The 71,809-nt window shown below is 47.2% G+C and overlaps 1 long non-coding RNA gene across 1 annotated transcript; it reads left to right on the top strand.

Annotated features, from left to right (window-relative positions):
- Positions 1-38,571: 38,571 nt before the first annotated feature.
- On the top strand, positions 38,572-57,937 carry LOC139436859 (uncharacterized). Its single transcript, XR_011646299.1, has 3 exons — positions 38,572-41,804; positions 44,836-46,312; positions 57,401-57,937. It is a non-coding gene; the product is annotated as an uncharacterized lncRNA (long non-coding RNA).
- Positions 57,938-71,809: the final 13,872 nt, after the last annotated feature.

Here is a 71,809-nt window from a genome sequence, read left to right as displayed (position 1 = left end):
CACTTTTTTGTTTTGTTTTCTTATTCTGTTTCTCTCTCCCTCTGTTATGATAAAAGGGTAAATTAAAAAAAAAAATACACTGGCAGTGCCAGGAAGGCTGGGACAGTGCCTGTGTTGTCACGACTGCATTTCAGGCTTAGCCCAAGCATGGTACATAGCAGGTGCATAAAGAATACTTGCCTAATGAATGACAAATGAATGGCTGTGGTGGCCACCTCTGAAGTGGTTCCCAAGGATCCCTGGCTCCTAGTATTAGGTCCTAGTGTAATCCCTCTCTACAGGCTAGACCTGTAGAGAGTCATTGCTTCCAATGACTAGAACACAGCAGAAGCGATGGGATGCCACTTCTGAGATTAGGTTATAAAAAGACTGTGGCTTCCATCCTGGCACTTTCTGATTCTCTCTTGGATCACCAGTTGCCATCTTGTGAGACCCTTCAGGCAGCCTGTGAAGTGGCCCAAACCATGAGCTGGCTGCCCGTTTTGTTTTTTGTTTTTTTAAAAATAAAGTTTTCTTAGAAAATGGTAGTACTCATTAGTTCACATAGTGTCTGCAGTTCCTTTAATTTAAGTAATATCAGACTTCAGTAGTTGTGATGGAGACCATGTGGCCAGCAAACCTAAAATATTTACTATCTGACCTTTCAGGAAAAAGTTCCCTATTTTAAGCTGCTAAGTTTTAGAATAATTGTTATGTGGCAGTAGATAACCAATACAGTAACTTTCAAATCCAGAGCAACAGGCTTAACTGAACTTGAATGTTTTGAGGAAGGCTTTCTGATTTCAGTTTAGCTTAATTTAACAGGTATTAATGGAGCACCCACCCATCATCTCAATCATATTCCAGAACGATGCATTCATTTCTTTTCCCATTGTCCCCTCCAGTACTTCCTCGGTGTATAGCACACTGTAGGAGTGCCAAATGTTTGTGGCTTTAAATGGCTTTTAGAGGCAGGGTGTGCTTTAGTACACAAGAGAGAATTCTGTAATCAGGGGAGGTAAATGGGGAACTAGAATGCGTTTCCCTGGCAGGACCACGTCCCTGGCCATTCTGCTGGTGTGTGTGTGCATGCACAGTCATGTCGGTTGTTAAAATATTGAAACACACCTATCCTGTCTCAGCCTGAACCCCCAGGGGCCTTCCACTGCCCCAGCTGCCCCGCACACCCCCCTGGGCCTGTATCCACAACCACAGGGCAATAGACGTGGCCCAGCAGGGCCTTCCTGAGCTGCTGGTCCATTCCCATGCCATGCCAGTGGCTAAATGGCCCTGGTCACCTATTACTTCCAGCTACACCCTCCATCTCAGTCTTGGAATATGGTAAGAGGAAGGCAAATCCCCACGTTTTCGAGGGCCAGACTTAGGGTCCGGCCCAGAAGAAATGCCCTCTAATGCTGTCTGCATGAAGGAATTCAGAGATGTCTATTGAATATTTGCTTCTTTTGGGGATGGAGAAGGGAAGAGGGTACAGAGAGGAACAAGACGTGGGTCCCAGATTCAGGAAGAGGACAATCTGACTGTGTAAATTTGACCAATCCTAATTCAACAGGAGGGCCCAAGGACTAGACTATTTACCAGCCATGTAACCTTGGCCGAGTGACTCAAGTCTCTGTGCCTCAGTTTCCTCATCTGTAAAATCGTGGCAATAATAGTTTTTACCTCGTAGCATTTTAATGAGGAGAGGTTGACCCATGTGAAGTACTAAGAATAATGCTTTCTACATAGTAAGCGCTCAGTAAATGTAGAAAAAATTATCACAGGCCAGGGGCAAAATTAGTCACAGATCATGACAAGTACAAGATGTATGTTCAATGAACATTTCTTGAGCACTGACCAGGTTTTAGGCTCTGGTCTAGACCAGGTGCTTGTGGACAGAGTTGGCTTCATGACCTACTTACGAGGGCCCTGAGCTTGCTTTGCTCTGCTGTCACCATCCTGCAATTCTGAGTGATTTTTGAACCAGAGGACCTGCATTTTTGTTTTGCACTGTGCCCTCCAATTATGCAGCTGGTCCTGCACACAGAGGTGGGTAAGTTCCCATCGCTGGGTGGTGGATGGGCTATTACAGAGATACAAGCATTCTGGTTGGATGGAAGGAGCCAGAATGACCTGCTTGAAGCCTCAAAGGAAACCAGAGCAAGCCAAGTCTATGTCTGTGCTACACAACCGTTGGAACCTACAGAGGAAAACCAGTAGGGAAACTGGGTCCCATGATTCCTCTGGTTAAGGGAAGGCTGCTTGTATTTGTTTGCGGCAAGAGGAATAAAGCATTGAATTCTGAAATATTTTTGAGACCTTTGGAAAATCCCACTTTAATCACCAATGACAGTTTGACATTTTTCCAGCTGTTTAGAAGCCGTTAGACAAGTCAAGTTGCTCAGCAGGGCCCAGGCCGGCATGCTGGGATGTATGAGGGTTCTCACTGCTCCCCCACTCCCTGACTTCCTGTGGCTTTTGAGAAAAAAAGGAAGGGGGAAAAACCCCTAGGCTCTTGTAGCATTCATGTCAGCCTGTGCCATCTGCATTTGGGGTGTTCGTCTCCTGAAAGGGGAATCTTAATTGGCTTTCCCCTTTTCCCAGATCTGTGGACTGACCTCCTTCTCCCAGTGTACCCCTCTAGTAGTTTTTGTATCTTTCCGTCATTAAAGCTACCTTCTGGTTGGGAGGATTGCTTTATTGGCTTGTTGGGTACCAGTGAGCACCTTCTGTTTCCTCAGATGCCTTCCTCAGATGCATGCCTCAGATGCAAGGAACTGAGTAAGGAAAGTAATGCCTCTAAGAGTCTGTGTTCAAATACCAGCTCTGCTTCTTACTCTCTGGGGGGCCTTGGGAAAGTTCCTTAGACTCTCTGTGCCTCAATTTCCTCATCTGTAAAATGCCATGAGGAGAATTAGATGACTGAATGTATGTGTAAAGTGCTTAGAACACATAATTACTTAACATTTTGATTTTTAAAAATTTTATGGAGGTGAGTGTACGATCCAGTTATTCACAGTGCTGTGCAGTCACCCGCTCTCACCCCAGATAAGCATCCTGTGTCCGTCAAGTGATCATTCTCTATCCCCCTCTCCCCTCAGCCCTGTTGACCACTAATCTGCTTTCTGTCTCTATGGATTTGTGTATCATGAATGTCATACATAGAAGGAATCATACAACATGCAACTTCTGTGTCTACCTTCTTTCACTCAGTATGTTTTTGAGGTGGTAGCCTATATCAGAATTTTGTTTCTTTTTCTGGCTGCATAATATTCCATTGTAGGGAAAGACCATATTGTGTTTATCCATTCACCCATTGGTGGATATTTGGGTTGTTTCCACCTGTTGGCTATTATGAGTAATGCTGCTACAAATATTGTTGCAAACTTATTTTTAAAGACATCTTTTCTATTTATTATTATGGGTAGATGTGCTACTATCTCCATCATCATATCCCGTTCCCTAAAGCTAATACATACATAGCACATTGCTGTTTTAACTCTTTTACAAATATTACCTCATTTAAATCTCAGAACAACCCTATGAGCTAGGGACTATTGTTTCCCCCATTTTACAGATAAAGAAAACTGAGACTCAGGGAGGTTAAGTAACTTGGCCAATGTCACACAGCTGTAAGGGGGTAGAACCAAGACTTGCACTCAGGTCTCCGGCTCCAAAGTCCCCACTCTTTATCAGTGGGCTGGGCTAATACATAAACCTCATCCCTTGTGGGCCATTTAGGGATTTTCCTTTCTCAATTAAAAAAACAGCTTCTTATCAAAGAATAATATACATATATGAAATGCACGTATTTTAAGGAGGTGAAATGCATACATTTTCACAAAATGAAAACACCATGTAACCAGCATCCAGATCCAGAAACAGGAGATGGCCAGCCCTTCAGAAACCCCTCAGGTCTTCTGGCTACTCCCTCACCTCCAAGGGCAATCACTAGCCTGACTTCCAATAGCATGGGTTAGTTTCCTATTTTGTACTTCATGAAAATGAAATCATGCGGCATTTGTGCTTTTGTTTCTGGCCTCTTTCAGTCATCTCTGTTTGTGACATTTGTGGCATGTGGGTGTAGATTGCTTATTCTCACTACTTCATAGTGTTCCATTTACACTTTATCTGCACTGCTTTGATGGGCATGGAGGCAGTTTTCATGAATTGTGCTTCTAGGAGCATTCTTTTGGTGGACATACCCAAAGCTTTTCCAGGATATTGTGTGCTGTTGGGAAGTGAAATTGGAGGTTGGGCATTTGAGGCATGATTTCTCTTTTTGGCAACTGACTGGAAATAAAACATGACACCTGGGCCTGGTGGAAGGCAGAGTCATCCAGACCCGCCAGGGTCTTATTTATGGGGTTTTGTTAAACATTGCACTTTTCTTTAATTTCTGCAGGATATCCTTTTCCTGTAAAGTGGGCCGAAAGGGCAAACCATGCAGGTTTCATGATGTCACTTGTAGGGCTGAAAGGCAATGGAGTCAGCTGAAAGCAGTGGGCCGATGTCAAAATCATTCCCCCCGGGAGGGCACGGCCGTGCACTGAACCCCGGCCAACAGTCTCTGAGTCCGCTGTGCGTGACCCAGCAGAGCCCCAGGCAGACCAGGCCCCTGCCCTCCCTGCGCATACAAGCTCTTGGGGAAGACAGATAGAAACGTGGACACGAATCAACAAAAAAATATTTTCATAGCATGGTAAGAAAATGAAAATAATAAAACAGGAAGATGAGAAAGAGGTGCTTGGGGGAGGGGTGGCATTGGAGACACAGCTCAGGGAATGCTGGGCTGAGGACCATCATTCATTGCTTTAGACATATCTGTCAACCGACTCAAAGCTCTGCTGTTGCTGTTTTAAAAGTCTAAAGGATTTTTGAACAAGGAGTCCCAAATTTCCATTTTGCACTGGCCCTGGCACATTATGAAGTTGGTCTTGTTGGGTTGTTGAGGTTCTCAGAAAAGATGCAAGAATCCAGCCATCTTTTCTGGGGTGGGTATGGAACAAAGAAATGGAGATGAGAAAGGCTTCCAATAGCTAAACCTTGAGGACAGCAAGGATGTCCTCAGTTTCTCTTTACCCCTTTCCCTCCAACCTTATTACCCTGCATCTTAAAGTTCTAAACCTTGCTCTAAAGCTTTGGGGAGAGCAAATTGGGATCCAAATGGAGCAGTGGCTTTTGATATGAGCGTTTCATGGCTTAGAAAATCCTGCAGTTGGGTCCCTGGAGGCTCCTGGCTGATTAATGATCGCGGGGCTTTCTCCATTGTGCAAGGGAGAAGGAAGGAAGGAAGAGCTCTTTAACAGGAGAGGCTTTCCAAGTGCTGGGCACTTGGACTTCAAGGCCCTGGGAGGGAAGTTTAACCCTTGGGCAGAGGGTCTGGCTGGGGTAGCTCTGGGGAGCCGGAAGGGATGGTGACCTGGGTCAGATCTTTAGGCAATGACCCCAGGTCATCTCCGTTGTGCTTTGATGATCCGACCACTGCAGCTAGTCCAGCTGAGGCCCAGAGAGATGCTGCTGACTCTGGCAAAATTCAAATCCTGGACTAGTCCACCAAGGTGTTCTCAGCATCCCAGGGAACCCACTGTCCCAGCTACCCCCGCAGGGTCTCGGGAGAGCTGCAGATATGGCCTCTCAGATGCCAAGAGGGACCCACGTCTATTCTTGTGAGCGTCACCATCATTTCAAAAAGCGAAGCAATGCCTAGGTAAGATTCCAAAGATCGTGGTTCGTTTGCCACAAACTCTTAACAAGTACACAGAGGATGCCATGTAATATAATTACGCTAGATGGGACGTTTATAAATGTTTCCATTTATATATATATTTATAATTACTTAGCCAAGGTGCAGGAGTTGGTGGCTCCGTGCCCTGCTGTCCCATCTCTCTGTGCGATGATTCTGGGGCTGGTGCTACATGGTTCCTCCGAGGGCCCCGGGAGGATTGAGCCCCCCTGGCAGCCCCGCGGGAACCCCCTCATCGTCAAAGCTTTTCTTTGTTTTCCTGCCTTCCCTGCCTCGCCACCCCCGCGGCCTCACTTGTGCTTCCTGGGAATCACCTCCCAAATAAGCTATCTGCATCCAAGATCTTTTCTCAGGGTCTGCTTTTGGGGAACCTAAATTAGACATGCCTGAGCAACTTGGATCTGCTGCACCGGTCCCAGAACCCACCTGACAGCCAGCCAGTTCCTCTATTTGCAATCCTAAATTCATATTTAAAGTATTGACACCCTCTTGCTCTGAGGCAATAGGGAAGTCCCTCTGTCTCTCTGGGGCCTGGATTTTTTCACCCATTAACTGAGGTTAATAGTACCTACTTCTCTACTTTTTCAATGTGGGTTTGAGGGTCAAATGCCACAGTAGGTGGGGAAAGAACAGAGATGAGTCAAGTGTACGAAGCTGGAATGGCTCCGCCATTTAGTATCCAGGCAATGTTTGGAAAGCCGCTTAGCCTCTCTAAGCCTCAATTTCCTCACCTGTAAAATGGGCAACTCTAACAGGGCTGTCCTACCAAGAGGGTGATCCCTAAGCAGGGTGAATTTGAGTGGTCAATTTTCTTCTTTGCCCTTTTTTGGTATTTTCCAGTTTTTGTACAAGGAATGTATAAATTGTTTTAATTCAGAGAAAAACCATATAGGCTATTGAAAAAAACTGAATCAGTTTCTGAAAGACTGGAGAAGCCTCATGAGAGGAAAGAGGACAGAGAGAGTGGAATTTGGAGGCACCCAGCAGTGGTTTGGGGGCATGGGGTCTGAGAAGCATCAGTCTTCTTTGGGGGCAACTTGGTTGTTGGGTTGGAGTGGGAGACTGCATCTCAGTACCCCTAAATGTGGAAGAAGGGGGCAATAGTCCACTCTCCATCAGAACTGGAGCAGGAAAGTGGGACGGCAATGGGAGTAGGGAACAGGGGGTGAGGATGGGCGTGGGGGTCAGAGGTCCAAGCCGAGAGGACCCGAGGGAGACACCCACCCAGCGGAGAGCTTGGACTCACGTGGTTATAAAAGAAGTGGTAATACTCCCAGAACCCTGAGCATCTCTAACCAGGAACCCCGCTTCCTGATTTAAACCAGCCGATACTTCAGGCTGCTCGGTCTGTGAAGGGAACCCCGGAGAGGGAGGGACATCTCTGCCTCGGTCACTGCCCTGAGGCATATAAAGCGTGCTCGAGAATACATTATTATTTGACTGGTTTAACCCAAATATAAGCAGGGACCTTATGTGGCCCAGTCTTAACTCAGTATTTTATTTAAAGAAACAGAGTCTAAAATAGGAAAAATGTATATCATTGAAAAAATTTTCTAATCTTTTCTTGTGACTCTCAGAAAACTTTAATATGGGCCCAGTTCATAACCCATAGAGACATTTCTTAAAATCTCAGTTTCTCTCTTATTCTCCTATATCCTGCAGCAGCTGTGGAGGTGCCTGCTCTCCAAATTTCCCCAAATCTGTACCTCACCTCCAGCCTACATGGTGGTTTCTCTTCCACTTTTCTCACGTCACATTGTATTGCCTCTCTTCCAGATGTCCCTGGAATTTCTGCTCTGGTCAAAGAACACGCTAGAAGGGTTGGAAAACATGAGCATTCTTTGCCTCCAATTCCTTCCTCATAGTCTCCAGAAGGATTCATGAAGAGACTAGTGATCAAATAAACAGACTAAGAGGGCCATGGCTAACACTAGCATCGGGGTTTGGATCCTGGAGCCTCTTCTGGTTTCCTGTAATGTAGTACAAGTCACAGAGCCATTCGGAAATGTGGTTTCCCTGAGCCATATCGGAGAACAGTATATTTACCTCAGTGGCTAGGATGGAGTAGCTAATTCACTTAGATTCTTAGAACAGCGCTGACACCCAGGAAGTGCTAATGGGTGTTTGCTTCAATAACACCCCGCCATCGCATCATCATTTATAACAGTAGTAGTCTTACAAAGCATTAGCAGCAGTAGCAGTCTTGTTATCGGTGGGCTCTACAACCGGACTGCCTGGACTGAAATCTTGGCTCTGCTCCTTATTTGAACCTGGGTAAATTGCTTAATGTCTATGTGCCTCAGTGTCTTTCTCTGTAAAACAGGGCTGATAATGGTAGTTACTTTCTAGTGGATGAAGCCAGCCAGTAATATATATATAAAGGAGCTTCAAAGAGTGTTGTGCATGTATTAAATGTCCAATGAGTGTTCTTTATTATTGTCATTATTATTGTTATTTTAATTCCTTCCCACCCAGATTTCTTCTGTTATCTGTAGGGTAAGAGGCAGAGTCAGGGTATGATACCAGACCTGACTGGTAGTAAAATCTATGTCCGTAATCACTCTCCTGCCTCCTTCCCTCAGGTGGGTTATGGGGTCTCTTCTAGTTGTAAAAAAAGTTTCCTCCCTTCTGTCCCCACCAAGGAGTTACCTGGACTCCGTTTTCCTTGGGTTGCTTTGCCAGCACTCTGGAAACTGGCTGCCCCAGTAGGCAACTCCCTCTCTCACTTAGGCCTCGACCTGGAGGGGCAGTGACCTTGCCAATGGCCAGAGCAGAGGGCCACAGACTGCCTGCTGGACACTCCCTGCTCCAGGACAAGGGCCAGCAGCACAGGACAGCTGGCAGAGCCGGTGCGTCAGGCAGGCAGAAGGTCTCTAAAACCAATCTGTTCTGTAATTTCAGGGGAAAGTCTTTTTACTACTCATGTGTCGTTGGGAAAGAGGGGAAATGTGTGTGTTTGTTGCTGCCCCTTGGTGTGTGTGTGTGTGTGTGTTCTGTGGACACTTGGGTCTGTCTCTCCTCCTGCCTCAGTATCTGCCCCTTTGTCCCAAAGCTCCCAGCAAACACCGTGGGCCCTGTTCTCATTAGGGGCCCAAAGGTGAGCACTGCCTTTGGCTCAGGTGAAGCAGATGTGGTAATGACTTGTGGGTAGGTATTTTTTTTTTTTTTTTTTTTCCCCAGTTGATTTGCTGCTGTCTCCTGGAGTTGTTTTAGCTAAAGTTTTAAGATATTCTTTTGGGTCAGGGGGTGGGGAGACCATGCACTGGCAGAAATTGCTTCCTTTGGAGTAGGCTTGATTGGAATTCTGAGAAAGTGAATGCAATGCGGAACTTAGAGAAGAGAGGAAAGCAGTGGGCTACGGGCAAATTGAGTTTCCCCCCCCTCTCTATCTTTCTCTCAGCTTAATTTCTCTCCCTGTCTTTCCAGGGTTCCTTGCCCTATTTCTCTCTGCCAAGCTATTTCTTTTTTTTCTACTTAAAAACCCCGTTTGAACCTCTAGCCCTTTGGGAACTCTGATTATTTCTGATTAAGACCTTGGCTTAGCCTCGACTTCCCAAAAGCAGATCCTAAGGTGAAGGCTGATGTGCAGGTGGTTTATGTGGAACATTTATCCCAGGGAGCAGGAGCTCAAGAGGGAGGGAGAGTGCAGGGGGTGGGGGCGGGGGCCAGTGAAGCAAGGAAGATGCGAGAGCTGACACAGGGATGCATTATGCAACGTGCCCCGGTACTGTGCACCCAGGGGATGAAAGCGGAAGCGTTTCTCCACCAGTTTCCATCCCTTAGGCTTTCTACCCCACAGGCATTCACTCCCTCAAGTTTTTGGGCTGCTGCCAAATCAGTGACTTGAGATGGCAACTCTAATCCATTTCACTTCTGACTCTACTGGCACTTAGGCCAGACCCCACAGATTCAGGGGCATCCTCTGTAAGATTGCCCTTCAGATACCAGCCACAAGTGTGGGGGCCTAGGTCACCCACACTTCTAACCAGTTGGCTGCAAATTTGGGGTTCCCACCCTTGGTTTGATAATTTTCTGGAAAAACTCAGAGAACTCACTGAAAGTGCTATCCTTATGATTATAGCTTCATTGTAATAAAAGGATACAAATAAGAAGAAGTCAAAAAAGGAGGCACCCAGGACAAGGCGGGGAAGGGTCTCAAATGCAAGCTTCCATGTCCTGGCCACGTGGAGTCAGAATGTGTCATGGTAATGCCTCTTATCAGTCATGGACATTCTCTGGTGCTTCAGTGCCCAAGAGTGCTTACTGGGGTCTCATTACATAGGCACGATTGGTGGAATCAGTGCCCACCTGCTTGATCTCTGTCTCCAGGTTGAACTGATAAGATATGGCTCATAGCCCCAACCCCTAACTCTAGGTGTGGTTGGTCTTTCTGGCATGGCTGACCCTCCCCTTAGACTACAGCTGCAGTCTCCTCGATAGCATATGACCTGTCAGGTGTGGTCAGAGAGCCTCCCATTCATAACAAAAGATACTCCATATCATGGGGAATCCCAAAGATTTAAGCTTTACCTTCAAAGTGCCAGGAAAAGGCCAAACCTCTTTTTGGATGCCATTTTCATCACTATACAGACATTCATATATGGTGAATGATGGTGGGTTCCTGTAGGTTTCTCACTCCACTGAGTCAGAGAAGCCCCAAGATCAACTTGAAACAAGAGGAATATGGTGGAATCAAGGCAAGGAGTGGCCCACTTGTAACCATGAAAACTGGTCAAGCCCACATGGAATTATTCATCACATCAGTGGTTGGAGTAAGAGGGAAGCCAAGAGGTGCCCCACACCGACCTTTAGAGGCCCAAAGCACTGAAAAGTGTATGACTCTAAATACACAGGAATGTAACTCAAAATGCAACACATACTTAAAGTTTAAGAGAATTCATCGAGGACCTGGGTTTTCTCCAAATGACAGCCTCAGTGGTTTTCAAAATAGCATCTATCAAATGCTTTAATTTTGGGTGCTCCTGCTCTGCTGTCACCCTAAACACATGCTCAACCTGCCTGTCGAGTAAGACTAATAGGCAAGACCCCAACCAAGACCACGATTTGCTACTGATAACCTTTCCTCACAGATGAGCTATAAGGATGACAGTAGATCATGGATAAAAAGTACATGGCCATTGACTTTTTTCAAATATATTATTATCGCCTTTGATTTTGAGACCTGGATATTGTCAAGATCAAGAGAAACATCAAAAAAGTTCTTCTTCTTTTTTTTTTTTTTGCAGGGGTGTGGAGTGGGGATTTGCAATCTGGTTGAAATGTCTTCCTTCAGTTGGATTCACCACGTGTCTTCTGGGTCCCTAGCATGGGCTCAGCCCTTTGGGAGACACAGTAGAAAACAGGAGGAGCATGCTGTGGCAGAGGCTACTGGTCCCCTACCCATGTCAGCATTGTCTACCCCAGAGATCACCCACAGCTTCTGTTGACAGTTCCATGGCAATGACTTCCTACCCTGAGCATCTCTCTCCTCCTACCACAGGAGCATGCTCGGTTCCCGGGCAGGACAGGTCAGCATGCCAGGGAGTTAACGCCCCCAGGGGCAGCCTTCAATCTTCCTGAGAGATTAAAACTCCAGCTTCCTCGCCCCCTTGAGTGCACAATCTGAGATGTGTTCTAAACACTTTCTCAGAAGGTCCCAGGCGGGGCTGAGCCTTGGTTACCCATGGTGGCCACCCACCCATGATCCACCTTTTCTAGATTTTCTTCCTCCTCTGTCTCATTTCTCAACACCTTTCCTGTGCTTCTTGGGATCATGGTGTTGACCTATGATGCTTAAAAAAAATTTAAAAATTTCATTCTGATTATAGAAAGAATCCTCGTGTTTTGTAAACAATTCTGACAGCAGCAAAATGTATAGCAGAGGGATGATAGTTCTTTTAGAGTTCACATCCTGGACACCTCAGCCATAACTACTCTTAACAACTCAACGAACATTTTGCCATAGTTTTTTGCATGCTTTAACAAAGGTAATTTTTATTATAAAAATGGAATCATAGTGTACATAATATTCTGTAACTTTCCCCCATTTAATATATATTTTCCCAAAGCAGTTCATATACCTCTACCCCAGTCTCTTTATTTTATTTTATTTTTAAACATTTTTTTTTCTCTCCCCTTCCTCCCCCACCCCCCAACCTGGTTGTCTGTTCTCTGTGTCTATTTGCTGTGTCTTCTTTGTCCCCTTCTGTTGTCAGCGGCTCGGGAATCTGTGTTTCTTTTTGTTGCATCATCTTGTTGTGTCAGTTCTCTGTGTGTGCGGCACCATTCCTGGGCAGGCTGCACTTTCTTTCGTGCTGGGCGGCTCTCCTTACGGGGCGCACTCCTCACGCGTGGGGCTCCCCTACGTGGGGGACACCCCTGCGTGGCAGGGCACTCCTTGCTCACATCAGCCCTGCGCATGGGCCAGCTCCACACGGGACAAGGAGGCCCAGGGTTTGAACTGCGAACCTCCCATGTGGTAGACGGACGCCCTAACCACTGGGCCAAGTCCACTGGCTACCCTAGTCTCTTTAGAAGATGACTCTCTTGATTATCTGTTGGATTATATCTAGTAATGTGCTATTATAACCCAGGTGCAGTGAGTATGTTCACAAACATCCTTTGCACCTTGGTACTGGCATTCTTATGGGATGAGTTCCTAGAAATGGAATTGCTGGTTCAAAGAGTGCCTACAGGCGGTGGACTTGGCCCAGTGGTTAGGGCGTCTGTCTACCACATGGGAGGTCCGCAGTTCAAACCCCGGGCCTCCTTGACCCGTGTGTAGCTGGCCCATGCGCAGTGCTGGTGTGTGCAAGTAGTGCCGTGCCACGCAGGGGTGTCCCCCGCGTAGGGGAGCCCCACGCGCAAGGAGTGTGCCCCTTAAGGAGAGCCACCCAGCGTGAAAGAAAGTGCAGCCTGTCCAATGGCACCGCACACAAGGAGAGCTAACACAACAAGACGCAACAAAAAGAAACAGATTCCCGTGCCGTTGACAACAACAGAAGCAGACAAAAGAAAACACAGCAAATAGACACAGAGAACAGACAACTGGGGTTGGGGAGCGGGGAAGGGAAGAGAAATAAATAAATAAATCTTTAAAAAAAAAAAAGAGTGCCTACAGTTAAAATGCAAATAGGTGTTGTCTAATTGTGCTCCAAGATGATAATACCAATATATACTCATGGACCTCTCTGTTACTGACTGTGGCCCGGGAGGCTAGTGCATTCTAGGGCTGTCACGAGCCAGAGTGAGGAGCAAGCAGGTGTGCAGGCTGATCCACCCAAACTTGCTACCCTTGCTACCCTTTCCTTACTATCAATATCTTAGATCCCCATCTTCCTATGGCCCAATCAGAGGCTCACTCTCCTTTTGAGAGGGACCCTGGAGAGAGGAACTTAGTGTCAGAAGGCTCGGAGGGTGGGGTGGGGTGGTAGAAACACTTGAGTCTTCATGGTCTATGTATTTCCAGCCAATCAGGAGAGAAAACTGTCTGGAATCAGGTCATCCTGGGTTCAAATCTCAGCTCTGCTACATCTGTAACTTTGGGTTCATTTTTCTCACCTGAAAAATGGACACCAAACTACTTGCTTGATGCTAGCTGCTGTAATAGATAGCCCCTCAATCTCAATGGCTTCACACAACAGATGTTTATTTCTCACTCAGTGATGTCCTATTTAGGACATTACTGTCCTATTTCTGGTTGGGGGGGACTCTTCTTCAAATGGTGCTTCCGGGTCTGGCGCTTTGATACAATGCTTTCAAGGTCCCCATTCTTGTCTGCACCAAACTGATGGGAGAGAGCAGTGCATGGACTGCCCGTGGGAGTTTCATGGGCCAGGCCTAGAAGAGGCACGGGTTAGTCCAGCCCACATCCCATTGGCTGGAACTCAGTCACATGGGGTGCTGGCAGGGAAAATGCACCTTTTAAATTCTTGCTGTGGGGAGCAGGATGATGAATGGCCCCAGCTTTGGCCCCTCCCGTTCACTCTGAGGCCATGCTTCTCCTGGGTTGCTCCCAGCCAATGACTCAGCACAGTGGAGGGGAGGCCCCCTCTGGCAAGACTGGGGACTCCCCGAGGTGAAACTCTGGCAACTCTGGGTCAAAGACATTTCCTTGGCCTGGCAGATGCTTTCTTGAACTGTGCTGCAACCTGAGACTTTTCCTACCTATTCCTCCTTTCTCTCCATTTTGCTTCCATAGGAGTGAAAGCCACGTGTGGCCAGAGGCCTTCTCCCACCCCGTGCCCCAGTATAATTCTTGCACAGCTAATCCCATATTAGTCTCTATCTCAGCTGACCTGAACTAACGGACATGACTGTACCGAACTGCAAGGCAGTCTGGGAAATGTAGTTTAACTGTGCGTCCAGGAGGAAGAGGAAAAGGAAATGGCTTTGGTGAACAGCAAGCTAGCGCAATAAGGGGCTGTTTTTGTTGTTATTGCCATTTGTACCAAGGGGTCGGGACTCTGCAAGCAGGCCAGCATCAGCTCCTCAACACTGCACCTGGCTTGGTCCAGCAGGTGATGTGACCACTCTGTGGGGTTCTTCCAAAGCCCAGCAGGAAAGCTCACAGGCATGTGTCCCAAGGAGGGGGTGTTAGCTGGAGAAGAGCCACCTCCTGGAACATCTCCTCGACAGCAGCCCCAGCTCACCATCCAGAGTAGCTCCATTAGTCTCAATCCTTAGAGGAGAGGAGTACCTGGGGTGACGTGACCAGCTTGGCCAACGCTGGCCCTTGGGAGAAGCCCATGTGTCCACAAGGAGCATCTTTGCCCATCCCCGGCACTGCCTCCGTGCCTGCTGCCAAGCACCGCCGCCACTCTAAGGGTTCCATAAATGCTGATAATTGCAGCATTAAACCTCAGTTTATTATTTTCTCTGGGTGCAGGTATGCGGATGATATGAGTCCTCGCTGCATTTACATACAAATTGAAGATTTTTATTAATCAGTCCGGTACCAGGAATCCAACGGTAACAGTCCATCAGGCCCTTAAATACATTTGGTGACATTTTTACCATGCATTAGCATGATAGGGCAAGGCGAATATAATGTACCAATGATTGCTTTTCCATTGAAAGCACAAACGATTTCATTTTTCCTGTCATCTCAAATAAGTGTTAAAGAGGGTTTGGAGGCTGTTGTGTCCATGCCGTATGCTCAGGACTTACAAACACTGATGAGCGCATTAAATAACCATTAGCGTTGGGCCTGGACCCCAGCGCCGTCCCTCCTCTTCAGAATTTATTCTTTGATTTAAAGTGAAGGCAATCTGTGGTTGCTTTCATAAAGTCCTGCGGCCCCTCCATTTTCCCTCCAACAAAATGCATTACAACAGTAATTTTATGACTGTTAAAATAACTGTCGTTAACAAGCACTTAATTAAAATGTACAATAAATAGCCGACTGCAGCCTTATCTGCTCTCCGGAGCAGCCGCGGCCCGAGACTGCAATGCCCAGGCCTGCTGTTGCCCAGCTTGTTTGCAGATTAATTGCTTTTCGAGCTGGCAGGAGCTGCCTCTTCAGCAGCCAGATCGTAAATGACCAGAGAGGGACTTTATCAATCAGGCGAGTGCGCCTGTGACCGCTGGTGGACAGGCAGCAAGGCTGCAGAGTGGGCAAGAGGGCAGGCCTTGGATGGGTGGGGTTATTGCCTGGGGTGGGGTCAGGCCCCTAGGGAGGTTTCCGAATCTGGGTGATGGAGAAAACCTGGGCGCTGGAGTCCACAGGGGACTGGCTTTCTCCAGCCCTTATTTGGGACTTCTCTGGCATACTAATGGTTTTGATAAGAATAATAACTAGCGCTTACCTTGTACCCACTGCTGTGTTTCTGCCAACCTATCCTATTTAATTTTTCACAACTCTATGTAGTATTTACCAGGATTCTCATTTAGAGGTGAGAAAACGGAGTCTCAGAAGTCAAGTGACCTGCCCAAGGTCATGCTATTAATAAGTGTTTGGTCTGAAATTCAATCCAGGTGGGATTGCTCTGGAGTGGAGATGCACAGCCACCGTGCCGTGCTGTCTCTGGGTATTTGTGAACTTATCGCCTGCCTGTCAAGTGTCTGGAGTGGCGCTAAACTCTTTATGGGTATTATTTCAACTAATAAACATGTGTTTATTCATTGTGGATTGTATGTCAGGCCAGTGGTAGATGCCAGAGGTACAATTGTGACCCTGAGGCCTGTGACCCCTGTCCTTCCATAGCTCAAGCCCTCTGGGGAAGGTGGCTGATGAGCAGGCAATAGGAGTTCAGAGCAGAACACCTGAAAAATGCTACGTGTTTGTGTGTATTTGTGGGTATATGTGTGCGTACCCATGGTTGTGTGTACACGTGGGTGTGTATGTATGCATGTGGGTGTGGTCAAGTGAGGCCCCCAAGAGGAAGTGACTTTTAAGCAGAGGTATGAATAGAGCAGGCACCAAGAGGAAGTGACTTTTAAGCAGAGGTATGAATAGAGCAGGCACCTTCCAGGAGAAGGGCAGAGGATAAGTGTTCTCTGCAGAGGGAACAGCATTGGTGAAGGTCTGGAAGAGACAGCTTGGCAGGTGTAAGCACCTGAAGGAAATTCAGCATGGTCTGGGTTTAGAGTGGCGCATGTGAGCGGCGAGAGAGGAGGGTCAAGAAGCCAGTAGATGCTAGATCATGGGGGGCCTTGTGAGCCCAGGGGTGCTAAGCTGGGCACCTGATTTGCATTTTAAAAGGAGTCCTACCTGGGGAAGAACTCATCAGCAACTCTACAAAGTAGGAATCCTGATTATGATTTTTACAGCTAAAGAAACAGAAGTCTATGGAGGCCCTAAGTGGCTTGCCCAAGGTCACTGGGTCAGAGGCATCTGCGGCAGACAGTCGTAGACATGTAGCTTCCCAGAGCTTGCCCACTGTTGCTCAGCTCCTCTTGTGCGGCTCTGGTCACATCCTAGGTTGGGGGTCACACTGGATCTTGGAGCTAGCATCTTGGAGCCCTGAAACTAGAGTAAATAAAATAAAATACCTTAAAAATGTGGATTTTCTTCCTTTGGAGGTCCATTTTGCTATGGCTCTTACCAGATCCCCAGGCAGGAAGGTAAGGACAGGTAGATTTGGGGATGATGGGTAGGAATGCTTCCAGCTACAAATAGCAGAATAAAATATAAGATCCAACTATCAGGCAAAAGCGTCCCAACCATGTAATTGTATTCCATAACAAGAGGTCTGGAGAAAGGCAGTTCCAGATTTGGTGATGGGTGTAGCCATATCATGGAGGACTCAGTCTCTTTCTATATTTATATTCCCTTCTGCTATCCTCAAAATGTCAGCTTTCATTCTTAGGCTTTTGCAAAATGATCACAAAACGGCTGTCAGATTCAAGGTAGGAAGAGAAGGGGCTGAGTGGGAAAGAACTTTTCTTTCATCAGGGAGGACAAAACCTTTCCTAAAAGCAGGCAGTGCATTTCCCCTTGTGTCTCATTGGCTGAAGCTGGGTCATGTGCCCACCTCTGGCTGTACGGGGTGCTGGGAAAGCAACTCCCGGGCAGCAGGTTGGCCATGATTGACTTAAAGCTGGGCACTCAGCCACCCTGAACAAATCTGGAGACCTTTCAGCAAGCCGGAGAGGGCATGGTGGGAAGGCAGCAGACAGGATCTGCCTAATACTCGGCAATGACCCTGCGTCAGGAATTGTGCTAAGGGCTGGGCGTGGATTATTTTTCAATCCTCACACTTCTACAAGGTAGCAGAGGAAACCGAGCCTCAGACAGGCCCAAGGTGATGGGCGAGAGGGGCCACCTCTGACTTGGACTCGAGTCTGTGTGACTCCAGGGTCCTGCCCTTAACCTTCAGGCCACAGTCACATGGCATAGGGGCTGCCATGGCCCCTGCAGACCCGGAAGGCGAAGGTGGATCCTCAATCCCCAGATACGAGCTGACAGGTAACTTCTGTCCCAATCCCTCTGAGCCTTCAGGCTTGAGCCTAGTCCCGGCTCTTGTTCCTGAGGGTCACATTTGGTAACCCCATGGTCTCCTGGCAGGTTGACAGAGAGGTGGTCTTCTCCTGACACCTGGCAGCAAGTGTAGTTTGGGTGAACCACAGATTAGTTCATCGATTGTAACGAATGGACTACACTAATGAAAGGTGTTGTTAATGTGGGAAAATGTGGGAGGAGGAGGGAGCACAGAATATGGGAATCCCTTATATATTTTTTAATGTAATATCTGTGTAATGTAAAGCTTCTTTAAAAATAAAAATTAAAAAAAAAAAGGACAGGGGAAAAAAGTCTGTTTTATTGTACTAAGGAAACCACCCCTCCCCAAAAGGAGAGGTAGAACGCAAGGGCAGATTTTTTGAAACAGGAAACTTGTTTCAAAATCATTTTGGGGTGTTTGTGTCTCTCTGTGGCCAATGCATACCATCCCTCTCATGCTGGGGAGAGCAGTGGAAATAAAGTGAATGCAGGCAGCCGAAGGGTCAGACCAGGTACCTGGCTACATTCCTCAGACTGGAAATGCACGAGACTCCTACTAATATGCAGACTTTATTCAGATGGCTCCATCCCAGCCTCACAAATCGATGGAGAGCAGCCAGAGAACTGATCTGGAAGCCATTGCAAACACAGAAACGGCTGCTGGGGGTGGGGTGGAGTGGAGGCAAATGCTTCCAGTCTTGGCATCTCAGAAGATATTTAGCTAAGGTCTCTACCTGACTGTTTTTTAAACAAACACAAAAGATGAAGGTAAGCAGTCCAGGGACATGCTCAAAATCATCAGCAAATAGGGCAGCTCAGCTAGAGGGAGGTGCTCTGGGTATGTGCCGAATCTATTTCCATCAGAACCCTGCAGGGGCGGGAATGCCTAAATGTGGAGTGAGTATGCGCAGCCATTCGCCGGTGTGAAGACCTAGAAGGAGCTGGGTGGTCCCCAGCGATGCGCAGGGTGGTACATCCTCGGCAGCCCGTGTTTCATGTGTGCATTCATTAAAGGGCCAGCTCGGTGGCCCTGTGGTCAGGGAGTGTCAGAGCCACTTATGTCCCAGGAAGAGTGCTACCTAGGCAAGCACTGCTCTGATTTATTTTGATGAACTTGTTTGAAGTCTGCTTGCTATGTGGTCCCTGCTGTGTTTACAGAGCCACGACTCCGTCTCTTTCCTGACGGTACCTGCTGTCCCCCACATCCTTTGGCTTTGCTGCTTCTGAAACTTGTCCTATGGAAATCAGTGTGGTGCAGGTGGAAAGAGCAGAGGCTTAGAGCTGAATCAACAAGGCCTGGGCTAATTGTGCCACCTTGGGGGGAGTTACTGTCTTGCTGAGCTGTGGTTTCCTCTCTGGTAAAATAGGAATCATTTCTCTCTCCCTCTCTCTCTCTGCACTGGTAGGATTAAATGAAACCTTGGGCATGGTGCCTGTTCTCGCCCCTTTGCTGTCTCTCCTGTTAGATTCAGATTTTATCATGTGTGTGTTGAAAGATTACAGATCTAGAAGAGAAACCTGGGGATCATTCATGCAGTGTTTTCAGCTGGTGGGATGAAATCCAAGGGATTTGGGGCAGGGCATGGAGAGAACATTCGATAACATGGGAACATTGAATCCCATATAGTGAACTGCATTGCCTTTTCAACCCTCTTTAAGTCTAATTAAGTGGAAAAGAGAGTCTCCATTTGGTGCTGATATGCCCTTAACACCTCTCTAACTCGTTTTAGTCTCCCTTTTAAGGAAAGGACAGAGCAAGCTTCAGGGACAGAGGCCTCGGTTAGCAATAACATCTGACCAGATTTTAATAACACTATTTTTAAAAAATTGAATTTCCTCTTAAGATTGCCTTTTGTTTGGGACAAAGAATCCTGGCTTTCCATTTCCAAATGCAGGCATACCTTGTTTCATCATGCTTCGCTTTATTGCACCTCTCAGATACTGTGTATTCTACAAATTTAAGGTTTGTGGCAATCCTGCATGGGGCAATTCTGTCGGTGCCGTGTGACTAGTTACATGTGCTCACTTCGTGTCTCTGTGTCACACTTCAGTAATTCTTCCAATATTTAGAACTTTTCATAATTATTATATCTGTTTTGGTGATTTGTGATCAGTCATCTTTGATGTTTCTGTTGTAATTGTTTTGGGGCGCCACAGGCCACACCCATCTTCTAAATGGCGACCTTAAACGATAACTGCTCTGTGTGTCCTGACTGCTCCACCGACAGGCCGTTCCCCATCTTTCTTCCCTTTCTTGGGCCTCCCTGTTCCCTGAGACACAACAATATTGAACTTAGGCCAATTATTAACCCGAAAATGGCCTCTAAGTGTTCAAGTGAAAGGAAGAGTCACATGTTTCTCACTTTAAATCAAAGGCTGCAAATGATTAAACTTAGCGAGGAAGGCATGTCAAAAGCCGAGACATGCCCAAAGCCAGGCCTCTTGAGCCAGTTAGCCAAGTTGTGAATGCAAAGGGAAAGTTCTTGAAGGAAATTAGTAGTGCTGCTCCAGTGCACACATGAATGATAAGAAAGTGAAACAGCCTTATTGCTGATATGGAGAAAGTTCTAGTGGTCTGGATAGAAGATCAAACCAGCCACAACATTCCCTTAAGCCAAAGCCTAATCCAGAGCAAGGCCCTAACTCTCTTCAATTCAGTGAAGGCTGAGAGAGGTGAGGAAGCTGCAGAAGAAAAGTTTGAAGCTAGGAGAGGTTGGTTCATGAGGTTTAAGGAAAGAAGCCATCTCCATAATGTAAAAGGGCAAGGTGAAGCAACAAGTGTGATATAGAAGCTGCAGAAAGTTATCCAGAAGATCTAGTTCAGATAATTGATTCAACGGGCTACACTAGACAACAGATTTTCAATGTAGATGGAGCAGCCTTATATTGGAAGATGCCATCAAGGACTTTCATAACCAGAAAGAAATCAATGCCTGGCTTCAAACCTTCAAAGGACAGGCTGACTCTCTTGTGAGGGGCTAACACAGCTGGTGACTTTAAGTTGAAGCCGGTGGTCATTGACCATTCTGAAAGTCATGGAACCCTTAAGAATTTTGCTCATTCTACTCTGCCTGTGAACTATAAATGGAAAACAAAGCCTGGACAACAGCACATCTGTTTATAACATGGCTTACGGAATATTTTAAGTCCACTATGAGACTGACTGCTCATAAAAAGATTCCTTTTAAAATATTACTGCTCATTGACAATATAGCTGATTACCCGAGAGTTCTGCTGGAGAGGTACAACTAGATGAATGTTGCTTTCATGTTTGCTAAAACAGCATTCATTCTGCAGCCCATGGATCAAGAAGTTATTTCAACTCTCAAGTCTCAGTATTTAAGGAATACATTTTGTAAGGCTATAGCTACCATAGATATGATTCCTCTGATGGATCTGGGCAAAGTCAACTGAAAACCTTCTGTAAAGGAGTCACCATTCTAGATGCCATTAAGAACACTTGTGATTTATGGGAGGAGGTTAAAATATCAACGTTCACAGGAGTTTGGAAGACGATGATTCCAAACCTCATGGATGACTTTGAGGGGTTCAAGACTTTAGTGGAGGAAGGAACTATAACTGCAGATGTGGTAGGAATAACAAGAGAACTAGAATTAGAAGTGGAGCCAAGAGATGTGACTGAATTGCTATAATCTCATGATAAAACTTGAACAAATGAGGCACTGCTTCTTAGGGGCTGGCAAAGAAAGTGGTTTCTTGAGATGAAATCTACTCCTAGTGAAGATGCTATAAACATTGCTGAAATGACAACAAAAGATTTGGAATATTACATAAATCTGGTCAGTAAAGCAGTAGCAGGGTTTGAAAGGATTTACTCCAATTTTGAAATAAGTTCTAGTATGGGTAAAATGTTATCAAACCGCATCACAAACTACAGAGAAATCTTTCATGAAAGGAAGAGTCAATCAATACGGAGAGCTTCATTGTAGTCTTATTTTAAGAAATTGCCACAGTTACTCCAGCCTTTGGCAACTGCTACCCTGATCAGTTAGCAGCCATCAACATGGATGGAGGCAAGACCCTCCACCAGCAATAAGATTATGACTTGCTAAAGGCTCAGATTATGGTTCGTATTTTTTTAGCAATAAAGAATTTGTAGATTAAGGTACACTCATTGGGGAAGCAGACTTGGCCCAGTGATTAGGGCATCCGTCTACCACATGGGAGGTCCACGGTTCAAACCCCAGGGCCTCCTTGACCCGTGTGGAGGTGGCCCATGTGCAGTGCTGATGCGCACAAGGAGTGCCCTGCCACACAGGGGTGCCTCTGCGTAGGGGAGCCCCACGCACAAGAAGTGCCCCACGTAAGAAGAGCCACCCAGCATGAAAGTGCAGCCTGTCCAGGAATGGCGCCGCACACATGGAGAGCTGATGCAGCAAGATGATGCAACAAAAAGAGACACAGATTCCCGCGCTGCTGACAACAACAGAAACGGACAAAAAACAAAGAAGAACACGCAGCAAATGGACACAGAGAACAGACAACTGGGGGGGGGGAAGGGGGAGGAAAGGGAGAGAAATAAATTAATAAAATAAATCTAAAAAAAAAAGGTGCACACATTGTATTTTTTAGACATAATGCTATTGTACACTTAAAGGATTATGGTATAGAGTAAACATAACTTTTATACGTACTGGGAACCCAAAACATTTGTGTGACTCACTTTTATGCTGTATTTTATGCAGTGTTTTTTGGAACCCAACCCAAAACATCTCCGCGGTAGGTATGCCTGTATCCATTTGATACAGAGTTTTTTGTTTTTTTAAAAATACGTTTAACTAAGCAAAGAGAAGTAGTAAAAAAAAAGTACACGGACAGGACAAAAATCACAGGAATTTGAATGTCCGAAGTTGGAGACTGAGTGCCTTAGTGTGGTCATTTTTCAGGTGGGGCACCTCAGGCCCTCAGCATCTGGGGCTCCCCTGCTAGCCTCCTGCTCCCTCCTCCTTCGCTCCTGATTCTCTGCCTTGCACTGCCTTTGCTTTCCACTGCCCCAGCCAGGAATTCTTTGTCATGGTTGATGAGTTCACTTAGTAAACTCCTTTCTTCCCTAGCGTGAGGCCCCTGGGGCAGTTATTTTGTACTGAGGTCACCCCATGGCTAATTTGAGCTTTGGGGGGCAGGTCCCTAGGATCTTGGTAGCAAAATGATGGGCTTCTTGGGTGGCAAATGGGCAACGTCTTCCAAGGTTCTGATTACAACTAAGGATTGACTGGACCAGAGCTTCTCAAACCTGGCTGCACTTTAGAATCATCCATGCTCCACCCCAGACCAATTAAATCAGAATCACTAGAGGGCAGGTCCCAATTTTTCCAAGCTTCCCAGGTAATTTTAATGTGCAACGGAAGTGAGAACTACCAATTTAGAGCAAAAGTGCTATTGTCTTTCAACATCTTGTGCCTTCTACCTGGAAGGCTTTTAATGGACTCTTAATAAATTCCAAAATGTGTTTTAAGACTCAAGTGAAGTGTTGCCATTTCCAGGTAGGCTTCTGTGATCTTCCAGGCTGATTTATCCTGATGGTGATACTTAACACACTATATTGTAATCATCTGCTTTATGGATAGTCCCCAGGGCTAGGTGAGGAGCGTCTTGAAGGCAGGGAATGTGTGTTATTCATTGATGTATCCTCATGGCTGGTGCATAGAAGGTGCTCAAAATGTGTGTCTGATGGGGAGTGAAAGGATGGTTTGAAGCACACAGCAGAAACCCAAGGGACACATAAGCCCTAAGAAGCGTGTTCACTTGGGCAGCTGAACAGGCTTCCTTTGAGGTCAGTCAGGGGGCTCCAAGCCCTGCCATGATGGCTACTGTCCAGACTTCTTACACTTCTTACAATTTTTGCCTGTTTGGAGCCCCAGTGTCACCCGTAATCACTCTCTTCTACTCACCAAGACGCTTTGGCCACAGGGTCTTTTCTCTCTTTCTTTAAACTCTCCAGTGCTTTCTGATTTCACATGTGCAGGTCTCTCTGCCTAAAATGATCTTCTGTCCAACTCTTTGCCTGGCTTCCTCCTACTTGTCCTTAAGACTTGTCCTAAATATCACTTCCTCAGAGTGACCTTCCTTGATCCTGCCTCTCCACACACACCTGACCCAACCTAAGTTTTGGTTTTTTCTTTTTTCAATTGCAACACTGTCATTGTTTATTTGTAGCACAAACCTTGGTTTTTATTTATTTATCTCATGTGTGGAATTCATCAATTAACATCAGCCACTCCTACTAGCCTAGACAAGGATCAAGTCTGTTTGGTTCACCACTATTTACCTGACTCCTGGTGCAACATGCTTGGCACGTAGTGGGTGCTCAATAAATATTGGTTGAATGAAGACTCAGGCAACTGGAAGGCAGGCAGGGAAGGTAGCCTGTGTCTTCACAACCAAGTGATTTTTGGTTTTCATCTTAGCCTTCCCCTACAACCTCTCTTCTTTTTAAATTTTTTTATTTTTTATTTCCCTCTCCTTCCCTGCTCCCCCCACCCAAGTTGTCTACTCTCTGTGTCCATTCACTGTGTGTTCTGTGTCTGCTTGTATTCTTGTTAGCAGCACCCAGAATCTATGTCTCTTTTTTTTGTTGTGTCTTCTTGCTGCATCGGCTCTCCATGTGTGCAGTGCCACCTGGCACTTTTTTCGCGCTGGGTGGCTCTCCTTACAGGGCGCACTCCTTTAGCATGGGGCTCTCCTACATGGGAGACACCCCCGTGTGGCAGGGCACTCCTTGTGCTCATCAGCACCGTGCTTCCCCGTGTGGCGCAACACACCTTGTGCACATCAGCGCTGTGCACGGGCCAGCTCATCACACGGGTCAGGAGGCCCTGGGTTTGAACCTTGGACCTCCCATGTGGTAGGCAGACGCCCTATCCATTGGGCCAAATCCGCTTTCCTACAACCTCTATTTCAGTCTCATTTCATTTTCAGTATAGAATGCACTAAAACTCCAATGCCATGTCCAGGAAGTGGTCAAGGTGGTTAATGAAGGCTAGTGGGGGAAGGTTGACATTAACCGAAGAATCCCATATGATAACCAAGAGGGGAGAGAGGGTGAGTCTCTCCCCCTCATCCAAGGCATCAACCAGGCCCACTTATGGTCAGTGGTGCCTGGATTTTTGAAGTTGCACTGAGCCCATTCTGTGCAGGGCACTGCTAGGGAGTCTCAGGTCAATCACACTGGCCTAGCCCTCTTGATGCTCAGCTTTTCAGTGGGCAGATGCTTCCTTGGCCACAAAGATAAAGGAAAGGCAGCTCAATTGCCTGTGGTGGGAGCCCAAAGCCCAAAGTCTTCAGATGACACCAGCCTTCTCCCTTCCGTCCCCATCTGAGGCAGAGCTGAGCTCCTTATCTGGTCAAAGAGTGACCCATGAAGAGACCCAGATTCCAGGTCTCTGATACCAGAAGCTGAGGATTTGCAACAGACAGATGAGTACATGATGGGGCATTCACATTCTTGTCCATGCACTTATTTTCCATAGATGGGACCTTTTTGGTGAATACCCATTCACTTTCCCTTTGTATTTGCAGCCTTTGGAATCAGTTGTTTGTTCCATTGCTGCTCAGCTCCTTGGGGCTAAACTAACAAAGGGGTTGATGGCTCAGCTGTGGTAAGTGTCTCATATCAAAGCTAAAAGAAACCAAAATGGTTCTGCCATGGGGAACATTTTCTCATAGTGGTTCACCTTTGTTGGTAGCTGTCAGAGCTCTCCGACTGTGGTGGGGAAGGGGGGATTGTGGACCGCCAGGAAAGGAGATTTATGGCCCTCCTCCCCAGCTAAGAAGGTTGAAATAGCATTAAAGCAGTATCTCCAAGCGGTATGATAGGAGCAGATCTCAAGAAATTTGTTAAGTTTTATAATGCACAACTTGAAATTTATTGGTGGAGCTGACCTGAGAGGCAAAGAAGGCAGGATTGCGGTTAGATAGTGGTTTTCTCTGCCACTGGAATGTGACGGAATGGGAGGTGGGGGGTATCCTGGCCCCAGCCAAATCCGCTCTGTGTTTCTACAGCCCGTTGCTGCCAACCTCTTCCCCACCCCACCCCCCAATTAGTTACCAGAAGCAATGGAGGCATTTCTACTTCAACCTGGTCTAATGAAGGGTCATGTTTTGACATTTCTCTCTGCTGCTAAGTTTTGTCTCTAATTTTAACAACATATGGACAGGTTCCAGTCAGACTGGAAAGATCTGACTGCTCATCTGCAGAAAGAACATTCCCTTCCCATTGACATCTAAGTAACAAGCCTATGCAGTTCTGAGAATCCAGCCCCTCCCCCTGCCTTCTTGTCATTCCCTACCATATTTAACCCTTAAAGATGGGCAGAATATCGAAGTCCCGAAATTGCCTCCTTTCTCACATGAGTGATCTGCTTGTACCAGTCAGGAGAGGCTAGGTTGTAATGTGGTAACAAATAGCCCCAAATGTCATACGTCACTGACTTCAAGCAAAAAGGTTTATTATTTGCTCACACTTCATGTCCAACACAGCTTGGGGTCAAAGAGGGGTAGAGGGTAGGGTGGAAGTGTTCTAAGTAGTGTGTCACTCAAGGACTCAGGCTGAGGGAGATTCTTCCCATCTTGGAACGTCACAGATATCTCAACGGGAGGCTTCCAGGGAAAGAGGGCTGGAGAGTTGAGACTGCTCACGTTATTTGGGCCATGACTAGTCACAGATGTGAGCCTAGCATTAAGGTGCAGGAATTATAATTCTCTATGTGTCCTAAAGAAGAAGGTAAGTGGATACTGTGACCAGTATTAATGCCTATCGTCCCACTGAGGGCTTCCTCTGGCTCCCGCCCAGCCTAAGACTCTGCTTTCGGATCTTTTCTGCAGGATCTTCTCCAATCCCAGGGGTCCTTGTCCTGCCTGGGAACTCCTTAAAACCTCACCTGCTCAGCTGGGCCTTTTCTGAAGAATTTGTTTTGAGTCTCTGAAGAGGTAGTATAGTGTGGTTAAGAACACAGATTCTACAGCTAGACTTCCTGGGTTTGAATCTGGCCCTGAGCAAGTTTTCCAACTCTTTTGAACCTCATTTTCCCATCTGTAAAGCAGAGACAATGCTGGTACCTACAGCACAGGGTTATTGTCAGTATTAAATGGTCGGTATCTGTCATATGCTTGGGGAAGCTGCCTGGCGTACAGTAAGCTCTGTATAAACATTGTTTTAGTTCCTTCTCTTACCTGCAGCACTGAACACCTATTAAGTATTAGGCTGCAAGGTGCATAGAAAAATAAGTCCCAGGCCAGCTTGGCTCTCAGGTAGGGGTGCTGGAGTCAGGAAAACTTTGCCATCTTCAGCGAGGCTTCTGCCGTTCTTTGTGATTGCTTACTGATCTGCCAACTTTGTGGCACTTGACGGAATGAAAATTCATGACAAAGACAAGGATGTTTCCTCACCCTCATTAGAAAAAACTGCCTTCTGGAGTGAGGCCCAAGTTAGGTCTGGGCCCGAGGCCAAAGCCAGAGCCGGAAGGAGGCTGTCTTCAAGAGCTTCCAGCATCTCCAGAGATGTTCTCCCAGAGAAGTCTGGCTCATATTAGAGGTGGGAAAGCAGGGATGTGCTTTCAATCCTTTTTCTGCTGCTTACTAGCTGGGTAAGTCCAGTTTCAGTTTCCTAATCTATAAAATAGAGGTGTCAGTATCTATCAAGCAAGGTAGGGGAGAGGATTCCACAACATGATGTAAGCTACATGCTGAGCATCGGGCCTGCCCTAGAGTTAGGGCTCAAGAGACGGCTGAGATTGTCTAAGGCAACTGAAGAGGTTAAACTCTATCTGGAAGGCAATGTGCCACCAAAGGGATGTAATCAGAGTGTAATGACATGGGAGTCTACACTTTGGAGAGATCCCTCTGGCTACATTACAAAGAGTGGATTCATGGGAGTAGGATAGGGGCAGAAAACCATTCAGAAAGTCTCCTGGATTAGGGTGATATCAGTGAGGAATAGAGAAAAATGGGTTAAAATATTTAGGAGATAACGTAATGCTAATAGCAAATACTTATGTAGTATTGACTATGTACCAGGTGCTGGTCTGTTTCACACGTATTTTCTCATTAACCTTCACAGCAACCCTATGAGATAGGTTCCTCTACTGCCAACCCCAGTTTTAGATGCAGAAACTGAGGCACTAAGAGGTTAAATAACTTGCCCAAGATCACGCAGCTGGATACTGGTGGAGGTGGAATTTGGAACCAGGAGGTCTGGCTATAACACCGTCTCCTTGACAACTGTGCTTCAACTTGGTGAATGATTGGGTATGGGGTGGGAGAGTAAATTATCTATGACCACCACAATGCCACCATAATAGCCACCAGAACCTCAATGGCATACAGCAATAAACATTTACTTTTTCTCCGAGTATCTGTGTTGGCTGGATGGCCCTGCTGCTCTGAGCCTGGCTTGGTGGGGCTCCCATGGTGAGCTGTGGGCCAGTGGGTGGCTTTGCTGATCTTGGATGGGCTCTCTCACAAGGGAGGTGGACTTGGCTCTGTACACATGTCTCATTCTCCAAGAAACTAGCTTGGGTATATTCTCATGGAAATTCAGAGGCACAAGGAAGTTTGAGCCAAAGGAAACAGGAGAAAAGCATGGAGATCATCACTCAGCCACATGCTATTGGCCAAAGCCAGTCCCAAGGGCAGCCAAGATTCAAGGGTGGGGAAATGGACTCCACCTCTTGATGGGCAAGGAAGATAAAGAATTGAAGCCATGGAGTTTAACTTTCTCATGACTCCCAGGATTTTTGCTTGGGCAATCTGGCAAATGATGTTACAGGTCACTGAGAGGGCGAATGCAGAAGGAAGGGACAGTTCAAGAGAGAAGATGAGGGAGCTGAGGTTCAGTGCAACCAGATGTCCTGTCCACACTCACATGGCTAGAATAACCAGAGTCCAGACTCCAGGTGCTCAGAACTGAGAATTACGCCATGACCAGATAGGTGTGACTATAAATGACCTTGCTGCATATAATAATTACTTGGAAAAGTTGCATAATAACAATTCTGCTTTTAGAATCCAGGTTTTCTGCCAGTTCTGTTCTGGGAAGCCTGGGTTTCCTTTTGCCTTCTAAGAGTTCTTTCCAGGTTGATAATGTCCCCTAAGGGGCTTCCTTCTTCACACTGTAGGAATTGAACAGTGGGTTTTCACTCCTAGGGAATAATCTGGAGAGTTTCTCCAGGGGCTAGCCTCCGGGGACTGGAGCAAATCTTTCTCTAGGACTCTTGGCAGCCCCTATGCATGGCCCACCCTGACTTGAGGCTAAGTGGGCACTGAGACTGTGGGTGGCCACTGAATGACACGCCTGGACACTGAAAGGGGCTTGAATGGGCATTTCTAAGATGGAGGCCATGGGTGATCCTGGCTTTTCTCCAGCCATCAGCACCTGAGCCCCCAGGGCCCCTTCCTGACACCCAGAAGTCTTCCAGGCAGTGCTGGTAACCCTTTCCCAGTCATGGAAAACATTCTCCAGCAGAGCTAACTCACCTGCAGAATTCATTTCCTCCAGATTTCAGGCTTTCCAGCCTTGCAGAGTTTAGCCCAGCCCGGATCCACACCTGAGGCTTCCCTTTGTCAGCGGCCTCTCTGTGGGCCCTGACCCCTGCCTCGTTGTGCCATTCTAGGGAAAGGCTGAGAGAGTGTGAGTCCCTGGGGAGCATTTGTTTCTCCTGGAAATGTCTTTGGTGCTGGCTCTGTGAGACCCCCGGATGACACGGTGGGCTCTGAGTGGCCTCTTCTCACAGGAAATGGTCAGGAGCAGACTGAATTCTCCCTGCTTACATGGTCACATTAACTATCACAGTAGTAACAGCCTACACCCCAGTGAGCACTAACTAGGTGCACAACGTTGAACCGAGGCCCTTGCTTCCCACCCCCCTTTCCTTTCTTCTTACTTCACTCGTGGAGAGAGGCTGTGAGCATAACCCTCAGCAGGCCAGCAGGCCCAGGCTTGGGGCATGGGATGCCGCATCTTCTTTTGACCCTTGGCGGTCCCCTCTGTCAAATGAGGCTAGCATCCCTCCCCGGTAGTTTGTTAGGGGGATGAGAGGTGATGTGTGTAAGAGGCCGGGGGCGTAGCAGACTCTCAGTGTGGCTGGTCTTGATATTAGTGAGCCCGGGAGCCTGTGGGCTGCCCTGGCCCCCTGCTTCCTTCTCCTCGCAGCCTGATTTCTTTCCTGTGGGAAACTTCCCACCTGCAGAGATGGGAAAGAGGCACGTGCCCTGGGGCTCACGCTGTGGTCTGGCTGGGTGCATGTGAGGACTCTGGGTGTCCTTTTTTGAAGGTCTCTCCTCCCTCTGCTGAAAGGACTCCTGGGCCGGCTGGAGGACGAGTGGGGCTGAGATGGAGCCCCCCGTGGTGAGGCCTAGCGAGGCCGAGGAGGGCTGGCTGTGTAACAGGACCACTCGGGGCCCTGCCCAGGCTCTGCTGGAGGACGACCTGGGGGTGGGCTGGCGTCTTCCCTCCATTCTGTCCCCGCTCCAGACCCTTCTTCTTTTCCTCACATCCCTTGACTCGTCCCGCTGCCCAGGGTGGCTGACTGGATCTGTTGAATAGGCCTTCGTTTCTTCAGAAACCACCGAAGTTAATTTTCATTCTGAGGTGCGATTCGGTTTTGCAGGAAAACGTAGCCACAAGATTCTTGCTGCCAGTTTATTATCTGGGCAGGGGTCCTTGGGATGGGGATGGCAAGAGAGATAAGGGGAATCCTGCCTGTGTCTCTCCCTCTCTCTCTGCCCTGCCTGAGCCCCTCGGCCTTGCAGAGACCTGCCTGTTCGGTTATCTTGGAATGCTTGGGCTTTGAGGCTTCACGGCTGTTTTCCAACTTTCTGAACAGATGAGTGAGTGTGAAAACCAAGACAACAAATAAACCCAAGCTCCCACCTGAAGACCCCGAAACAAAGCAAACAAGTGCCAGCATTGCTGAAGGGTAGAGCGAGAAGATCCCCAATAACACCTAATAGGAGGCAAATTCCACACACTGCCTTGGGGCCAAAAAACTTAGAACTGAGCCTTATATACTACAAAAATGACAAGATCTTGGTTCCTCCATTTCTTGGTTGTGTGACCTGGGGCAAGTGACTTACTCCAGCCTGACCTCAATTTCCTTATCTATACACTGGGGATAATAACAGGGCTTGCCCCAGTAGAATCGTTTTGCAGGTATCAGGAGCTGATACCGGAAAAGCATTTAGACTACTGCCTGGCACATGGTGTGCCTAATAAGTATCAGTTACTATTATTGTTATAAGGCAAATGGCTACCAACAGAATTTGCGTGGCTCTGTGACCTGGACAAGTCACCGCAACTTTCCACACCTTAACTTTCTCATATGTAAATGAAGAGACAATCACTGGGGTAGCTATAAAAATTTTATGTTTGAAATTAATTATTATTATCTGAAATTAATGAAAATGCTTAGCCCCTTAGGTAGCACTTAGCAGGTTCTCAATAAAATCCATTTCATTTCTTTCACTTAGGCAGAATCCAAACAACCAGAAAGTTAAAATAAGCAGTTTGTTACTTTAAGAATTTTTAAACATTCTAGCATAACAAATAGAAAGTAAACATATCTTCAGGGTAAAAGATCAATGAATTTTTGCAAATATTTCCAAGACTCAATCAAGACACAGAACATTTCCATTACCTTTGTGTCCCTTTCCAGTCAATGCTTTAGCCCCAGGCGTAATCATTGTCCTGATTTCCAACCCTATAGTTTCGTGCAGCCTGTTCCTGCACTTCCTATCAGTGGGATAATGGCCTATGTACTCTTTTGCAATTGTCTTCTTCAGTTCAACTCGATGTCTTCAGGTCCATCTATTTATTGTATACACCCACTGATGCAAACTTGGTTCATACCCACTTTTCAACTATTATGAAGAAAGCTGCTGTGAACATTCTTGTACCTGTTTTTTTTTTTTATAGGCATATGAACTCATTTTTGGGGGCATTAAACTGGGAGTGGAATTGCTGGGTCTCAAGGTAGGTGCATTTTTAGTTCTACTAGATTTTGCTAAATGTATTTCCAAAGAGATAGTTCTCAGGTGGTTTTCAATTGTTTAAAAAAAATAATAAAGGGAACAATTAAATCTACGAAAGATTTACTGTTGAATTTAATTCATTGTATTTTTATTATATTCTAATTTCCTCTTGGTTAGCCATCATCATCATGCAATTTACTGAGAAATGATCATCCTCTATAGACAACAGTTGTGTTATTACCTAAATGTATTTTTTTAAAAAATTCACTATTTATAATGGAAGAAATGAAGAAAAAGTAAATGTCCATCAAAAGAGAAATGGCTAATAAGTCATGTATATATTCACAATGCAGTTGCAAAACAAATGCAAAAATACTAATGTGTTAAAAAAATGTTGCAGAACATTATGTAGATTATGGATTATATATGTTTATTATATATCAAGAAATGCTTTATGATATTGTTATTATTTTGTAAATTGTTTTAAGAATTTCATATCTATATCTATCTATCTAATCACCTGTCTGTTGAAATTAGGCAAAGATTATGAATAGGCAAGTCACAGAAGAGGAAACTGGAAAGTCTAGTCAACATATGAAAGATGCTCAATCTCATTAATAATCATGGAAATGCAATTAAAACATCTATGAAATACCACTCATGGTCGATGGAACTATGTAACCCCCTCAAAAGACATGTTCTTAATCTTTATCCACATTCTTGTGGGTGTGAACTCATTTCTAAATAGGACCTTTAAGACATTAGCTTTCATTAAGGTGTGGTCAGTTCCATCAGCGGGGAATGGGGGGCTCTTAATTCACAGTACTGGGGTCCCTTTTAAGAGAAGAAACGAGAAACCAGGAGTCAGAAAAGGCCACAGGGAGGACTGGAAGTCTGTAGAAATGGAAAGAGCTGAGAAAGGAGAGGAAATCACCATGTGACAGGGCAGAGATACAAGCCAAGGAGCCCCAAAGTTGGTGGCAGCCAGCACTAGAGCGTTGCAGACTCCAGGAGAAGAAAGTCTTGTTAATATCTTGCTTTTGGACTTCTTCTAGCCTCGAAACCATGAGCCAATAAATGCTTGTAATTTAAACCAACCCACTGCATGATATTTGTCACTGCGGCCTGACAAACTAAGACACCACATCACACCAAAAAGACGGGCAAAAATGTCACTAACTACACTGTGCTGGAGACGATGTGGACCAGCATCACTGGTGGATTTTGCCAAATTGCTCCCCAAAGTAGTTGCGTTCATTTATATTTGATGGCGGAAGTACAAATTAGCACAGCCATGTTGGAGCACGGCTTGGCCACATCCAGTACAGTGAAGGATACTCAAACACCACGACGCAGAACTTCCATCTTTAGCTCTATGCTCTCGAGAAAGTCCTGAGCATGCACACAAGAAGGTGGGAACAAGAATGTTCACCACAGCGCTGTCTGGAACTGAGAAAAATTAGAAGTGACCCCAGGACTTCTCAATGGGAGAATGGATAAATGAATTGTGGTGTAAGCACCCTGTGAAATAGGAGAGAGTGTTAAAATGAATGAAATAGTACTATAATGGAATGACATGGGCAAATCTGGAAACAATGTAGAGGGAGAAATCAAGTTGCAGAAGGTGAAGTATACCATGCTGCTATTCCTACGAAGTATAAAATAATGTAATTCACTGTTACATATTGTTTGTGGGTGCAAATATTTGTAGTAGGAATAGAAAGGGGTGTAGAAATGAAAAATAAGAGATGATAAAGGTTACCTCTGGGGAGGGGGAGGGAAGATGGGGAGCAAATTATACCAATTTAGTCCAGAAATGTTTTCTTAAGCTGGGTGGGGCGTACCTGAATATTCATTATATTAATCTCTGAAATAATAGAAGATTATAAATCATAATTTATCATTTCTTTTATTATATGTATACCTAATGTAAGAGTATAAGATTTATCTCCATATACTCCATCTGGAGGTTATTTAACAAAGCATTAACAATGGTTCTCTCTCTCTCACTGGGCTTTTAAACTTTTTATTTTGAAACAATTTCAAATTTGCAGGAGAGTTGCAAAAATAATACAAAACGCATACAAAGAACTTCAACCTACCCCTCCTCCTCCCCACACACGCAGTGGTTATTTCTGTGGGGGAGAGTATAGTTAGTTTTTACTTTATATATTTCTGCTCTGTGTGCATTTTAATGAGTATCTGTTGCTTTAAGAATCATAAAAGAAAGAAAGAACAAAGAAAACCGGTAGCCCACGCCTTCTGGATGGCAATTCTCAGTTAAAGAGAAGAGCACATTCGGGGGCCATTCTGGATAAAGTCCCGCCTAGAAGGGAGGGTGGATTCCTCCTTTTCCTCCTGTGAGGGTCAGTGAGATGGGTAAGAAGATGGGCCTGAGGCAGGTGGGGTGGTCTCAGGCCTTGGAGTGGCTCCACATTCAGCAGGAGCACAGGAAGGTTGGGGAGGGACGGGCTGCCAGGGCTGGGTCTTGTCATTCTCAGGTATTCCTCATCATCACACAGCCTTGGTCCCCGCGGGTCATGTTGGAACTGAGCCACTCCTGAAACTCAAACTCTTACAAGGCGGAGGCAGAGTGATCAAGTCCTGCAGGGCTGTGGGCCAATCACTTGGAACTGCAGGTTTGCTCATGACTGGCTTTCCCCATGCTTGCCATTAGCAGCGATGAAGACCCCACTCACCCTGGGACAAGAGGATGTTGGGGGAGCAAGGCAGGTCTCTGGACCATCTGTACGTGGCCTTGTGGGTCATGGTTGTGAGTCTGGGTTCTATTCCAAGTGCAAGGAGAAGAAACGAGAGGTTGTTAGGCAGGGTCTGATTTTTAGAGGATGCTTCTGGCTGCTCTGTGGGTAACAACAGTAGTTATTTCACAATTGAAGCAATGTGTGGGAGAAGGAAATAAGGCTACTGTTGGGTGTGCATGTGTGTGTGTGGGGGTATTGTGAGTAAATCTTGGAATTGGTAGGCTGGGGCCATATGGAAACTTGTGCTTTTCTTGGAAGGAAGAAATTGGACGGGTGTGGAGGGAGTCTTAGACTCTGAGTCTTTGGGAATGGATGGACACCACATCAGGGAAGGAAAACATAGGAGAGAAGCTCTCATGCTCACTGGACACCCCCTCTGCTCAAGGCCCATTGGTCTCTTCCTGTGGGATAGGTATATATTTATTCCCTTTTGTTCCAGGCACTTTATTTGCAGTGGCAACAATCCTAAGGGGTAGGCAGAGTCTCAGGATGGTGAAGACTGGAGCTTTTGTCTGGGCTCAAGTCTCCCTCCAACCATTTGCTAGCTGTGAGGCCTTCTCTCTGCCTCTCAGATTTCTCATTTGTAGTTAGGATCCCCTTGGCTGCAAGTAACAGCGAGTACCAGATTAAACAACCAAAAAGGTTATTCTCTCACACAACTGGAAGGGGCCAGCCCAGTGGAATCTGTGACTCAGGGATATCCCTCCACTTCTCTGCTCTGTCAGCTCCATATTAATTTCATTCTCAGGCTGGAGGGAGGATGGTGGCAGCAGCTTCCAGCATCACGTCCCAGATGTGGCAGGGTCCACAGCGAGTGGCGGAACCGTCTCTTCCTGGGGCTCTTTCTTCAGAACAAGGAAAACTTTTTCAGAAGACTAGAGAGACTTCCTTTCATGTCTCCCTGGCTGAAATTGGGTCCCCTGCTTCTTCATGATCCCGTCGATAGCAAGAGGTAGGGGATTGCCAAGGCTGGCTGAGATGAGGCATTTGGGGTGGCTTGGACAATGCCAAGTCAATTGCTGTGACTATCGTCATGCCTCAGAGGACTGAGGAGGAAATGGATGCTCACATGCTGGGCACAGTGCATATTGGTAAGGACTCAGTGAATTATAGCAATGATGATGATGAAGGTGACGATGATGATGATTCCTCTTTGAAAGACCCAGGGAACTCAGTGGCTCTGACACCCAAGCCTGGGCTCTTCTTTTGTGTGGCCTCCATATGGAGGTAGGTCTCCATGACAAGGATTGGAGGGAGTGAAGGCGGAGTGGGAATGACAGATCGGGATAGTTTGTTACCCAGGATGCTTGGTTCCCTGAGATCAGGGCTCTTGACGTCTCCAGCCCCACCCCTCCCTGAACCCGTAATAATTCTCAGATGGGCCATGCTCAACCTTGGTCACCCTTCCCCAAACAGTTTTCTGCCACCATTCTCAGAATCCCAGCCACCCAGAGTTGCACGGTGTCACTGAGACTTCTTTTTCACTTGCCACCCCGGTCAGGATGCCCGTCCTCAGCATCCTGCTGAGCCATCTCAACTCTGAGGAATCCTGGGCAATGCCAAGACAGCCTCTGTGCAGTGAGGGAGTTCTCTGCTCTGCCTTGAGCCTCCATTTACTTAGCAGCAAAATGGCATAATAAATGTCTCCCTCACCTACCCATTCTGAGGATGAAAGGAGATCTTGTGGGTGAGACACATGACCCAGCATGAAGTTTCTTAGCTATGATTCATTAAAAATGAGAAAGATGAATTCACATAACATTAAACGAACCATTTTAAAACGACATTTAGTAAATTCATAATGCCATGCAGCCATCACCTCTATCTAGTACCAAAAGAGTTTCATCACTGCAGGCCCATTAAACACTCACTCCCCATTTTCCCTTCCCCCAGCCCCTGGCAAGCATCAATCTGCTTTCTGTTTCTTTAGCTTTACCTGTTTTGGATATTTCATATAAATGGAATTTTACAATATGTGACCCAGATGTCTGGCTTATTTCATCTAGTATAATGTTTCAAACTTCATCTGCCTTGGGAAAAAAACTCCATTCCTTTTTATGGCTGAATACTATTCCATCATATGTATGTACCCCATTTTGCTTTTATCAGTTGATGGAGAATTGGGTTGTTTCCACCTTTTGGCTATTGTGAATAATGCTGCTATGTACACTGGTGTACAAGTACTTATTTGAGTACCTGTTATCTGTTTTTTTTAATTTTTAATTTTAGTGCATCATTCATACATGAACACACATAAACAGTAAGTGTATAGTAAAGACTGTGAACTTACAAAATAAACATTCATAACATCACACAGGAATCTCATACATCACCCCTCCACCAACTCTTTGCATTGTTGTGAAACATCTGTTACAATGAGTACCTGTTTTTAATTCTTTCGGGTATACCCTTAAGAGTGGAATTGCAGGGTCATGTGGTGATTCTTCTGTGTTTAATTTTCTGAGCACCTGCCAGGCTGTCTCACCCAGGAGCTGCACCTCTAGCAGCATATGGAATGGGTTCTGACTTCTCCGTCCGCACGCCAGCACTTGTTTTCCTTTGTGTGCGTGTGTGTTATAGTCATTCTCGTAGGTATGAAGTGGTATAGTTACATTTAAGCAGTGGCAGGCAGGGAGATGGTTTTAGGGGGCCTGGCTGGGGTGCTGTCAGCTGCAAACAGGGCTGTTCATCCTTAGCTGTGGTCCCCAGTCTCCCCACAGAGATGCTGGAAGGCAGGCGAGGCCCACCCCTCCCCAGGCCTCCCTCACCCCGTCGGGGCTGGGAATTCCTAGGGCAGCAAAGCACCCCACGGCTCCCTTCCTTCATTCGCCAGTGGGAGAGATGGCAGACTTTTCAGGCATTTCCACGAGGGAGAGGAGGCTTGTCTCCTTTCTGTCTTGCATTTCCTTGTTGCTGTCCCTAAGAGGCGGGAGGGGGGGGGGTGCAGGGCCCAGCTGGAGCTGCCTTGGCGGGATGCTCCTGGGTCTCTCAGCTGCTCTGAGGTTCTGCTGGGGGAATGAAGAGATGAGCTGGGGAAGGCGGGCCTCACCGCCCGTCCCTCAGCGCGGGCCTGCCTCCCAGCCCCTGTCGGCTCCCTCCTCAGCCTCCCTCCAGCGCACCACGGTGGGGGCTCCACCTTTCGGTGGTCTTCCCTGTTTTCTGGGTCCCTCTGCCTAAGAATCCAGCCTTCCCCACCTGCACAAGGCTGGTGTGAGCCCGAGCCCAGCCCCGGGCCCCATCTGAGAAAGGAGGCCCTATTATCCACCAGCCCCTGCACTGGGCCGAGACTGGTTTGGGATGAGTGCCCCCCCCCCCCCCCCCCCGCCCTTCCCCTGCCCCCGGCCACTGCTGCCACACCCTGTGACCTGGCAGACAAGGTCTAATTAGGGAGGCTCAGCCGGGCCTGCCTCGCCTGCCTGGACTCCTGGGTGAGGCCGACTGGGACACGTGAGGAGAGCTGTGCCCTTCTAGCCAGTGGGAAGATCTCTGGAACCTTGAAACTGCGTCCCTCTCTGCTGAGGCCCCGCTTAGCTCCCCTTCTTCAGTCCGTGCTCGGGCCCCTCAGCCTCAGGAGCAGAGCTCAGCGCCCTCCTCCAACTCAGCTCCTCCTTCACTCGCTTTACTTTGTCCCCAGCTCCCTCCTGACCCGCCCAGGGCTCCTGCACCTCTGACACCCATTCCTGTGGGAATTAGATGAGGTGACGGAGGTGGGGCCCCGGGTGGGGGGAGGATCGAGGCCGGCACAACTTGTTTTCAGATGCCAGGGACAGACTCTCCCCTGCCTTCTCCAGGCTCCCAGTTTCAGACATGGATCCCGGAGACGCTTGCTGCTTTTCTGCTCCTCTCCTCTAGGCAGTTGGATCTGTTAGAAGGAGATTATCAGCCCTGTTTGCCGAGGTGCTGCACATGCCCAGCCTTCCAGTAGACTCAGGTTCCCTCTTTCAAAGCAGCAACACCCTGTGCCCTGCCCATCCCCCATTCATTTTTACACTTTTGCTCATCACAATAGTACCTTCTAGAAACAGAGAAGTAAAAACTACAGAAAATGAAAGAGGAAAAAAATACTTGTAATTCTACCACCCTGAGTTAGCTATTTTTATATAACAATCGCAGTAACAAGAATCCCCTTTTGTTGAGCATTTATTTTGTGTCCAATACAGGGCTTAGCATTTTTCTTGGATACTTTAAAAAATTGATTTTGTATAATTTATTAAAACTAAACATATATAAAATATTAACAGATTTAGAGTGGTCATTTAAAAATCTGATATGCAATTAAAATACAGAATGTTAAGACGGCAAAATTATACCAAGCAAGGTTTGCAAAGGTTTACATCATTTATCTTTACTTGGATACTTTTATTTCATTTTTTCAACAGCCCGGTGAAGTAGGTAGCTTTCTCCATTTTACAGAAAATGAAACTAAGCAGAGTGAGGTTATCTAACTTGCCCCAGGTCACACAACTAGTAAGATTCAAGCCCGCTGGTCCCTCTGCGGAGCACACCCCTCCTCACCACTACCAGGCAAGTAAATCTCTCTACCTTAAGAATTTTAGTGGACTTTACTGTAGCTATTGTTTTGTAATCTGTTTTTTTTCTCCTCCATTTAATAGCTCATTAACATTTTCCCCATGTCACTGGCTAATCTTCTGCACTATTATTTTAAATGGCTGCTTAGTAGCTCATCATGTACACGTTCCAAGGTTTAGTGAACTAATCCCCTATTGTTGCGCATGGAGGTTGTTTCTAAACTTTTTGTTATTATAAACAGCACTGGGATGAACAGATGAACAGACCTGTGCTAATTTCTTTTTGCCCACATTCCCTGCAATTTCCTTGGGGGTAAATTCCCAAAAGGAGGAGCTGGGAGGGAGGAGGCATATCTCTTGTTTTCAAATGTCTGCAACATCTTTGGATCAATTACATGTAATTTGTGAATACATGTTATGCCATTGACAGCAGGAAGGCTGACACCTTTCTTAACTTGTTGGGCTTTGCACAACCTAAAATTATAGGAGTTGTAAACAAGCCGCCTAATAATACCGGATTATCAGCGGCTATTGTCAGGTCATGTAGAGATGGTAATTTATTAATCAGATTTTGAAAACATGTCCAAGTACACCTGGGTTGAATAGAGAGTGGGAGGGGTTCCTGGCAAAGGAGATGGGGTGTGGCCTTTGGAAGCAGTGGGGATTTGTCTGGGTGCCATGTGTCTCGGGGCAGGGCCATCTGGTTGGGGACTATACAGAGCTGGGCCCTCCCACAGCCCCTCTGGCCTGGGAAAGAGCTGGAGGAGCTGCCCCAGGAGAGCTCAGGGAGGAGATCTGGGGCAGCAGAGGGGAGGCTGTGCAGGCATGAGGAGGCAACAAGTCATGCCCTGCTCCTCCAAGGCCGTGGGTGCCATTTCAACATGGTTATTACCGTGCTTGGGCTGCCAAGAAACACCAGCTGGTGGTGGTGAAATACCCCAGAAGAATTTACTCAGGGAAGTTATTCGCCAGCTAATGAGTCTCTCATTCCACAAGTCTTGTGAGGAGGGAGAATGTTCTCTGCATGTGAAGGAGGCCCAGCCACTTGCCCCCCGGGCACCCCTCACTGATCTGGTCACATTCTTGGGCCATCACTTGTCTGACCACATTGCAAGGCCTCCTGCTCCCAGCAGCCTGCAGAGGCTGCGGGGTGGAGAGTCAATCAGCTCACTCACCATCCTAACCCAGGTACAACCAGTTTGGCTTTTAAATCTGGTTGCTCAGTACGATGTATGGCCCAGTTTTCCGGGCAGGAATGGCCAGCAGAGTCAAGGCGGCCGTCCCTGCTCACGAAGGGCTTCCCTTCAAGAGGGGTAATGAACTCTGACTGGAGGAGCCTTTTTCGATGAAGGTCAGCCTGATGGGTGACACCCTATGCGAGGTCTGGACAAGTAGACACTTGGTGGGTGTGATGGTTAGGCTAATGTGTCAACTCAGCCAGGTAATTGTGCCCAGTTGTTTGGTCAAGCAAGCACTGGGCTAATTGTAATACAAGGACATTTATGGACTTTAGTTACCAGTGACTTTACTGCATAGATAGCTGATTACATCTACATCAATCAGGGAGATTGCCCTCAGCAATGAGTGACGCTTTAACCAATCAGTTGAACATGCTTTAACCAATCAGTTGAACATCTTAAAAGGGGAAGCGATTTCAGCATTCAGAGAGAATTTCCCAGCTCGTCTTTGGACAGCCAATGTCTTCCAGAAACTCATCAGGGACCTTCACTGGACTTTCTTTGGAGCCCCTGGTTTTGCAGCCTGCCTGCGGAACCTGGCCTTGTGACCCCCACAGTCAGGTGAGAGGCTCTCATAAAATCGCACACTAGATGCAGATATCTCCTGCTGATTCTGTTTCCCTAGAAACGGTGGGATGGTGTGCTGGGGTCCAGGAGGGAAGTCGCCTTAAACAATTCACAACTGTCTGAGGGCACCGGGCTTCTGGATCTTTCTTGACCACCACACTATTCTTCCCTCTCCCCCTTAATTACCCCCATCACAGGTGAACACATCGTCGGTTTTCAAGAGTCAACAGGACATCTTTTCTCTAGGAGTCATGGAGAGAGCACTTACTGTGCTGTGTTGTGTCCTTCATTCTCCCAATAGCTCTGTGAGGTAGACACTTATCTCCACTGTTCCACAGAGGGGTAAACTCAGGCTTAGAGAGTTTAATCCCTTTCTCCAAGTCACCCAACCAGATAAAGTTTCTAAATGGCCAAGTTGCAGTTCAAACCCAAATTTGCGTGACCCCCAGAGGCCAGCCTCTTCACAGCAACCCACTCCTGCTTCTCTCTGAAGTTTTCCTCACTCGTATCTCCCAGCAAACAATCGTGTCCTCCCGAAACCCTGACCATCATTCCAGTGCCTCTGCCTCTGTGGTGTATTTAGCCTTTTTTTCAGGCCTGACTCTCTGCTCCCCTGAACTGGAAGCTCATCGAGGGCAGGGACTGAATGTGACTCAGATCCATCACCCAGCATCTGTCTAGGGGTCTGGCATGCAGTCAGAGCTTAATAAATGTTTTGAGAAAAGAACAAATCTTAAGACTGGAAGAACTCAGCTGCAGATTCGGATAACGTAGGCTTCCTCCCCTGCAGACTTATCCTGGAACCTCAAGAAAATACAGTAAGTCCAAGAGATAGAAACTTTCAGAAGGAAGTGACTTAACAAAGGGCTTTCTGATGTCTCTCTCTTTTTCTTTTTTTAAAATTTGGTGTATCTTGTTTTCCGATGTGTTTTTTAAAACCTTTTTCAACAGCTATATCTTTCCTTCTTGATAGTCCTCCTTTCGATTTCCATGGCACTAGGGAGCATGAATGTGTTTCACATTTGAGGCCTTTTTTGATCTTCACCCCTATCCTCAGAGGTAAGTAAAATGAAGTCAGGGGAGGAAAAGCTGATATAGCTCAGTGGTTGAGCACCTTCCCATGTACAAGGTCCTGGGTTGAATCCTGGGTACTTCTTAAGAAAAAACAAAGCAAAACATCAGTGGAGGACTTGAGGCTACCTGGTCCTTCCGCTTGGGTGCTTTCTCCTGGATGCTAGCAGGTGACGATCAGTGGCTACCCGGGGAGAATGGCAGACTCCAAGGGCAACTGTCCCTTCTTCTGTGGGGCTGGAACCTTTCCTTCCCATGGGGCATCCTTTCTCCCACTCTGGCTGAGCCCAAGTTTGGAAAAGCAGCTGTGGGCTTGAGGGCTTTGGTGGTCCCAGGAGCTCCTCTTGGACAGCACTGCTCCTGAGGTTTGGGAACAGCTCATGTCTACATGGCACTGACCTGCGTGGAGCCTGGGTCTCAACTTTAGACTCTGAAATTCTGTCACACCCAAGTAAACTGTGGGGTCATTAGAATTGCTCTCCCCACCCCAGCCCTTCCCACAATACCTGGTTCTCACAACCTTGAGAGGCTGGGGAGACCCTCGCACAAGCTCGAGGGGTTGAGCCGTGAGAGGTTATCTGGGTCCTGGTGAGGAGAAGGGGCAAGAACCAAAGGACTGTTGGAGGCAAATTTCCTTGACCTTGGGAATTTAGACTTGGGCTTCCCTCACCCCCAACCTGTGAGAGTTGGAGAATGAAAAATGAAGATGGTGAGTCTAACAGGGAAGGAAAAATGTGTTACTTAAAACATTTAGTGTAGGGGTTCTTAACCAGGGGACCCCCAAGGGGTCCTTGAAAAGATTTCAGGGGTCCATGGGCTTGAACCGAAAAAAATCAACTTATTATCTTTACTTTCTCTGACCTCTAACTGAAATCTAGCATTTCCTTCACTTATGAATGTATGCAATAAATCACAATAGTGTTCGTTTCATATTACATTACAGTTGTTGCATATCTCGAGAAATCGCTTATGCTACTCCATACTTTGAAATTACTGTAGTTGTTAGACATGATGCTAGTTGAGTGTCGTAAAACTATCTGCCGCTACATTCGGAGAAGGGGTCCGAGGTTCTCACCTGACTGGCAAAGGGGTCCATGGAACAAAAAAGGTTAAGAACCGCTGCTTTAGTGGCTTCCAAGGAAGTTGGTTCTTGTTAATCAGGTCCCTAGAAAAGCGAGCAGGCTGAGGGTTCCCTGAGGTCTCCATCCTGGCTTTCTGCATGAAAAAAAATTCCACCTGGTCCCTTCAACTCCAGTACAGTTCACTAGAATAATTTAAAAAGGGAAAAGAACGGATGCTAACCCCCTTGGTGAGCCTTCCGTGCAGGTGTGATGGCTCTGATGGGGGCAAGGGTCATGACAAAAGTCCCCTCCGCTGGCCTCCTCCCCCTCCGGGAGCACAGTCAGGAGAAGCTGGTCCGTGACAGGACGCTGCCGAGGTCTCCAGCCTGGCGTCCTTTCCAAGGACATGCCCAGTGTCCAACATGGCTCCCTTGTCAGCTCAGGGCAGAGCAGAGTGGGGGGAGGCATCAGAGGGCCCCTCCCCAGCCTGGCTGCCAGGGTCTCCAGCAGGGCTTTGTCATGCAGCGCCAGTCCTCCTAGGACTCAACAGTCCGTGCTGATGCCAAGGAAGGCAGGAAGCAAACTGGGTCAGCTGCTGCTTCCCAGCTAAATGCTTGCTTGCTTATGGCCAGGAGCTCTAGGAAAGGTTTTTTTTTTTTAGTTCAGATATAATTTACATCCCATAAAATGTATCCTTTTAAAGTGTGCAGGTCAATAGTTTTCAGTGTATTCACAAGACTGCATAACTGTCGTCACTAACCGAGTTCTATCACCACCACAATAAGAAATTTCATCAGCCCAAAAGGAAATCCTATATCCACTTAGCAGTCACTCCCCATTTCCCCCTCGCCTCTGTCCCTATCTACCACTAATCTACTTTCTGTCTCTATGGATTTGCCTATTCACACAGCATGTGGCCTTTTGTGTCTGGCTTCTTTTGCTTGGCATAATTTTTGAGGTTCACCCATGTGGTAGTATGTATCAGTAAGTCATTCCTTTTTATCACTGAGGATTCTACTGTTAGACCCCGTTTTGTTTATCCTTTCCTCAATTGATAGACATTTGAATCGTTTCCATTTCTAGGCTATTATGGATCACGCTGTGATTAGCATTTGTGTACCAGTGTTTATGTGAACATATGTTTTCACTTCTCTTAGGGGTGGAATTCCTGGGTCATATGGTAACTCTAGGCTTAACTTTTTGAGGGACTGCCAAGCTGTTTCCAAAGGAGTCCCATCTTTTATCCTATCTTTTATATTCCCACACCAATGTATGTGGGTTCTAATTTGCCCACTTCCTTGCCAACACTTGTTTTTGTATATCTTTTTGATTATAGCCCTCCTGGGGTGGGGGGGAAGCAAAGTGGAGGTTGGAGATATACACATGGTGCATGTGTGTAATTTGTGTGACCTGAGTGCAGGTTGAGGGGGAGCAATTGGGATGCTGGGCCCAGGTAATACCCTTGGAAGGTCTGGGAAGGTGTCGTCTGCAAAGAAAGAAAATTGCTTGAAAGCAGCCTGTGTGATTCACTGCTGGGCTGTGCCTCAGCACCTGGCGGGAAGTGGGTACATGGTTGGCACCCAAAGCTCTTGGTTGAATCCATGATTGACTGGCTGAATGAATGAATGTCCACATCACTGGGGCCTGGGGAGCGTGGAGAGACCAGGAGCGTGGCTTGTCTATTCCAGGAGAGAGCTCTCCTCAGTGTCATGTTCTCACTCTCCTTTTGGGTAGTGGGAAATTCAGCTGTCCTCTTTCTTGTAAACTAGGGAGAGAGGCCGAGGAAGAAGGAGGGGTAGGAAGGGGCCAGCACTTGTGCTGTAAAATCAGCTGGTTGTGAAACACAGCTAATACAACCTGAGGATGATTGCTCCATAACTGCATTAATGGCCTCTAGGCACATGACTCCCCAAATCTGCTTTCCATCGGGACTTTCTCTTCTCTGTTGTCTTCTGCAGCTCTCCCTCTGCGACCCCTGCTGTGTTTGTTTCCTTCTGCAGCAAGGGAGAGGATAGCTGGCTGGCGCCTGAGACATCTTGCTGTCCTGAGGTAGTGGACTGCTCCTGTATGGCTATGTGGATGCAGGAAGAGGGGTGGAGCCAGCAGCCCGTGGGCTCTGTGACTCCTTAGAAGCTCTGAACTGGGGAGGGGAAGTATGCTTAAAAAGCCACTCTGTGGATAACTGCACAGAACATTGAGAATAATAATAATAATAAAAGTTCCAATTACTGAGTGATTTTCATGTGCCAGACTGCCTAGAGTGCTTTGCATTCATATAATCTGGCAGCTGCTGTGGGCTGCTTCCCCAGCAGCTATCTTCTTCCTTCTTCTTGTTAGTAGAGTCCTATAGGATGAAGTCTGATTGGCTAAGCCAATCATAGTCACTTCATTCTCTTTTCCCACAGGCTTGCCTTCCCAGCATCCCTTGCAGCTAGGGATGGTCATGTGATCCAGTTCTGGCCAATAAGGTGTGCTGGGTATTCTGCAAAAGGAGAGAGATGTGGGAATGGAAGTCCTTCAGCCTTGAGGATTCCATACTTGGAGCTGATGTAGTCATCTTGCACCCTTAAGGGGAAAGCCAAGTGGATGAGAGAACTCATGTTCAGAGAAGATGCGATGCTTGCCCAAACTCACAGCTAGAATCAATGATTGAGTCAGAAATGGAACTCAGATTTGTCTGTCTCCAAAGTCCTTGTTATCGTCATTGTTCTAACCCTCTTTCCACTCTAGCCCCAGAGCAGGAAAGAATGTCAGACTAGATCAGAGGTTTTGACAAAAAGAAAACATCTGTCCTGCCCTTCCTAACCCCATTCCCCAAAAAGCCTCCTGGGCTGATTTGTTTCCTTCCCTCTTGGTACCAGAGTCTTTGGGCCCTTCCACAGAGCAGGGTCGCATCTGTCTGGTGGGAAGGGATATTTTCAAGGAACGAATTCTGGGTTCAGAATAAAAAGGCCTGGGTTTGTTTCCCAGCTCTGCCTTTATTAGCTGTGTGATCTTGGCTGGATCCCTCTCAACCTCAATTCCTCATTTGTAAAATGCACAAGAAGTCACTGGGACAGAAAACCTACATCAAGCTATCTTGAGCCATAAAGAGAATTAACCGGTTTTTATTTACTGAAAAACCCAAGGGGTAGATGTGGCTTCAGTCTTAGAGGTTGAGGTGTTAGTAGAAGAGAAAACAAGCCTCTGCCTTTCCAAGTCCCACAGACCAGGTCGCTGACTTTTTCTCCTTCCTCCACTGCACTTCCCCTTTCGCCAGCCCTGTAGAAAGAACAAGCCTGCATCCTGGTGGCTCCGGCAAAAGTTCTACAAAACGGAATGTCGTTGCTCTGATTGGCCTGGCTTTGTTGCCTAACCTCCCGGGAAGCTGGAGGGGGGTCAGTTCCCCCAGAACCTTCTCCTGAAAGTGGGGATGCGGTGGTTCCCCTGGAAAAGGTGAGTTCTAAATCCAGAAGGAGGGGAATAGATGCTGGGCAGGAAAAACTCAGAAGAAGCCCCTCCCCAACCTCAGGGAGCAGTTGAGGGGGCAGTGGTGAGAAGTTGAGATAGATGCCCCATGCAGTCTGATGCTGGCAGGCCCCTGTTCCATGCTAACGGGCATCACCTCAGAACTTGGCAGCACCTTCCCTGATGTCCTTGGCTTATCCCTGCACACTGGTGGCCACCTTTCGGGGGAAACAGGCCATCTCCACTCTGCAGACCCTATCCATCACCCAGCCTTTGTCCCTGCATCCAATACGACAATTACCGTGTGGCTGGAGATGAAACTCTCTAATCCTATTACTCATTCATCAACCAGCGGATGAGAACAGGAGCTGGATCGAACAGTGCCAAAGAAGCCGGGAGAAGCCTTCTCCACCGCTGTGAAACTAGGCTTAGCTCAGGCACAATAGGTGTGTAATTTAAGGTTTTGTTGAGCTGAAATCCAATCACATACTTGACTGGTGGATCACAGAGACTCGCAGGCTAAAAGAATGAGATAATTCCACCTCACACAAACACTGGGATTTGGCTTTGACTTAATGACAAATGTGTGACCAACCTTACACTGCTTCATTCTCTCTCTCTTATTTTTGTTTTAATGTCTTTCTACCTCCTTCCCCGCTCTCCTCTCTCTTGTGCCCTCCTTGGTACCCAGGGACTCACTAAAATCCTAGAGCTACAAGACAAAAGCAGATAAGTAGGGCACAGCTTTCTGAATGATCCTCATCAGGTAAGATACACTCACACTTCTGCTGGCCCCTGTTTACAGCCACATTACAGTTTACTGTCATAGCTCATTTTGTGTCTGTCCTCATTGGGAGGGCAGGGGCTGCATCTGCCTTGATCCCCAGAGCTGAGCACAAGTGCCCAACACATAGTAGGTGCCCAGCAAATGTTTGTTGATTGAGTACATGGAGGCAAGGGAACAAATCTAGGGTGTGGGTTTGTTCGAGCTCTTTGTGGCTGAAAATGAGCGAAGGAAGCAGGCAGGAGGATACCCTGGTGCACTCAACAAAGTCTTCCTTTGTGAGTGTTGCTCCAAGTAGCATGGGGAAGGGTAGTAAGAAGAAATAGAGCATATTGTTTTTGACCTCTGTAAAGTGATACTGCAGCTGATAGCATAACTTGAGATGGCACTGTACATGAATTCACCATTTATTTATTCAACAAACCTTTGTTGGATGGCTACTACATGGTGGGCCCTCTGCTAGGTGTGGGGTGGTGCAGTGCTAAAAAGGCATTAGGCAGGGAAGCAGATGTGGCTCAACTGATAGAGCACCCACCTACCATATAGGAGGTCCAGGGTTCAAACCCAGGGTCTACTGTCCAGTATGGTGAGCTGGCCCACATGCAGTGCTGCCATACGCAAGGAGTACCATGCCACGCAGGGGTCTCTTCCTTGTAGGGGAGCCCCATGCGCAAGGCGTGTGCCCCACAAGGAGAGCTGCCCCATGTGAAAAAAGTGCAGCCTGTCCAGGAGTGGCACTGCACACACAGAGAGGTGACACAGCAAGATGATGCAACGAAAAAAAGAGACACAGATTCCCAGTGCCACTGAGAATGCAATGCAAGCAGACACAGAAGAACCCACAGTGAATGGACACAAGAGAGCAGACAATAGTGGGGGGCAAGGGAGGGGAGAGATAAATAAAAATAAATCTTTGAAAAAAAACAATACTAAAAAAAAAGGCATTAAGCACATGAGCAACAAATATGAGTGTAATTAGGAATAATGGAGGGTGCTCTTTTGGAAGTGAAAAGGGTACAGTTGTAGAGAATTAAATGGGAAGGGGTGGGGGGCTTCAGGGAAGGCCTCTCTGAGAAGGGGGCATTTGAGCTGAGACCTGAAGTATGAGTAGAAGCCATTTATTCCAAGATCTGGGGAGAAGAGCTTTGGCGTGCTCAAGAAGTCCTAGGCTAGGCCCCAGATGAGAGACTGCAGGGTGAGCTCAAAGGCCTGGGTTCAAGTCCCAGCCTGCCATTTGGGAGTGCTATGCCTCAGGGCAAGTCATTCACCCTTTACAGTCTACAATTCTTTCTTCACCTGCTCTGCTAACTTCACATGGTTTCCATGAGGTCCCAATATGATCAGCCAGTTTTGTAAAGTGACAAGCAGGCCGCGATTGCAAGGAAGACGGTGAGATTCATGTTGCTTCATCTGATGGATGTGAGTATGTAGGGTGTGTTGTCTCTGGAAATGGAAGTAGGCTGGGACCAAGACCGTGGAACCCATTTCCATTAAATGGTCTTTCTTAGAGCTTCCTCATAGGTTTGCCCTTGTCTGGCACTTCCCAGATAAGTGTTTTCTATTGGTGGAGTGAAGACCTGAAGTTTAAAATGAGAATCCTGGGGCAGTGATCTGGAGAAGTAATTTGAGATGAACTTGACCATTACTACTCCTGCTCTGGCCTACTGAGGGTGACCTTGTAGCTGAAATTGATTGAGTTTTCACCAAGGGCCAGATACTGTGCCAAGTGCTTTATTTATATGATCTCATTTTGTCTTTACCAAAACCCTATAATAAAGACAAGGAAACTAAGGCTCTGAGCGGTTAAATGACTTGCTCCAGGTTGCATAATAAGACAGTAGCAGAGCTTCTACTACTATTGTGATTTTCAAGTACTATTAATGCTGACTTCCATTTATTAAATGCTTACTATGTGCCATTATTATGCAACTATTGAGAAGTCAGCTATTATTCTCATGGATGTTCCTTAGTAGGTATTGTCTCTTTTCTTTTGAGTTGCTTTTAAGATCTTCTCTTTGTCTTTGGTGTTCTTTCAGTAAGATGTCTAATATGCGGATTTTAAAAAAATTGTTCTGCTTGAGATTCCTGAATTTGAGAATTGATGATGCTCATCAGTTGTAGAAAATTCTCTACCATTTTTACTTGACTATCCCCTCCCTCTAATACCTTAGTCTCTCCTTCTGGAATCCAGATTAGATGTATGTTAGGGCTTTTCATTTGATCCTGCATGTTTTTTAACCTCTCTTCCAAACTTTCTACTTCTTTTTCTCTTTGTGCTGCAGTCTGAATAATTCCTTCAGCTCTCTTGTCTAGCTCTTTAATACTTCCTCAGCTGTGTCTAATTTATTTATCTCATCCATTTCTTCTTTTAAATTGAAGTATGACTTACATAGAGAGAAGTGCAGAAATCATAGGTTTACAACATAATGAATATTCACAAAGTAACTGCGCTTACATAACCACAACCCAGGTGAACAAATAGAATGTGACTTTCACCCTAGAATCTCCCCTTGTGCTCCTGCCAATCACAGTTCACCTTTTCTCTACAGAAACCACTCTTCTGATTTCTAACACCGCAGGTTTGCCTGTTTTTGAAACTTGCCCCACTGAAACAACACAACATGTACTCCTTTGGGTTTGACCTCTTTTACTCAATAGTATGTCTTTAAGATTTAACTGTGTTATGTGTATCATCTATTTCTAAAGCTTTAATTTAGCTCTTAAAATGTACTCAACATACTTGGTTTTCTATTCTGTTTTGTTTAATTCAAACATCTGCAGATATTACAGATCTTATTCTCATGGTGGTTTGTTTCCTTGTGATTTTGGAATTTTTGTTTGTAAACTCATGTCCTCTGGCAATTTATCTATAGGAGTTTTTTGGTCATGGGTTATTCTACTGAAATTTTGCATTTGCTTCTGCCAAGCTCCTTGGCTAAGTACAACATGGGGACCACTTTAAACTACATATTTAACTTAGGTTGTTTTTTTTTGTTGTTATGTTTGTTTTTGGCCATGTTGGTATGGTAGATGGGTTCTGTGACTCAAAACCTAAGTTGCAGCTGGTTTGTGACTATGAATTCATAGGGGAGATTTTTTTCCTCTTTTCTTTTTACTCAGAGCCAAGGCCAAAACTGGCAAAAAAGAAAAAAAGAAAGAAAGAAAAGAAAGAAACAAAACGGAATCTCATGGACTCCTTCTGCAGGATTTTTTCTTTGTTTTTTTTTTTTTGAGGGATACAGCTTTATTGAGATATGGATTACTGATTCGTTTTGTTTTTTCCCTAATTCACTCACTCAAGGTGTCATCTTTCTAACTTTATATAGGAACCCCCAATCTACACATCCACCCTTTAAAACAAAATTGAACTTTTGTTTTAAAGGGTCTCCTTACACTTGGGAGACCCTTTTAAAACAAAGGCTTAATTCCTCCAGGTGTTAGCAGCTGCTCTCCCGGCAAACACTAGTTCATGCTTACTTACTCTCTGCTTTTGAGCTTTCTCTTTGTTTCTGGCCCCCAAGGATTTCACTTACTTTTCCTGCCAGCTCACCCATGCCTTAAAAAAAGAACAAAGAAGTCTTCTTTAAAACATATTTTATCCAACATTTTTTTTTTTCTGTGTATGTGTGTTATGTAGCAGGAAACTTTCTCCCAAAAGTTTAGTCTTCCATATATACTGGATCAGGTAGATGAGCTCCTTATACAAAGGATTTCATTTAATCCTGGAAACAGTCCCCTGATATCAGGTTATCCCCATTTTGCAGATGAGAAAACAGCCTCAGTGAGGATAAACCACCTGTGTAATGTCACCCAGCTTGGGAGAGCGAGGATGTGAATCCAGATCTGTGTGATTCTAGTCCTCTAGTCCCATAGTGGAAACTGATACACTTGATGAAGTTGGTGTCCAGCTTGACTGAGGGTTCACTCCAGGACTCTGGGCTGGTAAAGCAATCACATTATTAGAGGAACTGGTCAGTTGCCAAGGGTGATGCCTGCAGTGCCAAGAGACTGCTAACCTGTGATTCGGCATCCAGGCTGGCCATGGAATTAGACCAGGGGTTCTTAACCAGGGGCCCATGTAAACGCCAACAAGTCTGTGGAAAGATTTCAGGGGGTCTATGAGCTTGAATTGAAAATTTGAAAAAAACATTATTCTTGTGGAGATGTGTTGGTGCAGGTGAGATATATTTATTAAATAATACACAGTATAGTGTGGATGTAGTATGGTTTTTATTTTCACGTAGCGTGTTTTGAGTGCAGTGTATAACTGCCTCCAAAAAGGTTGGTAAGGATGGCGGAGATGGTTTCATGACACTGTGGGAAAACTCGAATTTCTAAATGTTTGCTGAAAACATTTGAACAGATGTTGAACCGTGTTAGGTTATCAGGTATTGAAATTATGGGAAAGTTGTAAAACATCATTTTGAATAATCCTAAAATGTAATTTAAAGACATGCCAATTGTTGAGTGTCATAAAACTATCTGCTGCAACTTAGAGGGGGTCTATGGTTTTTACCTGACTGGCAAAGGGGTCTATGGAACAAAAAAGTTTAAGAACCCCTAAATTAGACAGTCTTGCTGGCTTCTGTGGGAGGTAGGGATGGCCACATTGTAATGTGGCATTTGCTGAGATGAGCATCTTCAGATATTACAGATGTGCCAGTTCAAGGGAAGAAACCTTGTCTGATAGAACATTTCAGGCCTTTAGGCTATTTCAAAGGGAGACTCTTAAGTTTAGTACCCTAACTAGACCTCTGGAATCACTCACAGATGGTTCCCGTGCTGGGATCTCTCTCCTCTGAGTAGCTTGGATCTGCGCTCTTTACTCTTCTAGCTCCCTTCCCAACCTAGTTTGATCCTGAGGGGCCCCGGGTGCAGCCTCCCATAGCCTTCTTCTGGCCTGGGACCTGGACTCCTGGGCTCCAGGCCTGGGAATGCAGGGGTAGCAGCAGTATGTCGGGTGCCTCCATCCCTTCTGCATCTGGCCAGGCTGCTGCAAGGAGTGGACCAGGCTCTTAGTTTTCTTTTCCTCCAAGGTGAGCTTACTTCCATTATTAGTTAGAAAAGAGGTTCAAACTGGGAAGCATAGAAATTAACCCTTTTTGAGCATTTGTGTGCCAAGCACTTGTTTCAAATGCAGACTCCTTTTTTAAAAAGAATATATTTTAATTTATTTTTAAAAGATACATAGATCACACAAAATGTTACTTTAAAAAATACAGTTGGGCAAGCGGCTGTGGCTCAATCAATTGGGCTCCCGTCTACCATATGGGAGGCCCTGGGTTTGCAGTCCTGGGCTCCTTGTGAAGGCTGGCTGGCCACGCCCACGGAGAGCCGATGGCCCTCGCCCGCAGAGAGCTGGCACAGCAAGATGACACAACAAAGGGAGACAAGCAGATCCAGAAGAAGGCGCAGCGAATGGACACAGAGAGCAGACAGCAAGCAAGTGGCAAGGAGGGGGAGGAGTAAATAAAAAATAAAACAAAAATAAATCTTTAAATAAATACATATATATAGGGGGTCCCCATATGTCCCACTTTCCACCCCCCCCCTCACTTTCCCCACATCAACAACTTCTTTTATTAGTGTGGTACGTTCATTGATGAATACATTTTAGAGCATGGCTACTTTTTTTGAATGCCATTAGAATTCTTTTTATTTTTTGCTGTACTTGCAATTGGCAGATAAGCTTGGTGGGTGAGAGGACAGGCTCTAGAGTGAAACATGACGGGGCTCTCACCCCAGCTTTACTTCTTCCTACCTGTGTGCTTTGACACATGTGCCTTTGAGTCCCTCTGAGTCTCAGTCTCCCCACCTTCAAAACGGGGATAGTAATAACAGGTGCCTGTCTACGCTGTTAGGGCCCCAGCTGTGTTCCACTGGTCCCCCTGGGAGATCAGCACGGCCAGCTCCCATGCTGGCCAGCGACTTTACATCTCCCTGCTTGACAGTGTTCTCATGACCTGTGAGCCGGGCAGTCCAGATGGCTATAGCCCCGAGAAAGACTCGCATCCAGGCAGGCCTGGTGGGGAGTGGGTGTGGCTCAGTGGTTGAGCACCTGCTTCCCATGTACAAGGTCCTGGGTTCAATCCCTGGTGCCTTCTAAAAAAACAAAAATCCTCTCATAAACCAATGAGGCCTGGGTGTTGGTGGCTAAACTCACCGGCTCCTTTGCCCTCAGCAGGACTGTTCTGAGGTGTCTGCTACACAGTCTGGCCAAGGGCTCACGACAAGAATGAGCCCCAGTTTGCCCCACAGTAACTTGTTCATTAACCCACCCTTTGTAGGCTTTCCTCCCTTCCTTGCCTCAGTTCCCCTCCCCTTCCCGGGGCTGCCTGAGGTTACCTGCCAAAGAAACACGTGCCCAGATTCTCATATCAGGGCCTGCTTTGTTGGTGGGGTGGGGGGTAGGGTGGGGGGTGGGAGCCTCCCAAACCAGGATGGAGGTGGAACGAGATGACGTTGAAGAGTGCCCGGCACACCTGTGCCCCCCGTACCCGCTCCTGTTAGGTTTGCTTCCCAGGGCACAGCACCTTGGAGCAGCTCCAGGCTCTGTTCTGAGATGCAATTTTGTTGCTCGGTGATAACAGCACCCTGGGCTTACTGGGGCAAAGGAGGTGGTACTGGAAGCACACTGCTCATTGTTTCTATTAATAAATAGCAAAATCCTCTGGGTAAGACTTAATCCCATTGTGCCTGCTGTGACGACACTGCCAGCGAGGGGCACCTCGTTCTTGACCCACAGATCTTGCTCTGTCACATGGGAAGGGCTTTTATCCCCCCCCCTCCACACACACACACATACATGCACATACACACTCTAAAACACTAGCACCTGCAGCTGGCGTGTTGCTGCTCACGGGCTTTCGCAAGCGTGAGTGGGTGGGAGGCCCTTTGCTCTCCATCAACGCAGATATCAAATTTGGGCAGTGGCTCTAGGGTGTGCCCCTGAAATGGGGTGTTCCCAGCTCAGTGAGCTGTTGTCTGGACTTCTGGCCACTTGGTCCTTGACTGGGCAGCAGGAGCTTGTTCCCCTTGGCTGGAGCTTGGTACAAGGTGGCTTTATCCTGGTCTGTGATCTGTGATTGGTCATTAGTTACTCTTCTTCACACTCTGCCCCCAGGCTAAGGTGGGAGAACACAACACAACAACCTTGAGAAATGGATAGTCTTCCTACCCCCATTTTGCAGATGAGACTGAGGCTTAGAGGGGAAAGTGACTTGCCCCAATGCACCCAGTTGATTAAGTGGCAAGCCATGATTTGGAGCCAGAAAATGAAAGGAATCGCAGGGGTGGATATTGCAGGCTAAGCCTGGGACTGCCTGGTGGAAATGCCCCTCTCCAGTTCCCTTGGTGAGACAGCTGGGGTCTCAGGAGCTTGACTTTCAGGGCAGTGGCTGGGTGGGCTTCTCAGGCATGAGCCAGGCCAGGAAGCCAACACAGGGGGGCGTCATGCCCCCTTGCTGAGCCGCTATTTCCTTCAAAGCTGGGAAAGGGGAAAGGAAAGGTAGCCCCCCGGGGGCCTTCAAGAGCGCAGGAATCTCTCTCCAGCTGTGCGGGGTTGGACCTAAAGCCTGGGATTTACTGTACTCCAGCCCGCTGAGGAGAGGAGGTTAGAGGAAAGGAGCATTCCAGATCTAAAGGACTTTGAGGCCACCACTGCCTCACCCAAGCAGGACTCATGGGGTGGGTCTGGGGAATCAGACAATCACCTGTGACTGCATCCCACTGGAACCCCGGCTTTGTCTGCCTTGCCTGGGACTAGCCTTGGAAATGGAGTCTTCAAAGTGACTGAAGAGGCAGCCAACTTGGTCCAGTGGTTAGGGCGTCCGTCTACCACACGGGAGGTCCGCGGTTCAAACCCTGGGCCTCCTTGACCCGTGTGGAGCTGGCCCATGCGCAGTGCTGATGCGCTCAAGGAGTGCCATGCCACAAAGCCCCACGCTCAAGGAGTGCGCCCCATAAGGAGAGCTGCCCAGCACGAAAGAAAGTGCAGCCTGCCCAGGGATGGCGCCTCACACACGGAGAGCTGACACAACAAGATGATGCAACAAAAAGAAACACAGATTCCCGTGCCGCTGACAACAACAGAGGCGGACAAAGAAGACGACTCAGCAAATAGACACAGAGAACAGACCATCGGGGTGGGGAGAAGGGGAGAGAAATAAATACATACATAAATCTTTAAAAAAAACCAACAGAACAAAACAAAAAAAACAAAGTGACTGAAGAGAACGTTGAGGCTCTTCTGTAATAAGATAGATGTGTCAGTTGTGCTGTGCTTTCTTGTTATTTCATTGCCTGTGCAACATCATCATCTTCATCATCCTTATCATCACAAAGCTAACATTTACCAAGCACCTACTATGTGTGAGATGCTCCTCTAGTGCTTAGCTTATGGCATCCCATCACACGCTCAGAACCTCCCCGAGAAGACAGATCTGAGACTTGGGAGCCGTACAGCACCTGCCGTGTGATTTAGAAAAAAGTGACCCCTTCCTTGGCAGAGATGGCCCCACCACATTACTGTCTCCCCACGCTGAAAGGGGCCGGGTTTCAGCCCTCACCGGCCCCTTGGGTGGACACCTTCGTCCAGCCCATAAACTGCACAACTGGAGTGACCACAATTTCCATTTTACAGATAAAGAAACTGAGACTTAGCAGGTACTGGCTGGAGGTCATACAGCCAGTAAGTGGCAGTCAGGATTCAAACCTAGACTGAGCCCAAAGCCACCATGATGCCCTAGGACACCACAGTTCCCACCCAGACCTGGGCGCGCCCCTTCCCCAGTGCTCACACGTGGGTGTGTGCAGGTGGGGGCATGGGAGGGGGCTCTATCCATAAAGATGCCTTTCTTTAAAAGCTTGTACTCACCAGGCTTGGGTAAAAGAAGACCATTTGCTACAATTTTAAAGTCAGCAATGGAGGGGGAAAAACACTTGTAAATATTATTAGCTGCTCCTCAACTTTGTCGAATTCAGCTGATATTTTGTGTTGACTTTCCCAGCTATCAGCTTAACTATATAAATCCAGTTGATGCGTCTTTATTCAGATAAAACTCTAATGCTGCAAGTGCAGCAAATTAGATGCAAATGCTCCTTTTTTATTTTGAGTGTACTTAAAGCTGTCTTTCCGATGCAAATTTTATAGGAAATCTCAACCAGCTAGGATGGACGCCTTAGCTGTCAGCAGGCAAGTGCTTTCATTTTGGTCTCAGGCTTGAGAGCTGCCTGCTTTTTTTCTTTTTGCCCCTGCAGACTGAGATAATTAAAACTACAGAGAAATAGTTTTAAATATACATGATACACCAGTTCCTTAAATTATGGGATAATGCATAAATTCGTCCATTACCATATTTGATAGCAGTCTCACTGACTGGCGTGGGGGTGGAGTGGGGGGCTGTAGCAGGACTTGACTTTCTCCGATGACTTGCCTCCCCTGTCACCAATCTCACAGCTCCTATCACTTCACTTGGAGTCCTAGGGAGCCCTGGTAATGAGTCAAAAAGAGGTTGCAAACACACTCATTAAAAACGGATAGCTCTGTTGTTGTTTTCCTTAAAGAAATAAAAATGTTAATGGTAACTTTTTTCCCTCCCCACCCCCCCTTTCCCCAGCAGTTCTCTGTCTCTTTGGAATACATATCCATTTTGGCTTTGATTTGTTGAGCTCCCGGAATGAGTTTATCCAAACAATGTGAATTTACTCAGATCTCTCTCAAATCCCACATCTCTTGTGGTTGATAAAGCTGACTTTAGCTAAGAAGGGCTGGATCAGTGCGATTTGAAATTCACATTGAAAATGATATGGGCTTTGTTGGAAATAATCAGCCCAGTCAAACGCTGTCAAGAAGAAACAGTGTAGTGGTGCAGGAGGATACTTAGGGAGGCCATTCTAGCCCCATGCCCATCCTCACCCCCACCCCCTTTCTCTTTCTAGCATCACCGTAGAGAAATAAGGAGAAGGTGAGTGGAACTTTGCTCAGATGTACACTTAAGCTTTGCAGATGATGGGGATGATGATTCTAATGAGCTTCGTGCATCCGCTTTATGCTTTATGACTAGGAAATGACAGCTGTCCCTGGAAGGGTGATGGCCAGTGCCCTTCCCTCGTGGGGATTTGGAATGGCAGCAATCTTGACCCACCAGGGTGCTTCAGACTGATTGAATCCTACTCTCTCCTCTCCCCCATTCCTTTCTGAGCACCTAACATACGCCTGGTACTGGGGTAAACACTCTCATTTCCTTCTCAAAAACCTATGAAACAGCACAATTATTATCTCCATTTTACAGATGTGGACACTGAAGCTAAACTTTGGTTCCAAACCTGCCCAAGGCTACTTCCAGATTTGACCCCGGGCCTTTGTGGTGAGCCCTGGAGGACGCCCACTTCCTGAGCTGGAGGGCAAGTGGGTCCTGGAGATCCTCGACATCCTCCTTCCCTTCAGCTGCCAGCCTCAAAGCAACACCTTCAGGAAGAAACTGGTTGGGGACAGTGGTTAGGGCGTCCGCCTACCACATGGGAGGTTCACGGTTCAAACCCCGGGCCTCCTTGACCCATGTGGAGCTGGCCCATGCGCAGTGCTGATGTGCGCAAGGACTGCTGTGCCACGCAGGGGTGTCCCTGCGTAGGGGAGCCCCACGCACAAGGAGTGCACCCTGTAAAAAGAGCCGCCCAGCGCGAAAGAAAGTGCAGCCTGCCCAGGAATGGTGCCGCACACATGGAGAAGTGACACAACAAGATGACACAACAAAAAGAAACACAGATTCCTGTGCCGCGGACAAAGAAAAAGACACAGCAAATAGACACAGAGAACAGACAACGGGTGGGTGGGGGGAAGGAAGGAGAAATAAATAAATATTTAAAAAAAAAAAAAAAAAAAAAAAGAAACTGGTTGGGGACATTATTCCTGAGAAGCGCTGAAGGGAGGTGTTTTTCTGGAACTTAATGTACTACGCGGTGAAACAAGGAGGGGGAGGGGGCGGGGGTGTGAGGGCCGAGACTGGCCTTCTGGGGACAGAGTGAACCAGGTTTTTTTTCACTCACTGCGTGTGATCTGTGTAGACCAGTGTGTCAGCCTGGCTGCTCTTGAAGTTTTGGGCTGGGGAGCTCTTGGTTGAAAGTGTGTGTGCGCTGTAGGATGTTTAGGTAGCATTCCTGGCCTCTTCCACTAGATACCAGTAGCACCTCCCCTCAGCTGTGACTATCAAACATGTCTCCCCACATTGCCCAATGTCCCCTGGGGGCCAGAATCACCCCGGTGAAGGGCCACTGGTGTAGCCGACCCCTCAGAGCTTGGATTCCTCATTTTCCTTAAAAGGCATGTTCCCTTTGTCTCAGAAGACCCTGCTTTCACACGCCCTCCTAAGCAGCGAAGCAACCTTCCTTGGAAATCCGTGGATCAGAGGAGCTTTGCCACTGAAACCTTAATTCTAATTACAGTAATTACTCCCCCTCGTCTTCACCATAAGGGCAGTCGGATAAGGGGCGCGGCTTCTCCTCACTGCCTTAATCTAGACAATTCCAGTTCTGCGTTGATGAATGGCTTTTTCCCAGCGCTTCTGCCCTGCCTGCAGGGGGTAGGGGGGTGAGGGGGATGGAGCGCACGGGCTGAGCTGGACTGGGGGTTGCGGGGGTGGGGTGGGGGTGGGAATTAATTCGTCCAAGCCCCACGTCCCTAGGATGCCTCGCAGGCCGGGGCAGCCCCTCTGCAGCAATTGGCTTCCCGCTCACCCTGGCGGCTGCTGCTGAGCCCAGAGCTGACCTCGCCTCCCCTTTGCTCCGGGCTTGGGGAGGGAGTGCCGACGCCCCCCTTCCACCCCCAGCCTGGGCCGCCCCTCCTGACCCCGTGGCTTGGTGTTTCCTAACCAACGCAGCTAATAGTCACTGATCACCCAAGGGCAGTTTCAATTCCACTTATTCTTAAAAAAAAAACAAAACCCAAAACAGAACTTCAAAAGCCGCTTCCTGCAAGCAGAGCGGAAGCCAAGTCCAGCTATCATCTGCACCAGCGGGATCGATATTTCAGCGCCATCCCTGAGCTGGGTTTTCGAGGAACTTTTATTATTATTGCAGTTAAGCTGTTCTAAAGTGGAGCATCATTTATAAAACAAACGGATCCCTTCCAAATAGGTTATTTTCCCGGTTAATGACCGCTCGTCTGCCCTGGGGTCTGTCTGCGCTGTGATTCCAGATGGGAGCAGGCACTACCAGCCCAATTATCTTTATTAAGTGTTTTTCCTCCCCCTTTCTGAAAAATGAAATGGCAGCCAGCTCAAATGTCTCCTCCTTCCCCTTGCTTTCACCCCTGCGCCATTTCCTGCCTTCGCCTCATTATGGACAAGTATGTCCTTTAAGACACAGAGACTAATGAGGCGGTTTTATGAGACTAATACATTTTAAATTTTAACACTGGCACTAGCATTTTTAATTGTACAATTATACATTCATTTGGCACACACACACATACACACTCTCTCTTTTGCTTTAAAAGATAACAAACCACAGGTGAGTAAAAGCGTGTGAACAAGCAGAAATGATGTCATCCCTCAGGGTACTGAATCAAGAGTAGAAGGTGTTTTGCTCCGGACAGATTTCTTTTTAAAAATTAGTTACTGTTTCAGAGAAAATGGTTTTGGAAAAAAATTGAGTCAAGAAGGACGGGAGAGGGTTAAATTAACCCTCAGTGTACACTTCTATCTCCACAGTCTCCCTGTTCTACCTTTAGAGAGGGTGGCTAGAGAGTGCTTTGAAAACTAAAGAAATTGATATTCTGTAGCCCAGTAGCTGGTGTGAGAGAGATTGGGGTGGGGGTGGGGGTGGGGGTGGGGGAAGAAAGAGAGAGAAAGAGAGAGAGAGAGAGAGAGAGAGAGAGAGAGAGGCTACCCCTATGCTATTGAGTCTCTAACAAAAGCCCCCTCCAATCCACCCCTGACAGGACTTTATCGGTAGTAATAAATAAGGCTGAATTATTGATGATGAGAACTGCTAATATTATTATGACCTCAATTAAGTGCTTTTTTCAGACACATTAGTAACAAAGGGTCTTCCCTCTTCTCGCTGCTGTTTTTCTCCCCCAGGCCCCACTTTACATTAAAATCGAATTGATCAAACCTATTTGCCATTCGCACAAGAGTGATCACCATAATGGGTCATCTATCAGCATGGGCTCCTCATCAGGCTATTAACACCTTTTGTTGCTGGCCCAATCTGTACCAACTGAGAGGATCAGACAGGCAGGGCCTCCAATCTGGTAGGCTCCTGTGTGAGGTCTGACTTGTGGCACCCTTTAATTGCCCTCTTTAACACCCCTGCAAGACATGTAAGATATTCCCAGGTCTAAGGGAGTCCACCAGGCAGAAATGGAGCAACAAGATGGTCTTAGCTAGAACAGATGGAGACCAATCCCCTTTGAGTAGAACCTTCTCCTGACTTCCTGGCCACTATCACTCATAGAAGGTCCACGGAAGGTCCAGAACTCACTGAAATGTGTGCACATTTACGTCCCTATGCATTTTTTCTCCTGAGGAAAAAAGCTATATCTTCTGTCGGATTCTCAAATTATTTCCCCGTCCACAGTGGGCTAGAATTGTCTTCACCTGAGTTCCTTTGATGGGGGAAGTCTTCTGTCAATCTGATCCTCAGTCAAGAACTTGGATCTCTGGCTTTGGGAATACTCTGAAGCCACTGAAATGAATTTGTTGCTGGTACACTGCTGTATTCTGGGTCAGGCTCTCTCAGTCTCTCTGGACCTCTATCTTCTTGGCTCATTTGATCAACAGAAAAGAAAAAACAGCACAAAACTCACATCGACCATCAAGTTCTTGCTTCCCAAAGTAGTTGCAAGAATGTACTTTCCAAATTGGTCTAACTCGTGCAGTGTGTCCCATTCATGTTGGAAGTTATGAAAAAATAGGAAGTGCCTTGTGTGAAATGTACTACTATTGTTTGAGAAAAGGGAGCTCCAACTAGGCAGGGACAGCAGTTCTCTTTGGTGACCTTAGAAAGCTCGAAACACTATGCAAGGCCATCCTTTTGGCTCATGCGATGCAACCTGATGATCAACTAATACAGCTAGAAATCAGCTAGAAGGAAATTAAAACGTCCCCAAATCTTAACGTATCAGCTTATATCAGGCATCATTTATATCTATGCAAATAATGGTAGAAAGATTTCTAAAAAGTTTGATTTTAAAAAATTTTTCAAGAATGAGATTAGACATATCATTTCCTTATTTCCTTGTTGACTTAACAACATATACTGTAACTAGCTTTCCATGTAAATAAATTAAATATCAAACAGAACCATCATTTTAAAGGATACCCAGTGTTTAATTGAATAGATTTCCCATAAGTTATTCACCAATCCCCTCCTGCTGGAGATTTAGGTTGTTTCCGTTTTGGTCTGTGTGCTGTCCTTATAGATGCTTTATGCATTTCCCTGCTTATTTTCATAAGGTGGACTCATAAAAGTAGAATTTCTGGGCTAGAAGATTTGTGTTCATTTTTGATTTATTGTATGGATTAAGGGATAGGAAACGTTCCCAATGCAGCCTTTAAGGTGTCCTGAAATGGCATTTCTCTCGAAAGTTTGGCCAAGGTGAAGTGCTTATGAAGACAGGAGTACTGACTCCCCTCAAGGCTGCCTTGGTGAGTTTTCTCTCTACAAGTGTAAATGGTGGAAATACACCACTGTAGCTTAGTTTTTCTACCCAGTAAAGGCAGAGGCAGGGGCTAACGTTCTGCCTCTTCTGGAACCACTAATTGAACACACAGCCTCCTTCAATGAACAAGTTACCTCCCTCAGTACAAAGGCCGTCAGGCTGGGCTGCGCTGATGATGTGGCCTCTAGCTCACCTCTCCTCTCAGAGATCTGTCCCGATTCAACTGGACCCTGCATGGAGTGGCCAGGCCAGGGTCTGCCTTCCACAAGAGTTTGGGGGTGGACAGGCTGTTGCCTACTTATGAGGCATTTTGCTATGAAGCACAGGGCATCCATTTAGCACAGCCTAGTGGCTTCTCAACCTGTGTTGTCTTAATTCAAGTTGTCATTCATAGACCAGTAGAAAACTAAAATCAATAAACAGTGAAAATGGGCTTTAAAGGCAAACTAAAGTCACAGAGGGGGGAGGAAAACAATGCCTTTTGGTTCAATAGATTACGGTTTTCCTTCCTCTTTAGGCTGACGGGACCTGGAGTGTCCCGTCAAAAGGAAAATGAGTGAATTTCACTTTTAAAGAGATGTAGGGCATCCATTGACCAGCCCAACATTTGTTTGGGCTGCAAAGAATGATGAAGATGATGGTATCTGGGATAGGTCTATACAGGGGCTGAAGCAGGTTTATTTCACGATCTGTCAGCTGGCTGCTGCTGGGTTACTTAACTAAGTATATGCACTGCTTGGCGCCTCAGTGTTCTCAACTAGAAAATGGAGTCAGACAAGGTGCAGTCACTTTCAGACAGTTCTGAACTGAGAAGCCACAGCAGATGGGCCTTTGAGAGCGTTTGGGTGGAAGTTAGGTCAAATGGTTGGGGATCTCTGGCTGTCCAGAACTGCCTTGTCACAGCAGCCCTTGGCTTCTGCAAAAGATATTATTGGATGTTAGAATTTCACAGCAAAGATAAAAGTTTGAGAAAATGACCAGAGAGGGTTTCCATGTTCCCTTACCCTTCTGAGGGGCTATAAACCTACATTGCATGCCCACAAGTAGAAATCCAACTTGAACTGATTGCAACTTATTCCAGTGAATAGGGTAGAACTGGCAAGAGTGGAGAAGATGCCAGGCCCAGGTGGGCAAAGGGGTGCTCTTCCAGCTCTTTCTGGAAATACCAAAGGACTCCTCTGTGCCAGACGGGACAGCATGGCCTGGTTACCCTCCATGGTTGTTAGATATGTACCAATGGGAGGCACAACTCAGACCAGGAATAATTTGAAAACCAAGAGGCAATGACAACAAAAATATGGTGGCATCATTTTGTTGGTGATGAAATGCCATTACCCAATCTCTGGGGCAAAGCTGGCTAATAATTTCTTGCCCCTCTTTTGAAAAAACAAAAAACAAAAAATTGGACCCTCTACGGATTGGCACCAGTGGCAGTCCCAAAAAGGGGGCTGGGGGGCGGGGGGCTGGAGGAGGGAAGAAGAGGGCTCAGCCTCCCCTCATAGCCATCGTCTCTTCCAAAGCCACTGCAAAAAAAAAAAAAAAAAAAAAAAAAAGCAGACAGACCCAATATCAAGAGAACCTAGTGTCCTCTTCCAATGAGTCTGTCACCACTGGAGCCCTCTTATTTAGGGTCTCTGATAGGCACCCTAATTTGTCCAGCCTAAATATTGAAAACAATTAAAGATTATTAAGAAATCATTGGTCAGAGAGTTGTTAGAAACAGAAATGGGAACATACCTGTATTTGCAACACACAAAACGGGCCAACACTTTAGGAAATCGTTGTAAGAAATTTCTCTCTAAAACCTTGACTTGGCGTTAGAAGCTGGTTCTGACTGGGAGCTGGTTTTACGGGGCAGGAAAGCGCTTACCTGCCTCTTGCTCTGGCTGAGCTGCAGCTGCATCCACCTTCACGTGGAAGAGCTGGTGCCCAGAGGGGGCTGCGACTGCCGTGCCTGCGCGGGCGCTCGGCAAGGCTGGCAGTGGGCGGCCGCCAGTCGCTGTCTGCAGAAAGCCTCAGTCCCTGCACCTCCTTGCTCAGCAACCTCATGCCTCAGGGTGAGCCAGACACAGCGGCGGCCCTGCTTTTTCTTGAGCCGTTACTATGTGTCAGCTTGATTAGATTTTATCCCCAGGGACACCCATCTTAATAGCATCGGACATTTCTTGAGTGCCAGGCACTGTGGGAAGGCTTTCACAGGTATTAACAGATTCGACCTCTCAACCACCCAGTTAGGATCCCCATTTCACAGATGAGGAAATCAAAGCTCAACGAGGTAAACATGATAGAACCGGGAATTGACTCAGACTCTAGAGTCTGGACAGGTAACCACACGACTCTTCTGTCTTGGAAGCCACGTAATTCTCCGTTTGAAGGAACGGAGAGAGGAAAGCCTGGGGCCTTTCTGGAGGTCCTTGAGAAATACAGAGCAGGCCGAGGGCCACTGAGCTCACAGCTGAGGCTTTGGCCCCAGCAGACCCTGCTTCAGGTTCTGGTGAGACAGGCTGGGCCGGATGGAACACTGCTTTGGCCCAGGCGACAGGGAGGGCAAACAACAGGACAACGTCCCCGGGGCTGAGTTCCCTGCTGCAGGCCTTCGCAGGTGGGGACAGCTAAAGGTGGAGCCCTAGTCCAGTGCTCTCCCTCTCCTCAAACCTGGTCCCCTGCCATGTCCTACCACCTGAGTCTCAGGGGACAGGGAAGAGGACAGAGGGGCCTGTGTGCCTCTCCTCCCCCCAGAGGCCAAGAGCTTTACTCAGGAAAAAACCTGTCCTCTCTTTGATCCCCACCTCCTGCCTGTGCCCTGGTGACCAAGCTCTGTTTCCAAGGTGGCGATGATGCTAGCTGCTCACATGTCAGGAAGGGCCGAGCCCGCACGGTGTAGGTCTTCAATTTTTGAGTCGTGGAACCCGATTTATTTTATGTGACAGTCTCTTCCTTCCCCCCATCATGACAGAATGTTCTGTGGCTTATATTATGATCTTTAATTAAAGGGGACTTAATTTGGTTTTGAGAAATCCTTTGTTCACGGGAGACACCCTTGGGTGTTTTACCAGGTCTTGGACTCTTTGCCGTTGAAGCCGGGAGAATGAAGCGGACTTGCTCCTCTGGACCATATGCTGGCTGCCTGGGCCACCCCCCCGCCACCCTCCATGCCTGAATGTAGAAGGTGGAACTTTTGCAGGCCCTTCCCACGTGCCTCGGGAGTTTTTGCCCACCTCTCAAGGACCACGGACCCTGCGGGCCCTGAGAAGGGACCATGGGCCAAACCTATGTTTGAGCAGGAGTCTGACCATTGTGATGACAAATGGGCTCCAGGACCCCGTCCGAAAGTGCTGGCCGACAGGGCTATTAGCATTCACACGGAGGCAGCCGCATCTGTGACGCCGGAACGGTCGGTGGGGTCCCCACTGCTGTGTTTACTGCTTCTTAATGCGGTATTGTTTACTCACAATTAAACCCTTTACCATTAATTTAACTTTCAGATGCTGAAATTGGTCACACAGCCTCGAGTCCCAGGGCCCGGACAGATGTGTTCTATACACTTGTTTAAACACGGCGCTCATTAGGAGGTAATGCATGTATAGCAAGTTGATTACACCACAAAGCAGGATGCTTTATCATGGGGGCCTCTCAGGAGGCGGCGGGAGGGGCTGTCAGCTGCCGCTGTCATTCTTCCCCCCCTTCGGATCCTGAGTGACGGCTCCGCCCGCCACCTCCTCGGCTGCCTGCTCGGAAGTACACAGCTTCCCGTCCGAGCGCCACCGAGCTGCCTGGGAGGAGGTATTAATTGTTGTCAGCCTCCATTTCACACCCTAGATAACAAACCAGCGCCTCCCTGGCAGTGTTTAAGGAAGATAAACAAGTTGCCTGAGCCCCTGCAATTAAACACGCTGGCGGAATGAACTGAGATGCTTCCTGTAAGGAAGCAGGGCCACCCTGACCACGTGGGGCCACGTGGGACCCGGAGGCCCCTACCGATGCCAGCAGCAGCGGCCGAGGGCCTGGAGGCTGCTCACCCCCGGGGCTCGGCAGTGCGCCCTGAGCTCGCTCTGTCTCTCCTTAAACCACTTTCTCCATCTTGATTGAATGCTCTGCAGGCTTCAGCAAGATGTGGGCGGAGCGGAATCTCTTTTGTTTCCTATCTCCTAGTAGAAAGGTCAAATGGTGCAGTGGTTTCCAGAAACCATTTTGGGGCCAGGCGCCCTGGGTATTACTCCTGGATCGGCTGTGTGTAAAGCTGCTTGGCTTTGGGGGCAAGTTGCCTGCCTCAGTTTCCCCACCTACAGATGGATGATTACGTGAGGCTAACGTCAACGGTGAGAAAATGTGTGTTACTACTGGTAGTCGAGTTAGTGGATTTTGCACTTTGACCTTTTAATAAACAAAATTGCTTAGATGGGTAGAGGGAAGAGTTGCAGGTTATCTCTAAGCTGAGTGCTGTGAGCCTCAGGTTTTATTGTACTGCTCTCCTCCTCCACAGACCTGAGGTGGTGGAATGCGGTGAGCTCACCTCAGAAGTTCTCCTGAGTGTTTTGCCTCAGGGTAGAGTCAGCAGAACCCGGGATTGGATATATCTCCACCTTCCAGATATTTCAGCCTTTAACCCCTGTCGGGACTGAACCCACCAAACAACCTCATGTGCTTCTCTAGTTTTCACTTTAATTTGATTTTTTAAAAAAATTTATGTGTTTTTAACATGGCCCCACAGTTAAGTCCTAAATCTATCAGCCGATAGTACCCCATCCCTCCATCCCCTGCCCGGGGGTCCCTACCCTCTGCTCAGACCCTGTGTTTAAACAATGCAGAGAAACCGGGCAGGTGGGACGGATGGAAGTTCTCTGCTACACTCTTTTGGTCATTTTGTCCTCCTTGGTCATCTCTCTTGTCATGGGAGTGCCGCATATGCTGTTCCCTCTTCTGGACCCCCCCCACTAAGCAGCATCGGGAGCCCAGCCTCCCCAGGAAAGCCTGGCCTGGCCTCTTCTACCCCACCAGGTGGTGGCTGCTTCTCAGAGCCCTGTACTTCCCCTTGGGGGCAGCTCTCAAAATATTCGTGATTTGAGTCCCTGTTTAATTTCCCTGTTCCCCATGAAGATGGGGGATGTGTCTGTCTTGTGCTGCATAAACCCCCACACCTGAGGCCACGTCTGTAGATGCCAAAGGATGTTTGTTACACTAAAGTGAGTCACTGGAATGAATCAGACCATTTTCTTTGGGGACGTGAGAGAGGGACCGTCCTTGTTATGTCTCACGGCCTCGTTAGTCTTTTCCTGATGTGACTCAGTGACCATAACTCTGCCGGTCTGTCACAATTTCATAGTTGGAGAGGAAGGCAGGGAAGGGTTAAAGTGGACTTCCATTGGTGCGTGCGTCCAGTGGCTCTTGCAGGGGACTTCGAGCCACCACTTTTTCCTTCCGCCTTGCTGACACCACCGACTGCTCCAGAACCCACAACGATTTGTCCTTGGACAATGCGAAGGATGTGGCTCTGCCTTGTGGGCACATTTTAGGGAGGCGGGGCCTTCATTTATTTGTCTCCACAGCTGCTTCCTCTGGGCTTCGTGGTTGCCCATTTGCCGCCTTCTCATCCGATCGCGTTACCCTTAATCACCACTGCCGGGGCAGGAGAGGGGAGCCGAGTGCCGTGTCCCGCGTGCGTGTGTGTAATGTGCTGGGCGAGCGATCTAATGAGGCATTCAGCACACCGCTCCCCCAAGACCCGGCTTAGCCAAATCCATTTATATTCCCCCTCAGACCTTGGGGATCAAAATTCCTGACCCTTTTTGCAAAAGGCAAAAACACCTTTGGAAAAAAAAAAAAAGAAGAGGGAGGTGAAATTCCCCGAGCTTTCATTTCCCTTCATGGTTGAACTTCCACGACTCAAGTCATTTGCAGTCAATCTATTTAGCTGACTTGTCCTGCCAACTGCCAGGAGGTCACCGTTTCTGGATTTGCCCCTCGAGGGGCAGCATGTGGCCCCAGCTGGTTGTGCTGCGGTGGGAAAGGGGGCTGGGGAGGGGCTGGTTGTCTGGAAGCTATGCTGGGGACTCTTGGTTTGTACTGTGTCCTGAGGAGATGATAGTTCTAGGGAAGTGCTTTTGTTTGCTGTTTGTTTGTGTTGGGTGGGATTAGCTCTGATTACATATTAATAACCCAGAGCACTATCTAGTAATTAGATGTTATCTTCCAGATGTTTAAAAAAAACCTTTAATATTTTAAGCTGCTTGGAGGTCTCTCGGCACTTTATTAAAACGGATGGAATTTTAAATGGAAGTCCGGGGTGCAGATTTCTCAGAGATTCTCTTGCTGGTCTAAGGCTCCGGAGCCCAGGGTACCTATGAAAGGACCCAAAGCATTTATTGTGGCGGCCCCCATTTGGGAACAATTGGGGCAGCCACCCATTCAATGGGTGGTGGAGGGATGGCCAGGCACTTCTGGCCCCTGTCAATCGGCCAGGGGCAGCTCATTGATTCCTTTGAACCACTTGAGTGAATCTCTCAGAAGTTCCCCTCCTCCCAAGCCCACACAATCGCCTGTTCTCTCTTTATTAGGCACTTTGAGGGACAGCCTGGTCTTCACCTGCCTTTGAAGGGGCCCCCACCATGGTTTTAATGACCTCCATCAGTCAAAGAAAAAGTTCAGAGTTCATTCTTTTGTCCAAGCCCCAGCAACTGAGAAGTTGAGGGTGCTGGCTGGTCCGGGCTCTTTAAATCACCTGCCTGAAAACTTTCCCTGTGACCCCGCTAATGTCAAAACAGTGAGCTGGCCGCTCTGGCCATTGTCATCAGAATAAGGGCTAAGTGATGCCGCTTGGTCATTACGTGTGCCCTGATCGGCAATCAGGGTACAATAGGGGGTCATTAAAGGCCATAAAACTGCCAAAGACCCAAAAGGGGATTTTGAATGGAGCCAGAGGGCTCTGAGGGCTTGCCTTCGTCCTGCGTTCCAGGAGAGGGCTTGAGCTGACAGAGGAGTGCCAGGAGCAGCTCCGTTTGGATTAAGAAGTTTCTCCCATGACACCGGAAAAAACAGATCTGATATCATCTTCCCAGGGTGTCTTCTTCCATTTTTAAGAAACCTAAATTAAATGAAACCTAAGGGGTGAGGGTGGGGGATAAGTCTTCTTTTCAGGGGGTAAAAATTATCTATAAATATGTAAATGATCATTGAATTAAAAAGTCAGCATACATGTATACATATAGTACTCTCTAATGAACCAGCTCTTACTGAGTGCTTACTTGATGCCAGGACTTGTTCTAGATACTTCGCAAGTGTTAACCTTACTTAATCCTCACAAAAACCCATGGTGACAGGTTAACATTATTATAGCTATAAAAAGCATTCTTGTAAAGACTTCTCTGGCATCGCCAGATTGGGAAAGGAACTGTGCAAAGAGAAGCGGTGTCCTTTTCTTAAATAAAGATGATGATCCCATTAAAGTTTACATTTTACTGAATCCCTACTATGTGCCAAGTACCTGGAGTATCAGAGATGCATAATTTAAAAGATTAGTTCTCTATTTTCTTAGAGACAGATGGATTCTACAGCAGAGTGCAAGACCCATATGGATTTTTCAGGCCCCTTTGGATTTTTCAGATTAAAAATGAACCTTTATAGAAATTTGGAGCTTGCTTTGCATGGTTTGGGCTCTTTGGACTCTGCCCATCCCCAAGATCTCCCAGGGCTACCTGCCCCATCTCCTCTGCCTGTCGGGGAATTTTGGTAGAGAAGAGCAGGATACACAAGCAAACTTTTGCAAGTAGCCCAGTCAATTGTAAAGGGTCTTGATCTGCAATGCAGACCCCACAAACTTTATTGTTTGACCCACCTGAGAGGGCAGATGAGAACACGCCCTGTAAGCTGTGAATACAGGTGGGAACGGTAGGCTTGGACCCAAGTCGAGGTGGTTAAGGATTCCTGAGGATGTAGTCCCAAATTCCCAAATGCCAGGAGGAGGGGCCTGGAGACGCTGGGGACAGTCCTTCTGGCCTTGCTCATGGAGAGGAGCTCAGGCACTGGAGCTGGACGCGTGGGTAGATTCAGGCTCCACGCAGGGCTGGCTCTGAGACCCTGGGCAAATGGTGACTTCTCTGAACCTTTGTGTCCTCACCTGTAAGATGGGAATACTCAGAGCGCTCATTGCCCAGAGTTGTGAGGATTAAATGGCAAAATCCATGGAAGGCACTTAGATTTCCTATTGTAAACCCTTAGCAAATTATCAGGGGTCCATAGTTTCATCCTTATCAGGCTTTTTTCTGTGACTGCAGTCATCCCTGGGAAGAACTGAAAAACCCTTCTCCTCATGCTGTGTTCTTTGACTTATAAAAGAAGAAGTGTGCATAAAAAAAGAAAGAGAGTAAGTAAGAAAGAAATACTATTCTTTCTTATGCAGTGTTTCCCTTCTCTTGGAATGATTTTTTGCTTTTCTATTTGCATGTCTAAAGCCATTTCAATTTTGCCTCATGTTCTTTCCATCTCTTAGCGTGGAGTTATTTACATTCTTTGTCCAAGTGTCTTTCTCGGATCTACCTTTCCTTAGAATCTCCAGGAATCTCCCTCCCTCCCGCTCTTTTGCTTGGGGAGTGAGTGATTTTCCCGAGGCTCTGAAAGCAGCCTCTCCCCCATCGCTGAAGTGGGTGGAGCCTAAAGACAGGGGAGGGGAGAGATATTTGGGGTGAGCCATTCTCTGGGGGGCCTGCGGGCCTGGGTCTTCTATGCCCTCCCAGTTGCTGCGGCCTCCCTTCCCGCTCTCCACTGGAAACTCCCATCCCATCCAATACTGACTTGTCCCCAGGAAACTTCTGGAATGTGGAGAAACCACCCTAGACCCCCTTTCTCCTGATTTAGGCCAGGCATGTCTGTGTAGACGGAGATTCCCCGCGATGCCCTCCTTTCGTCCGGGAATTTTCCAGAGCACATTTGTCTCCCTCTGTGAGACAAGCAGGATTTCCTGCACTCCAGTTCAGGTTATGAATGCCCAGAATATGACACCGTTTAAAACCTCATCAATCTTGTCTCCTTCTCCCTCGAATAAAAGCGTTCGGAATCAGGCCTGGTCATTTGCTTAAGTCTGCATTATTTCCCAATAATGCCTTTGGGAAAAGGACGTATCAGCTTCCTACTCCCATCATCTGAAAACCGACCCAATTTGTCAGGTTGCCCCTAGTCCTTTCAAAATGACCAAGACCTTTAGATTCTGGCCCGTCCTGTCCACTCTCTGGGCATGTAACCTTGGGTCGTTCCCTTTCCTTGGCTGAGCTCTCGGTTGTTCATCTATAAAATGAGTGCAAACTCTCAAGTGCTAATGTTCTATCTCAAATATTCCTTCACTCATTTATTCCACAAGTACTTTCTCAGCGCCTACAAGGTGCCAGGCCCTGGGGGTACCAGGAATTCAGCAGTGAAGAGGAATAAGCTTGTCTTAGCACCCTTGGAGTGGAGAACATCTGAAAGGCTGGACGGGGATGGGGGACAAGGAGAGTTTGCAAGGAGGTGGCTTTCAGATCAGCCATAAAGTGGCTTTGCTAACAGAAAGAGCCAGCCCAATGGAAAACGCTTCCCTATGAGGAGCTGGGTTCTCCTGCCTGGGCGGGTGCCAGAACACCAGACTGACAACCCACCGGACTTGTGCACGTAATTCCTTCATTGAGAGTCTGCCTAAGAGCTGGCCCAGGGGAGGGCTGTGAAGGACTGTTTTCGGCATAAAACTCTATCCTGCGGGGGCCTCGCACACAGAGTTTGGCTTGATCTGCTGAGGATTTGTACAGATTTTTGGAAAGGTCGTGTGGACCGCAGAGAGGTGACTGGGCGGGAGGCAGCGAGCCTGGAGCAGGAAGGGCGGTCTTCAGGAGGTGGCCAGAGTACTCCAGGTGAGAGATGTCCTTAACGCCAAGGGCGCATCTGTTCCCGTGGAGGGGGACAGCTGCTAGACAGCAGGGGCGGGGAGGGCGGGGGGTGCTCCAGGGAGCTGGGTGACGACTGGTAGAGGGGTCTGAGGAAAAAGGAGGAACCAAGGATGACCCCTGGGCACCTGGCT

Source organism: Dasypus novemcinctus, chromosome 18 (genome assembly GCF_030445035.2).
Source record: "Dasypus novemcinctus isolate mDasNov1 chromosome 18, mDasNov1.1.hap2, whole genome shotgun sequence".
In the NCBI taxonomy this organism is placed as follows: domain Eukaryota; kingdom Metazoa; phylum Chordata; class Mammalia; order Cingulata; family Dasypodidae; genus Dasypus; species Dasypus novemcinctus.
Note: the sequence above shows the minus strand (reverse complement) of the source record. Positions and strands in the feature narration are given on the sequence as shown.